This window comes from Stylophora pistillata, chromosome 2 (genome assembly GCF_964205215.1).
Source record: "Stylophora pistillata chromosome 2, jaStyPist1.2, whole genome shotgun sequence".
In the NCBI taxonomy this organism is placed as follows: Eukaryota; Metazoa; Cnidaria; class Anthozoa; order Scleractinia; family Pocilloporidae; genus Stylophora; species Stylophora pistillata.
In genome coordinates this window covers 44,206,394-44,268,745 of record NC_142520.1, presented here as the reverse complement: position 1 = coordinate 44,268,745, position 62,352 = coordinate 44,206,394, and the positions used below count along the sequence as shown (strand labels likewise).

At 38.4% G+C, this 62,352-nt stretch overlaps 3 protein-coding genes and 1 pseudogene across 3 annotated transcripts; 2 read left to right on the top strand and 2 right to left on the bottom strand.

The window, feature by feature from the left end:
- Positions 1-23,138: 23,138 nt before the first annotated feature.
- On the top strand, positions 23,139-25,275 carry LOC148739733 (uncharacterized). Its single transcript, XM_088750045.1, has 2 exons — positions 23,139-23,341; positions 23,537-25,275. The coding sequence occupies exons 1-2, from the start codon at positions 23,229-23,231 to the stop codon at positions 24,798-24,800; spliced, it is 1,377 nt and encodes a 458-aa protein (XP_088606171.1). The 5' UTR covers positions 23,139-23,228; the 3' UTR covers positions 24,801-25,275.
- Positions 24,792-26,795, bottom strand: LOC148739732 (uncharacterized). The gene is made up of 2 exons (XM_088750050.1): positions 26,545-26,795; positions 24,792-26,402 (listed from the first exon to the last, which is right to left on the bottom strand). The coding sequence occupies exons 1-2, from the start codon at positions 26,716-26,718 to the stop codon at positions 25,350-25,352; spliced, it is 1,227 nt and encodes a 408-aa protein (XP_088606176.1). The 5' UTR covers positions 26,719-26,795; the 3' UTR covers positions 24,792-25,349.
- Positions 26,796-30,815: 4,020 nt separating this feature from the next.
- Positions 30,816-32,231, top strand: LOC111346604 (uncharacterized; annotated as a pseudogene).
- Positions 32,232-57,144: 24,913 nt separating this feature from the next.
- Positions 57,145-60,000, bottom strand: LOC148739731 (uncharacterized). Its single transcript, XM_088750107.1, has 3 exons — positions 59,930-60,000; positions 58,685-59,699; positions 57,145-58,166 (listed from the first exon to the last, which is right to left on the bottom strand). Exons 2-3 carry the CDS (start codon positions 58,920-58,922, stop codon positions 58,048-58,050), a joined length of 357 nt encoding a protein of 118 aa, XP_088606233.1. The 5' UTR covers positions 58,923-59,699; positions 59,930-60,000; the 3' UTR covers positions 57,145-58,047.
- Between the last annotated feature and the right edge of the window lie 2,352 nt (positions 60,001-62,352).

Here is a 62,352-nt window from a genome sequence, read left to right as displayed (position 1 = left end):
GGATATTTCGGGAGTACAAATATCGCTTGATATTTGTACTCGTCTCGCGTGATGAGTGTACGTACACATGTTTACTATTTTAGCGCTAAGCCCTCTGAAAAGGTTTTAAAAATACTTGAAACTCAGAGATTGGTGATGAGATCGTTCTTAGTCAGTGAATAATATGTTATGATTAATTAGGAGCCAATTGGAAAATCTATAATTAACAAAAATAGCACAGGTTTTCCCTTTTTCCAAGAGGAATTTCAATGGGAAAACATGAAGATAATTTTAGTTCTGTTGACCGTAATTGGTTAATCTGTTTCAACGTGTCATTAGTTGAAGCATATTCACTATTTCAAATGAACTTTCGACTCAGGAAATTAGCCGACGGAAACGTCTCCCGTCTCAGCCAACAAAAGCGGCACAGAGAATTGTTGTTTGTTGTTAGTATGGCATGGTCCCTTGCACTGTCTCGTGTTCTATTGTCATGGAATCTTGTGAAGATCGCTAGATATACGGAGATCCCACGGGCGTTCAATCGGTTGCAGAAGAAGGACTCATCTGTGATCTACACGTAAGTTTACTTTGCTGGCTCTTGTCGACGTTTGATTAAAAAATTTGGACGACCACTTAACCGCTTACTCTTTGTCTCTCGTCTTTTAAATTCAAAAGGCAAGTTGAATACGAGATGTTGAATTCTCCACTTTTACTATGTGAGTTTACCGAATTTGTTTTCACACTCAATATTTTCCTAATTAAAACGACCGGAAGTCTATACTACTTCCGACCGCCAAAACAGCAAAAATGAAAATCAGCGCTAAACAGTTTATAAAGAGGAGACTAAATACTTTCGCAATTGACTTCATGCGTTTTGTGCTGACTTTACTAAAGACTCGTCTTGTCGCTAGTGTGTTTGAGATAAGATATGCTTAAAGAGGGGCGTTGCCACTTTAACTGACACAGTTTACTTCCGAATTGGTTCCCGACTTAGGTTTCCATGGCACGAGCCTCCAAGGCGGACCGGCAGCACAAGGATGTCCTAATTTAAGGGATTACACTTATGTTTCGTTATCACAGGAATAAGTACCTGAGATAATGCATTCTCCAGTGGCTCTAGTAGATCCTGGATGTCGGGTAGTGTTCCTTGGAAGTAAATCACCGCAGTCTGAAAGCGGCATAGCTTCGGTAAAGTGAGGAAAAGGACTTAGAACTGGGCTTGGGATATAACGGTTTTGTGTTTCTTTTCCATTTCATGTGCAGCGGTTGGAATTCAATTTTCCACCGTTACTTGCAGTTTTTTCTCCATGGTGGAACTGATGATTTCTTTAGTTTTCTCCCGTTTCCCCTGCTTGCCTTCACAGGACTCTTTCCGCGGCGGCTTTAAGTTTCTTGGTAAAGCAGCTTTTTCGCGTAGTGATAAAACTTCTTCAGTTTGTTTGTGTTTTTAATAGGCGTTGACCTCGTCTTCAAGAAAGTTCACATCAGATAGAATGAAATATATGAAGTTCATATATTTTGAAGTGCGGTATTAGATACGTATGATGCACGATCCTCGCGGTAGATGGCGCTATTTAAGCAATAGCGAAAATCAGACCTGAAAAAAATCAGGCCTGTACGGGATTCGAACCCCTTCCTTTTTGTTTTACAGCGGTTTCTGTCTTTTACCTATCGAGGGTCTCGGACAGTCTGGGTTTCATCAAACCTTGGTTCATCATCTACTGACATCTCGCAAGCGTAGAGCGGTGAATTCTTGTACATAGTTGTTTTCGTTTTTGTTTTTTTCATGTTGGTGCACAGCTCAATGGATAGAGCGCTGGACTGTTGTGCGGGAGGTCGAGGGTTCGAGCCCCGGCCGGACCAACACTCAAGGTCTTAAAATAATTGAGAAGAATTTGCTGCCTTTCTATAACATCAAGAAATGGTTAGATATTCTAGTCTTCTCGGATAGGGACGAATAAATAGAGGTCCCGTCTCCTGCAGTGTTGGGGTAGGAGACGTTAATTTCCCACACACGAGATTACTGTGTGATGGATTTCCTCCACTTGGGTGGGATGGGTGGGATGGGTGGGAAGGTGAGATCGATAGACTGAAGCGGCTGCCAGAGGCGCCTGATATGCTGTCGTCTGTTCTCAACCTTACACTGCACCCGTAATTCAGCCTCTGGGCTGCAAGTGGTCAGATATAAACTAAATTCATCCACATATAATGTTCTCTAACTTTTTTTCCTTCGCTGAGATTGCATTTGATCTTTTCTTGCCTTATTAAAATCCTACCAAATCGAACGTTGATCGCATTTCAGTAACAAGAAAGCCGGTGGAGATTACGTCATTAAGTTTTAAGGATACCAAACAAAGGGCACAAACACTCCAAAAATTTTCGTAATCTCACACGTGGGCTCTTATGGCTTTCCTCAGGGATGGAAATTCAAATAAAACATCCGATTTATCCGATTTATCCATTTAGTTCTAGGCTTTCTTTTCCGTGTTCCATATGAATGCCGGAAAAAAAAAAATTAATGAGCTACCCAATAATATATGTAAGGGGTAATTGTGGTGTAACCTTGATAAGAGGCCAGATGAAATTATATTTCATATAGGTACAATCACTAAAAACCGTTGCATAACTAGTAGTTGTCTTGTTTGAAATAAATTGGAGGAATGCAAGACAGCTCTATTGAGAGCAAGAAAACGACATCGTTTCCTAGCACTATCTGAAAAATGAGCACGAGGGTTTCATCAGGTTCCCAAACGCGAGAAAACATTTGAAACCACGAAGCCTGTTGCCTCTTAGTTTTATTGTTTTCAGGCGTGTGGAAACCTGATGAAGCCCGAAGTACGAGTTTTTGAAATGACTTCTCCAAAGAAACAATACAAAATTATGCAATGTTGTATTTTTCCCATTTTTCTTTAAAATGCCTCGTAAGTGTGATTTGTTGTATTTAGCCGGTATTCATAGTATTTGTGAGCTTTTTTTTTAATTATCCAATAGTTTCGCGTTGCACCAAATTTGTATTCCAAAAGCGTTGTGAACTTGATGTGATTTACATATTGTTTCTGCCATGGCCGAAGGAAGGTTTCGCTTCCCGAAAACAATCGAGGAAGAAGAACTTTGCGCAGAGAGAGCAGCACTGAAGTCTACCAGATATAGAAATAAGTGGGCAATAGGCTTTTTTGAGGATTGGCAACGAGCTCGAAGTGTCAAGTTTCAAAAAGTTGAGTATGAAGCTGTTTCAGTTATCTTTGAAAATGAAGATTAAGAGCAAATGTGGCCAAAAATCGAACATTTTTAAAATATGGTGGCAATAGCCGAAGAGTCGATTCGGCTCATATTCTCAAGTTAGGTAGGCGTTATTGTGAAACAAAGCACTGTATACTTCGTTTGGCTGAATATCGATTTATTTTCGAGAAAATCGATAAAAGCTGAATTTCGCCCAAATGCCGCTTTTGAACCTCAAAAGCGGCATTTGGGCATTTGGACGAGTCTCGGAGCGTCGCGCCACGAATTGAAAACACTTGGACCGATAAAAACCACAAAATCTTGAAAAAAAACATCAATGCATAATTTGGCAGCAATTTGAGTAATTCTTGATCATTTATTTACACAACGTAATTGAATTTTTCTGACCTTCTTCTCACAAGGATAAAAATAGGTCAAAAGTAACCTGTTATTTAACTACGTGCTATTCAAAATAATCGACTGAGAATCTGGATTTTGTAAGGCAAAGTGTGGTCCTTTTCGATCTCCAAAGGACTTTTTTTTGGGCAAATGACTCAGTGCAATTTAATCAAATTTTAAAGGTGGATAAACTGAGCTGATTTGACGATGCCGTCAGTTATTCGAAAACGTACACGTACACATTCACACGCAAACTCGATTGTTTCGCATTTTACATCCAATCTACAGCTTATTTAATATAACATCATCTTACCGTCCATACTGCTGTACCACAAAAGGGGATTGCGGTCCTGAAATTGTTGCATCGTTCCCATAATAGGGATATAACTTTGCAGGGTAGTCAACACATCCTGATAATGATTGTTTATTGTATAAGTTTTCAACTTCCCTGCACTCTTACTAAATTTTCTTCTTTTGACTGTATGTAATATTCAAAATGAGTTACAGTCAAACCTACCAATTGAAAATCAGAGGGGTATATTTATCGTTAATCGCTGAAACCACACTTGGTGCTTAAGTTGTGTAAGGAACCGCTCGAAATGACAACTGCCTCGAGTAGAGGTAAGGATTTGAAATAATTATAATTTATAAGTATTTTTTAAGACGCTGAAAAATTGAGTCGTATTTGTTTCCTCTTCCTTACTATTTTAATCTCTATTGATTGTTTGATTAATTACAAAAATTACCTTGAAACTGGCATTTTCGTTAACTAATAAAACGAATTGCAGAGAAAAGATGTGAACTGTGCAACAACATTGCGTGTCGTTCTCCTCATAAGGATATCTGCTACTCGTTCAAAACTATGGTAAGAGTGCACTGTGACTTCGACAGACGATCCAGAAAACAGCAAACAGTAATTAGACCTCTTCTTGCCTGTTCAAGGCTGATTGAGAGCAATTACGCTAGTCTCGGTTTTTCCAGGCTAAAAGACGAAGCTGACCAAGTTCTTAGCCGAGCAGCCATATTCTCTCCTCCTGCTGATATACATTCCATTACAATTTATCCCTGGCTAAGTGCAAAACCTGGTGAACGAGAGGCTCTAGTTCGAGGCGCAGAGTTCCTTCTGATATATCAAACCATGCTTGATAATATATCGCCACATGATGCATTGATTGGCTTTGGACTTCTATAAGAAGTAGTCATTCACTTCTCAAATTTATTATCTTGGAAGGAAAGATTAAGGAGAAAATGCACAACATAGGTTTCTTTACTTTTTTTTTTTCTGGTTAAATCTAGATGTCAATCTTTTCCCGATGGGCGTGAACGTTCTGGCCTGACCAGACAACAGGCCTATGTTAAATGTTTCATTACGCATCAGCCACGCTCTATAATATTTCGCCATATAATGCATTGATGGCATTGGATCCGACCATATCTGAGGGGGATATATCACTACTTGGCTACCTTCTTGGGCAAGAATACTGAATAACTAACTAGTTGAGTTGATTTTTCAAAGCCTCTGTTTCCAAAATGTAAGCATTTGATGTAGGTATAACGACTCGCACCCGAGCCTGCTGTGTTAGCTGGTGCTATGATTACTTGAAGCGTTTTTTGAGTCCCGAGATACGCAGAAATGGTTTTATTTTCAGATGTGAGCTTTTATCGGACCGCTGCCGGGAAAAGGTGGTTGTGGAAAATATGAACGTGCCACCTGGGTCGTAGTCTTACTTCCGGCACGTGTAACTTAACAAGGCACAGTAGCCTCTGGAGAAGAAGTAGTATAAATATAAAGCTGTTGAACGTTGGCTTTTACAAACATGTCAGCGAAAGTTCTGGCTTTCCAGGTTTGCCCCCTATGAAAATTCCTTTAAATAAAATATATATTCAAACACTACACTTTTCTTTGTCGCACGTCTGCAATGATGTATGATGGGCTATGCCCTTTGCAGATCTTTCGCTCTTTTTTTGTCCTGAAATGAGCTTTATCCCCCGAAGTACCATGAAACATTCAATTATGATACATTAAATTATGATCGGAATTGTTTGCTCTTGTTTGGTATATGTAACACACGACCTTAGTTCCTGTAGCCACGCGCTTCAAAGTTCAATGTTTTATTTTTGCGTTTTATTTCAGCAGACCTCATTTTGAATTAATTAGCGTTATTATGCACGTGAGAAACAGGTTTTTGAAGTAGCAACATTCCCCTTACATTTAGTTCACGGCTCGATTGTAGACTTATATTTAAAAAAAGATCTCTTACGCGAAGTATTTCAACGAGATGGAAAGAGAGAAACCTTGAGATACGCTTTGTAAACAATCATTATCAGGATGTGTTGACTACCTTGCCAGTTATATCGCTATTATGGGAGCGATGCAACAATTTCAGGACTGCAATCCCCTTTTGTGGTACAGCAATATGGACGGTAGGATGATGTTATATTAAATAAGCTGTAGATTGGATGTAAAATGCGAGACAATCGAGTTTTCGTGTGAATGTGTACATTTTCGAATAACTGACGGCATCGTCAAATCCGCTCATTTTATCCAACTTTAAAATTTGAATCAATTGCACTGAATCATTTCTTCAAAAAATCCTTTGGAGATCGAACAGAACCAAACTTTGCCTTACAAAAGCCAGATTCTCAGTCGATTATTTTGTATAGCACATAGTTAAATAACAGGTTACTTTTGACCTATTTTTAATCTTGTTAGAAGAAGGTCAGATAAATGTAGTTACGTTGTGTAAATAAATGATCAAGAATTGCTCAAATTGCTGTCAGGATATGTATTGATGTTATTTTTCAAAATTTAGTAGTTTTTATCGGCCCAAGTGTTTTCAATTCGTGGCGTGACGCTCCGAGATTTGTCTGAAATTTTGAGCTTCAAAAGCGGTATTTGGTCGAAATTCAGTTATTATCGATTTTCTCGAAAATAAATCGATATTCAGCCAAACGAAGTATGCAATACTTTGTTTCACCATAACGTCTACCTAACTTGAGAATATGAGCCGAATCGATATTTTGGCTGTTGCCACCAAATGTTTGACCATTGGTAACATTCGCTCTTAAGGACAATTTTGTCACTAGCGATGAAAACGTGACAAAACAGTAGCTATTTTCAAACGGTGTTTCCTTTAGTTTTAAAGTCATCCACCTGACCCGAATGGAGTGCTCTGGTTGGCTTATAACGTCATGAATTATTAATGAATTTGAGAAGTTTACTTCTTGTCCCTTCAATTCACTTCCAATATTCAGTAAAAATAAGAACCGATTACTGCATTACAATATCCTCTACTAAAGCTCTTTTTTTTTCGCGAGTTGAGGATTGAGTGCTAAGAGATAGTACTTTGACTTTTATATATACCACAAATTTGCAAGAAGGGATAAACTAATGAGTATTGCATTGTACGCATTTCCGATTTATTGCACTGCGTTTGGAGATCAATGCTTTTCTATGGTTCATTTTTTTTAATAAGCTGACAATACACTTTTTGAGCAAGGAAACTTATAACGTAAAAAATTATTCAAGAAAACTAGGATGGGTCTACGGGGTCCGAAATTCTACTCCAGCAAGTTTTCTCTGATAAATTCCTTAAAACCTTTTCTTTGAAAGCGCATATAGCGAGCTAGGAGTCCAAGAGTGCATGTGAACTATCAATCCCCTTCACCTGCCTTTCATTACATTTGTATTGGAAAATTTCAATCTCGCGGCATAGCTATAACGATCGGATGTGCGGTCCCTTCTGCTGACAGGATCTCTTTGCCGTCCGTAATAAGTTAATAGTAGTTACAATGTTTTACTTCCTTTTTTGGTTGGCTTTAAAATTGGTCCTTCAAGCATCATTACGCACATGTAAAATCTGAGCTCGCCTTAGTTTTTCCATTGATTTCGAGTGGCCTTTTTAACCCCGCACTAGATATGAACGAATCACTAAATAGTACTGAACTAACTAAAAATTGCATAACATTTTGATGCCTTTGTTTTGCAAGTTAAAAACCCAAAGTGTTACGAGCAAGTTCTTTTGACTTGCACACCAAAAAGATATAACAATAGTTAAATTAAGGATTACCCACTGTTTATTGACCTGACCCTGTTTCGATTTGTTTTGTGAAGTTTTGAGCTCGACGATATGAAATGTCGCTTCATTGTATGGGTGACTTTATTTGGTTTTTACTCGATTTTCTTTTCAACGAGCTATGACAGTTTTTGACGAAGGAAGTTTAACATGGGAAAAGTTGTAAAAAGCTAGGTTTGGGTGTATAGTATTTGACAAGGAGAGTACAAAAGAAAAAAAAAACACTCCGAAAGGAAAGTCTGGGTCATTAAAATTTCATCGACAAATTTCCTTCACAAGTATTCTTCGATAATGTCCATAGCGAGCAAATTGAAAGATGTATTTGTATATATGAGAATGACATGGAATATTTAGCAGAAGTGAGGAGAAGGATGAAGGTTAGGGGTAGGAGGGTTGGGTCCTCAGGTGGCATTTGTGAATTTACCTTCCCTCCCCCCCTCCCCTTGCTTCCACCATTGTACTTGTAGGAGAAAAATAAAATCCCTGTCCACTTAAACAGAACATTCCTACTTCGTAGCTGATTTTATTTGGAGTTAAGACATCGCTGTTCGTATTTACTGGTATTTTTACCAATTCGCGACGGATTTGACGCGTTCCTTACACAGATGAGACAAACTCTAAACTTACAGCCCTCTCAGCTTGGTATTGTTACTGAAAATGCCTGATGGTAATTTCTTCAACTGGTTATTGTACAACAACCTACCAAAAGTAATATAAAGGAGTGTTAATTAAATTCTGCTTGTCAACATAGTGCAGGAACTGTGGTTGCTCGAAAATTTTGATTGTCTGATGTCTTCTTTTTTAAAGAGCTAAGATAGGATGCTCGTTTTTTGTGTGTCTGTGTGTGTGTGTATCAATGTAAAAGACTGAAAACAACTGAATGCTTTACACATGCCTATTCTCCCTTCTCCCATTACCCATTGTTGTAATACTTAGGGCTTGACATTACTCACTAGTCCTCATTATAAGCCAGGCGACATTGATTGCAGAGATGGGCAAGGTAAGGTACCAGGACACAAAATGTCTCTATAGTTTTGTTTAAGTTTTCTAATACAGTGTCTTCATTTGCACAAGCACAAATGATCACAACATGTTTAAGCTTTGCTGAGCAATGTCAGCTCGTTAAATATTTATTATTCCTACAGAAATTCTTTGAAGGCTTAAAAATTGAAGAAACCCGACATGTTAGTCTTGTGTTCAGTCTAAAAGAAGGAGAGTGAACATCATTATCGCGAACAGAGAGCTTTGCATCGAATAGGATCTTACTTGAAGGTTTAATAATTGGGGACATATGAAACACCTCTATAAAATTTTATAGAGCATTTCTGGAATCAAAATCGATTGGTTCCATTTTCCTCTAGAGCATTTTCTCGTCCATCATTACTGACATCTCTGAGAGGGGTGATTTCTTAATTATAGTCGTTTGTTTCATGTGCGCATAGAACGTTCTCTCTTCGTCCTTCTCTATATGAGATTGCATTTTATCCTTTCTTGCCTTTTTAAATTCTTACTACTATCAACCGATAACTCGAACGTTCAAGGGACATTGAAAATAAGCATTCCTTGCATCACCGGGGACTTTCTTTGCTACCCTTGAACCCTATAATCAGATAAGGGCGGTTCTTCAAAGAGCAAACGATGTTTTTCCCCCAATCCAGGAGATTGTCTGCATTTTGCTCTCCCTTCTTTAAAGCTATCAGCTCTGCGAGGTTTTGAATTTCGCCGGTTGTTGTAAATATTAGGAGTTCGAATGTTTAGTGCTCATTGTCGAAAACTCTCCTTGAGTACTGGCGTGTTCTTTTCATTCTCTACATCTGTTGTGGCTCTGTTCTTATAAGATTCGGCATTTGGGTGGCAGACCCTCACATCAGGGAATGCGGATCGTTGCTGTTCGCAGAATCCACATGCGTGAAGGTTCAATCTTGCGCCTTTTACTTTATCAGCTCCTCTTTTCAGCTGTTCACCACTGATGTCTTGAACTACGGGATCAACTTGAACATATCGCCTTATACCGTACTCAAGAGTTCAGCTGTCGGGTCTCTCGGATCATTATGTCTTTGTATGAAAAATCCTTCTCGTTTCCAAATCATAGCGTAGTCTAGCGTAAAACCCTCCCCACATACACCACGTGGAGGGAACACTTTGATAGTTTGTCAGCATCAAGAAATTCCTGTTTATTTAGGTTGAATCCCAATTCTGGGGAGGAAGTATTGTCAGCCACACGACTGACCCTTCCTCAGCTGTCACGTCCAGCGCTCGAATCGTGCAGAATGCCGGGACACATCCGGGAACTTATTAAGTCCATCGGCGGTTAATTTTAACAGTCCTCCGAGCAATGAGTGCGGAACAATAAGGAAAGTGGCTAGTAGCTACGGCAAACTATTTGCTGTAGCTATTTGCCAGCATATGGATTTTGTAGAAGTGGGTTTAATAAACAAATTTGTATTAAAACTTGTCTTCGCGAATCTGCTTTCAAAAAATGGCACTTGTAGATGCTCTTCAGTGTGGAAGCTGATCTTTAGGTTAATTAATCCGATGAACTCTTCGATTCGCAAAACCTCACAGTCAGCATTTGGAGAGGTTACTCCTATGTTTCATGAAAATTGATATTCCGTCCGTTGATAAACTGGGCACTGTAAATACATGTCGCGGAAGAGTACCATTTTGGGCGGACTCAGATCGCAAGGATGTCCCTATCTAGCTGATTACACCTGTGTTCCGTAATCATAGGAATAAGTACCTGAGATATTGCATCCTCCAGTGGCTCTAGTAGATCCCGACTGTCTGGCAGTATTACTAGGAAGTCAATCACCCATGTGGAAGCAGCATAGCGTGCTTCTGGCTGTATCTGAGGAAACTCTGCTAATCGAGCTACTTGGTTGACCCAATCAGAGACCTTTTCACTGACGTATTCCTCTAGACACTCTCGTGAGCCTATCGCCGCGCCCAAATGTCTTTTTTCCCTTCCTTTTTTATGTAAATGTTCGTTTCCTTAAATACTCTCACATTTTCCTTCTTGTGTGGCTCTGCTATGGTCCAGCAATTCTTTTCGTTTGGAAAGTAGCCAAGATCTAAACCCAGGGTACTCAGCATACCCCGCTATCTCTTGATTTCCGTAGTGGAGCCTGCCCCACCCGCATAAGCGAACCAGCATTGCTTTGCTGTGGACACCACCTGTAGACTCGTGATCAGAGGCTGGATGCTAAGAGCATAAAGAGCTATAACGATCGGATCTGCGGTCCCTTCTGATGACAGGATCTCTTTGCCGTCCGTGATAAGTTAATAGTAGTTACAGTGTTTACTTACTTTTTTGATTGGCTTTGACTTCGTCTCTTCTTAAAGTAGTTGTGCTGTTGATTTCGAGTGGCCTTGTCAACCCCGTACTAAATATGAACGAATGGCTAAATAGTACTGAACTAACTAAAGATTGCATGACATTTTGATATCCTTGTTTTGCAAGTTAAACAGTCTAAGTGTTACGAGCGAGCCTTTTTGACTTCCGCACCACAAAGATATAACAATAGTTAAATTAAGGAGTACTCCACTGTTTATTGACTTGACCCTGTTTCGATTTGTTGTATGGAGTCTAGAGCTCGACCCTGTGAAATGTCGCTTCATTGTATGAATTACTTTCTCTGGTTTTTACTGTATTTTCTTTTCAACGAGCTATGATAGTTTTTGAATAAGGAAGTTTAACATAAGAAAACTTGTAAAAGGCAAGGCTCAGAAGCATAGTATTTGACGAGGAGAGCACAAAAAAAAACACTATGAAAGGCAATTCTGGTCCCTTAAAAGTTCATTGACAAAGTTCCTTCACAAGTATTCTTTGATAATGTCCATAGCTAGCAAAATTGAAAGATATATTTGTATATATGAGAATAACATGTAATGTTCAGCAGAAGTGAGGAAAGGGATGAAGGTTAGGGGTAGGAGGGTGGGGTCCAAAGGGGGCATGTGTCACTTTACCTGCCTTCCCCCCCTCCCCCTTCCCCTTGCTTCCACCATTGTAATTGCAGGAGAAAAATAAAATCCCTGTCTACTTAAACAGAACCTTCCTACTTCGTAGCTGATTTTATTTGGGGCTAAGACATCGCTGCTCGTATTTACTGGTATTTTTACCAATGTGCGATGGATTTGACGCGTTTCTTACACAAAAAGGACAGAATCTTTACTTACAGCCATCTCAGCTGGGTGTTATTACTGAAAATGCCTGGTGGTAATTTCTTCAACTGGTTATTGTTCAACCACCTACCAAAAGTAATACAAAGGAGTGTTAATTAAATTGTGCTTGTCAACATAGTGCAGGAACTGTGGTTGCTCGAAAATGTTGAATGTCTGATGTTTTCTTTTTTAAAGAGCTAAGATAGGATGCTCGTTTTGTTGTGTGTCTGTGTGTGTATTTGTAAAAGACTGAAAACAACTGACTGCTTTACACATGCCTATTCTCCCTTCTCTCATTACCCATTGTTGAAATACATAGGGCTTGACATTACTCACTAGTCCTCATTATAAGCCAGACGACATTGATTGCATCTAGGGGGAGGGTAAGGTACCAGGACACAAAATGTCTCAATAGTTTTGTTTATGTTTACTAATACAGTGTCTTCATTTGTACAAGCACAAATGATCACACCATGTTTAAACTTCGCTGAGCAATATCAGCTCGTTAAATATTTATTATTCCTAAAGGAATTCTTTGAAGGCTTAAAAATTAAAGAAACCGACATGTTAGTCTTGTGGTCAGTCTAAAAGAAGGAGAGTAGACACTATTATCGCGAACAGAGAGCTTTGCATCGAATAGGATCTTACTTGAAGGTTTAATAATGTTTGGGGACATACGAAACAGCTCTATAAAATTTTAAAGAGCATTTCTGGACTCAAAATCGATTGGTTCCATTTTCCTCTATAGCATTTTCTCGTCCATCCGGTTACTGACATCTCTGAGAGGGGTGATTTCTTAATTATAGTTGTTTATTTCATGTGCGCATAGAACGTTCTCTCTTCGTCCTTCTCTATACGAGGTTGCATTTTATCCTTTCTTGCCTTTTTAAAATCTTACTACTGTCAACCGATAACTCGAACCTTTAAAGGGCATTGAAAAAAGTTCGAGATATCTGTTAAAACAAATGGACTGGAATTAAAGGAAACGTTATTTCCTGTTTTTGTGATCATGCAGTATACTTAAAGCACCAAAAGTTCGTTTTGCCAAGGACGCCAAGGCAAAAATTTGCAACGTAGTATGTGTAAAACCACCGAAGAGAATGTTTTAGTTTTCCTCTCTTACCTCAATTTACCATATTCTAAGGGCATCGGAACGCACATAATTTTCAGCGGTATTACACTGAGGGGTCTATGAAAAATACTGATGAAATTCGCTCGAAAATCGCTGCTCTGATCTGCTGATATTCCCGCCTACTCGGGATGTATTTGATGCGTTCTTTATTTAAAAGGGTAGGACCAAACCTATAAATAAGGCAGCCAGTTGTTGTTACTAAAAATGCCTGATGGTAATTTTTTCAACTGATTGTTTCTGCAACCACCCACCAAAGATGATTAAGAGTGATGTTCATTACACTGGATTAGTATGTAAACTATGGAAATTGTTATTCTAAAAATTATTGTACTTTTCATATTCAACACAAAGTCCTAAAACATAAACCGTAACAATTAATTTCGTACATGATCCGATGTTTTGTTTTTGGCGTTCCGTATTAACGCTTGAAAACAGTTAATAAGCAACTCAACAATAAATGTAAAGGGTAAAATTACATTTTGTCATGCAGTGTAGTTTCCATTATATATATATAAGCCAGACGACATTGATTGTTTGGGAGGCTGGGGGTTGCTTACCGACAAAAGCTAAGAGTAGGAAAGTTTGAAATAATAGGGAAACAGAATATTTCAATAGTTTTATTTAAAACTATATATTGAGCACGCGCAAATTAAAACTCTATATTCAGGTTTATATCGCCAGGTAGAGTCATGATATAAAATCGATATTCTGTTTAACATAATTTCTTTCAATACTTCAGAGGAGATGATCTAAAGGCAACCGGTATATTAGTACTCTGATCAGACTTTATAAAGAAAACTTTGCGTGCTTTATAGTTAATGATACATATTCTGTGGTTTTAAACTCTCAGGCGGTAGATCAATAAGGAGAAGAGAAAATAATGGGATATTATTTTTTCTTGGCGAGGAATAACGTCAAAGGGAGTAATCCACCATGGAATGAAAGGGGATAAGTTTCTAAAAGAGCTGATGTGCTGCGTCGGTGGGGGTAATAAGGTAATCCGGTTGTATCAAGTGAGTTTAAATTGTAAATTGGCCACCGTAAAGAGTTAAAAAGCTAACGTTTCTAGCGTTAGCCCCTCGTCACAGCGAATGCAGGAATTGTGGGTTGTGTGTGGGTTTAATGCAGAAAGTGGAGCTGCGCTATTTATGGGAACATAGTGACGAGAAAAACACGAATGAATTAGTAGAATGAAAAGCGTTCGTTGACACTTATGGGGTTAAGAGCGCCGATTTAAAGGATAAACTTTTGTTCAAGAGTCTTGAGTTGAATAAGACTGATTCTATGTTCCATTTCAAATTATTTGAAATTTAATTCCTTACATATAACTTTCTTTATACCTATACCTGAGGGTGTACAACCGCAAAAAATCTGCACAAAATTCTCTCTGTAATATTCTTTCAATAACACATCATCTCCAATTTTGACAATTCTTTTTGGCCGGGTCCACTTAGTTCTCGCTTGCAACTGCTGGAGAAATTCCTTACTCCACCTTGAATCAAAATCTTATGCTAAATGCTGTGTATGTCTCCATTTCTTCCTACAAACTCTCCGAGTGGAGTCAGCACAAGCTTTGCCTGGCGATGCAGACGGTCCCGAAAGAGGGTCATTGAGTGTCTCCAAGGTCAAGGGTCTGTTGTCGATTGTGAACTCAGCTTCATACAGGAACTCTCTCAGCGATTCTTCGTCTAAACGCTTTCCAGGTTCCTTCATGGGATCGTTTGCCTTTCCCAGACACCTCCGAAGTGGCTGGCAGATGCTGGCTTTTTAATTCAATCGATTTTAGCCTCAAGGAGGATGCCTTGTTCATGTTATCATCCATTTCTTCTTTATTTTTGTTAAGCTCGGTTTCCGCGCGAATGAAATTTCCTCTGTCGCGGCGCATTTTTTGACAGGTCCTCGTCGATAGATGAATCGTCTCAGTACCTGTATGAAAGAATCGATTTCGAGGGAATCTGCTACCTCTATATGTACTGCTCTGCTACCATGAAAGTGAACAATGCTCCATATGTCTTCACGACAGATCTTCCTGTCAAATATGCCAAGGACCCCAGAAATCTGTACCACAGTATGTTAAGAGGGGTGCGGATCCACGTGCGACTTTGGAAAGTCAAGAGTTCCTCTGCTGTCCCATGGTATCTCAGAGATAACGACATGTGGCACCAGTGTGTTTCCGCTGATAATCCAATAGCCACTGACACAAATTTCGTTCAAGGTGATCCCTTTTCCACTATTCTTCATCTGTGCGAAGTGACATGACTTGACTTTGAAAGGGGTTCTTAAGAGGTTCTGACTGGTCTGCCTTCCGTATTTGTCCACCAACTCTTTAACAAGGTCTCTGTTTAGATGTGGATCCAGTTTGTAAAGAGACCTTAAGACACTTCTTTTCTTTGTCCAGTACACGACTACTGTACTTGGCGTTTGTTTGGATGTTTGGGAGACTTCTAATTTTTAAAAGAAACACTTCTCTTTACAATTGCTTTATTATCTCTACTTCGGCTTCCTCTAAGTCGGCGACGCTGGGTCCTGTGTTATCCTTCCCTTTGGATAAGACTTTAATTCTAAGTTTTCTCTTGTATCTCAAACAAAGCACTACAGCTATCTTTCTGCAACCTTGAGAATCTCCTTAATCTCTTGAGGATGTCGAAACTCTCTTTCACCGTACTTGTATTAACTGGAATTCTCTTGACCTCTGGAGAATCGGGATCTACGTGTTTTTCGTAGTTCTATTCCTTAAATCGGCTGTCTGTAGGTTCCCTGAATGAGTCAGGAAGCCTTAATCCACTCTGATTTTTCTACAAAGTATTTTGATGACATGCCCGTTAAACCTTCGTCTACGATATTTGACGTAGAGTCTACGTACGGCCCCTGTGCCGGGGTTGTGGGATCATGAATGGGTTCAACTCTATTGGCTTCATGGATATGAAAACGACGGGATTCGTTGCTTATAAATCTTCGAGAGACTTTACTGTCAATCAGATAGTAGTCCTTCAAAATGTCACCAATCTTAATAGGTAAAGTGGCAAGCGCAAATTCCAGCCTCGAGATGCTGATTGTCTTCTTTGGTTTCACGCGAGCCTTTCGCATAACAAACGAAACGGTGTCCTCGAGGACTTGAGTTACTGATGTTTCCGTATCTTGCACAGAATGGTTGAAGTTGAATCCTCCGTTTTCAAAAACTGGCTTGTCATCCTTTTCTAGTTTAATAGCTTCGTCTTAGGTGCTCACCGATTTAAGAACATCGTACATTAGGACAGCCGACACCCTTCTAAGGGTGTCGGCTGTCCTAATGCCATACTCGACTCCATTGTCTTCAGCCGTACGTGTGAGAGCATAGTTAGCATATGCAGGGGACGACACTGCGTCGAATAAGTATCATGCAATACTCTCCCACTTTCTTTTCCATCTCTCCGTCTGGCCACGACAGAAGCTTGAGAAAGTTTTGATCTACCTTTCTCGCCTTTACCTGAAAGAATAATCTGTTCTACCTCTGCCATAAAGGCGTACTTCTCTTATAGTAATCTGGTTAGAGCGTCAACTAAGTTGCTGGTAACATCTGGTCTTTGAAGGAATTCTTATTCAAGGAGTGTCCTTCGAATGTCGCCAAGCAATCGAAAACCACGCGAACTTTCATTGGCTTATGCGGGCGATAGATTCCAAGGAATCGTTCTACCGAAAGTCGATTTGCGGTTAAGTCGTCTCGTGATACCTAAAGTCTGAATAAACCATCTCTCATGACATACCGGAAGTGCATTTGCAAGACTCTTAGAAAATATTCCGCAAGTTGGTACAGTGGGGAAGGGTAGGGGGGTGGGGGGATGAAGATGTTGTTAACACGATTCGTCTCAGAAAATGTCGACCCGTGTGGCTATTGGACTTTACAACTAGATCATTTTAGCAAATCGGCACCGCTGATGTTAACTTATCAATACCGTAGCCATCGATTTTGTACAATTTGAACTAGACTGATGGAGATCATGGAATTAAAGCTCAGCAATAATAATGTAAAGATGAAACAATTTAATGTAATAAAAAAAAATCTAAGTCCCAAAAGGGATTTGAACCCACCACCCTCGGTGATCTGGTCAGATGCTCTAACCACAAGTTACTGGAGTCTCTGTGGTGAGCAAGGGTCAATTTGTAGGAGTACACTGGAACCGCATTGCGCGGCTACACAGCCATGTATTGACCAACGGATACTAAACGCACTAACAGCATCGCGGTGTCACATTAAAGCATATGAAGATGCGGCCAACCAACCTCGAAAGTGAGAATGTCAAGGTGAAACAGTTTTATGTAATAAGAAAAAAAAATGTGATAAGAAAAAAAAAATGTGATAAGAAAAAAAAATGTAATAAGAAAAAAATCCAAGTTCCAGCGCGATGCTGTTAGTGAGTTTCATATACGTTGGTCAATACGTGGCTGAGTAGCCGCGCGATGCGGTTCCAGTCGGGACCCACAAAATGACGCTTGTCTACTATAGTTTCCAGTGGCTCAGTGGTTAGAGCATCCGACTAGATTACGGAGGGTTGTGGGTTCAAGCCACTTGGATTTTTTCTTATTACAATAATCATAATAATAATAATAATAATAATAATATACGTTAATTGAAGCTCTTCCTTAGTGGGTTTCCAGCCACAATGTAGACTAACTAAGAACGGCTGCCTGTAAGAATCGAGAATCGTCCGTCAGCGACCATTTTGGTGAATTGCTCATATTTTGCTCAACGATACCCTTTGGTAAACTGTTTAAAAAATCAAGTTTAAAAGTTCCGACGAGAGTTAAGTTTTCAGAAATTTTCGAAATTTTGAAAACGCAGTTTAAGTGCGTTTTTCCGCCTGGCAAATTGTCCAAAATTCACTGCAAAACCCAAGCTCCGTTGAAGGCTTAAAATGAATTCAGTTAACACCAAACTTTACACGTTTTAAGAAAAAGTCTTCCCATTCATTTGTGTTATGTTAATTTTTTCCGTACACAGCTAAATTGTGATTTTTTTTGTCCCTTAAGCAACACCCTCAAGAGGTGCATCATATGAGGCTATAAAAATAGATAAAATTTAACGCGATAAAAGTATACCTGGTACATAATTTTTTTAAATTTTTAACTAGATATTCGTAATAAAATGTCATTATTCAATACCTGAGTAAAATTTGAGGCTTTGAATCGGAACGCTTCCTTTTGAAAATACCACAAATGTTTGTGTCCTGAGCGAGCAAAGATATATGTTGTGTAAACAAACGCTAATCTAATTATTCCCTGTCAGGTAGAAAAGGTTTTGAAATTAACTTTAATGGAAATTTTTAGCTGTTATGCCACAAGATATTAGGTAAAAGGGAAATCATACATTCAGAGTTGCATGAGAGCAGAGAGAAAATAAAATCAGTGTCGAAAATGGACATATGGCTGTTACATTGATCACCATTATGCAAGTTACTACCTCAGCTGTAGGAAAACTATGATATCTCTTGCTCATTTTGTTGAATGACTCTTTTAACCATTTTGATGAATTGCTCATATTTCGCCCAAAGAAACCTTTCTTTAAACCCTTTTCAAAAATGATGTTTTTAAGCTCCAGCGATTCTTAACCTTTCATAAAGTTACGAAAATCTGAAAACGCGTTTTCAGGTTACCTGAGTTCAGGCTCCGCATGTCGCACAGTCAAAAATTAATAGCGAAAACTAAGCTCCGCTCAAGGCTTAAAATGAAGTCAATCAACACCAAACCTCACACGTTGTAAGGAAAGCTATTCTTATTTAATTCTGGCGAGTACATTTTCTCGGGCACATCGATTTTGGGATTACTTGAGCCCTTGAAAGAACATCCTTAAAGACCACGCAAAAGGGCGTTGAAAAACGGGTGATATTTCGCGCGAAGAAAGTGTTGCTGTTACCTGACACTTTGGATTTTTAACAATATATTCGTCAAACATTGCTATTTCCATTCACTGTGCAATTGTTGATGCTCTGAATCGCATTGCTTCCTTTCGAAAATGTCAGAAGTGTTCGTGACCTGAGCTTGGAAAATGATGCAAAGTGTGTAAACAAATAGCTGGGTAATTTAACCATATTGAGTTGTTAAATATCCAAATTAAATTCGGTTCTCGTTGTAGTGACTTATAGCTTGTAAAATGTAAAGAGACAGGTGAAAAATTTTGCAAGATGTTTGATAAGGTTCTCCAAAACATTTTTGGGCTGAAAAATCTGCAAGTGAAGTACACATTACATTACCACTTTCTCACATTCAAGTAATGCAAAAGATACATTCGAAAGAAGCTAGTTAAGACTTGATTCCACACTGATAATCTAAAAACTTTTTGTCTTTTACAATGAGAACTCCTTTTCTGTAAGTATAAATACAAAGAAAGGCGCCTTATGACCTTCAAAGTAATTTAATACAAGAAAACAGGTCTTGTTCTCCTGGTAATTATTAATGTCACACAATGTAACGTAATTAAAAACGTTTTGGGGGTGCTTCAACATACGCACGTTAAAACCGCAACTGAAAGGTCGACGTCGTTAAATTAGAGAAAGAGATCCCGCATTAAAACATGAGCGGATTGAAATTTAGGTTGAATACTCCCACATCCGTCAGTTTGCATATTTCGGCCACCAGATGAGTAAACTTCATTACTGACGTGAAGACCAGAAAAGAAATGTGAGGGTCAATACTGGCATGATTAAAAGAAAAACAAAACAAAACGCAACAACTTCTGACCCGGCCTACGTGCATCTTTAAAAGTAAGATAACCACTAACTAACGATTAGGAACGATTCGCCATTCATTCGTTTCTTCCTCACTTTCCCACTCTGCTAAACAAACGAGAAAGTCAGAACCATGATGACTTTTGGCAAGTACATTTGCTGACAATCTCTTTCAATAGAGCCAATTACGGGGCCTTTTTACGAATGGGCTTTGATGGTGTATTGAGGCCAAGATCTTCACACATGTGCTGCAACATGGGTAGCCTCAAGATTTTCAAAGAGTCCTTTAGCGCCATTTCACGAAGATCGTACTGATCGTAGATCAGGGGATGGTCAAGTTGTATTGACGTGAAAGTCTCCTTTGCCTCGCTAAAATTACTCTCCTCCTGAGCTGCTCAAATATCAGCGTCATCAGCATCTCATTGGGGTACTAACGCACTCTGTCTTGAGAAGAAAGAGGTGATCTGGGTAGTTGTGAGGAGTTCCGATGACTGGAAAAGTTGTGCACCATCGGTGCCCCGGGCACGCCGCATATCTCGAGCAACTACCTCAGCGTCAAGCTTGTGGCCTGTCGTCTGCCCTATTCTAGATTTAGACAGAAGGTACGACTTTTGTTTTTCGTTGAATCTGTAAGCCTTCTTTATTACTCTGAGAGCCCAGCCTTCTTTCAGAGAAACACGAGAATCTTCCTTTCCCACAGTATACTGGGTATAGTGACGCACTATCCTTTGCCCTTTGTAGTAAATCTGAGATTGAAGTGTAAAAGTGTTATCGTGTGGTTATCAGACCTTTGGTGAAGTTTTTGTTTTTTTCAGTCTTTGGTATATTTATGACAGCCCAGTTAGGGTCGCATGTGGTGCGTGTTTGCTGGGATCGGACGTCGGTTATGATAAATAGAAATAATTCGCATTGGCACACTGAAATGCTTGTACATAATGCTGTTCTCCCCCTGCATTCTTAGGAATTATTGATCAATATATACATATTATCTCTATATATATATGAAAAACAACCATTGAATTGTTTAAGAGTCATTCAAGAAACTGAGCAAGAGATATCAGTTTTCCTACAGCTGAGGTCGTAATTTGCACAATGGTGATCGATGTAACAACCGTAGGTACATTTTCGACACTGATTTCATTTTCTCTTTGCTCTCACGCAACTCTGAATGTATGATTTCACTTTTGTTTAAGATCTTGTGGCATACCAGCCAAAATTTCCAAAATTAAAGTTGATTTCAAAGCTTTTTTCTACCTGGCAGGGAATAATTAGCATTTGTTTACATAACACATATCTTCTGCTCGCTCAGGACACAAATATTCCTGGTATTTCCAAAAGGAGGCGTTCCGATTCAAAGCACCAAATTTTACGCTGGTATTGAATAAGGACATTTTATTACGAATATCTAGTTAAAAATTGAGAACATTATGTACCAGGTATACTTTTATCGCGTTAAATTTTACCTATTTTTCGCCCCATGTACAGCACTTTTTGAGGGTGTTGCTTAAGGGACAAAAAAAAGTCCCAACATAGCTGTGTGTGGAAAAAATTAACAGAACACAAATGAATGGGAAGACTTTTTCTTAACACATGTAAAGTATGGTGTTAACTGAATTCATTTTAAGCCTTCAACCGAGCTTGGGTTTTGCAGTGAATTTTGGACAATTTGCCAGGCGGAAAACCGCACTTAGACCGCGTTTTCAAATTTTCGAAAATTTCTGAAAAATTAACACTCGTTGGAACGTTTAGACTTGATTTTTGAAAACAGTTTACCAAAGGGTATCGTTGGGCAAAATATGAGCAATTCACCAAAACGGTCGCTGACGGACGATTCTCGATCCTAACAAGTAGCCATTCCTAAGAGCTTAAAAGTCCACACTGGCAGGAGGCAGACTAGTGAGCTATTTACAGAGCACAGCCGAGGAGTTGAAATAGGGGCAATCGAGAATAAATCCACTGAGTGGTAGGGTGGAGGACTTGAACCCGGGACACCGGATTACAAGTCCAGCACCCTAACCACTCGGCCTCGCCATTCAATTTCATCCGCTTCCCACCGACAACTTCTTCTTTTTATCCACACACATACTTAACAACCGATGTAAAACCAAATAATTTCAAAAAGCTCTTTCCTACGAATTGAAGAACAGTAAAAAGACGAAACAAACAAAGACGATTGTCTTTGAAGCCAGCCATGATGCCTTCAGGTCGCACGTCTCCAAAGCTGTCGTGATCACATGACGAGCAGCTTGGGCATATACTACGTCCCATCTATTTAAAAACGAGGTATTTATTTGTACTTGAGAGTATTTGGTGACTCTATTCTTTTTGAAAAGAAAAAGGAATCGTTGAAAATATGTAAGGAGGCAACGTAAACAAAGCCCCAAGAATCAGAACGAAAATAAAATATACAATAGCGCCAAAGCCTAGCACAGGCAAGACGTTACTCAGCTCCAGCAGCTAAAGGACAAGAATCGTTAAAACTGAAAGCGGCTTCGGTGCTCTATAAACATACCACTTACAAAGCAAGTGGATGATACATAAAAAAGAAATATAGCGTGGGCCTGGGTTTACAGCTTACCTATCTTCTTAGGTCAAACGAGAAAAGTTCATGTGCATTTATCTGGGATTCGAATGAGACGGGTTAACTTTCCTGATGATGACTCCATTGGAGCTGCGCAAATCATGTACATTCAACAAAATTGATTAACCTCCATCCACTAATCTCTGATGCTTAGGTGTTCGTATTAATTATGAGAATCGACATGGACACAAATAGAGAACGCGTGAAGTTCATCCTTTTAAGTCATCAAAGCTTAAGCGTGCATTATGTTCTTCTGAGGATAGATTTCCGACGAGAAATGTAATGAACTGAAGGATTTTTTTTTGTGAATCGACATCGACTCGACTAAAATCGCGTGCCAATCGTCAACGCTTAAGTGTGTATTGCGTTCCTCTGCAAATCGACTTCCAGTGAGAGAAGGATCACCTTTACAAATGACGAGTCGAGTCGATCCGTGCGAATCGTGTCGATTCGTCAACCTTGGATACCCAAATTGAAATGCTTAAGTATGTATTGTCTTATTTTGTGAATCGACTTCTGATGAGACGAGTTGACTTTACTAATGACGAGTCGTCAACACTGAATACCCCAATTTGACACCTAAGTGTGTATTCTCTTCTCCTGCATTTTGACTTCCAGTGGAACGAATCGATTCAACTCAAGACCAATCGAATAGACCCATGCGAGTCGTGTCGATTCGTGAACCTTTTCTACCCTTGTATTTTTTATAATATTCTGACAATAGCCCGGCTGTTGCACGCTTTAAGAACGTGGAAGGTTCATGTTGCGATGTTCTCGTACCTTGCCACTCATTTTCACTCATCACTCACGTGCACGCCCCTTGACTTCCGGTATGTCAACAAACGATTCGACTTCCGGTGTGACAATTCATCAACAGCCGTAGACGAATAGAGTGCCGAAGTGTGACGTCATGTTACCATGGTAGCATTTTTGCTGGATCTAAACACTATTTGGCGTCTTTCGTTACATCTCATCATAAAATGGGCCAATGCTTCGTTCCCGACTGCAATCATCAGTCAGAAAGTCACAATTGCAGCTTTTACCGTTTCCCCAAAGATCCTGCTCAAAGAAGAAAATGGATTTCTCTAATAAGGTAGGTTGATTTTTGGTACAATGACCACCATGATGCACGGCCACGTGTCGGTTATAGTTACGCGGAAGATGGTTTTATTTAACCACTCAAAAGTGCACTGACCTGTGGATTATACCTTTGAAAGACCTCTAGAGAGAAAAAAAGCTTTTTTTTACGTTATGATTAAAGTTTAAAACCTTCGTTTTCTCTCTCCAGACGAGCTGATCGTGAACCTGGCAAAGGCGCTCGAGTTTGTAGTTGTCATTTCCGAGGAAGTAAAGAAGAAGGCCCCGAGGTCTTTTCCTGGAATAAAGACAAACTATTTGAATCTCGAAATGCTCCAAAAAGGAAAAAGCAAAGAACTGAAGTCCCAGAGACAACGACTATCGAGCAGATCCTTTCAGAATCTTCGACGAAGAGCAACCAGAACGAGCCTTGCGAGCTCAGTTGCGAGGAGATGCAAATGAAATGCACTACTTTGCAGACTGAAAATATCCTGCTACAAGCAGAGCTAGGGACATTAAAGACCCAAGTATCCGAGTTGAAAGAAAAAGAAAGCTACTTAAAAAGAAACTACAGCTCTTTTAACATGGATTCAAAGGTAATCAACATGGAAACTGGCCTCCCAAACAAAGAAATGTTCCACATTGTTGTCGAATATGCCGAAAGATACCGCAACGATATTGTTTACGTGTGTGGCTGGAAAGTAGACAAGATATCTTTTGAAGATCAAATATTGATAACATTGATGAAGATTAGACATAATTATCATAACTTACATTTAGCTGAACTTTTTAGTTGCAGTACTGCTACAATAGCGAATATTGTGACAACATTTATCCATGTTTTGCACCAAATTCTATATGAAGATCAAATGGAGATAGCTGTTCCATCCAGACAAAAAAACAAAACTTCACTTCCAGGCTCATTTAGCTTATTTGGAGACTGTCGTATGGTAATAGATTGCACCGATATCGAGGTTGCTACACCTAAGCTTATGAGTGACCAAAAATTGACATATTCAACGTACAGGGGTATGAATTCTTTTAAGACAATTGTTGGTGTGGCACCCAACGCGGTTATAACTTATGTAAGTAAACTTTTCCCTGGCTCAGTATCAGATAAAGTAACGGTTCAAAAGTCAGGAATATTAAAGCATTTTGTTGCTGGGGATATTATACTTGCGGATAAAGGGTTTTTGATAAATGATATTGTTCCTAATGGTGTATATGTGAACATTCCCCCATTCTTGAACAATGGAAAATTTACAGAAAGTGAAGTTAAGTTAACAAAGAGCATTGCAAAATGTCGTATACACGTAGAACGTGCTAATGCTAGATTGAAGAACTATAAAATTTTAAATTTTGTGCCACCATACTTGCGATCCCTCTCTGGTAAGATTATACAGCTATGTGGTGCTTTAGTTAATTTACAAAACCCATTAATTAAGGAAACCAATGACACTGTTGACTTTGATTAGTCATTTTAATTGAAATATTGATCATCTTACATCAGTTTACTAAGGCCTGGTATACATTGGCATTGTCTGATCATAGTTAATCAATTAACTGTATTCTGATACAAAGAGTGGACAGGTGTTGTGTGATCTGTGAAAAGCTTGTAACCCTATTTTACTTGCTCATGATACAAGGAATCATGATACACAACTTAATGACAAACTATTTATTTCTGATCAGTATTCCTGCCACCACACCCTTATGCTAGTCTTATTATGAATTCAGATAACCAACTGTATTCAAATACGATTACAATGAATCTATCATTTTCTTGTCTCAAGTAGCTAATGTAAAAACCCCAGCAAATGTTGCTGTTTAAAGAAAAACAATTTTAAGATTAACATGAACATTTTTATTTTATATACACCCTTCAGTTACTGCATATTTGTTGTAAAAGTTGCAATGATTTTACCAAATAAAACAATATTTTAAAAAATATTTCTAAAAGTATGTATTATCAAATCCATTACTTTATAAAAAACTACATTAATTTTACAACAAAGTCTTAAAATTTAAAGACCACCATCAACAAGTGCAGGAATCATGTGAATTGTATAAAATTCTTGAAGTGAAAGAAGATTTGGTTCCCATGTGCAGTCTTTCTGGATTGCCAACACAACAGTTTGCATTGTTGTCCAAACCACAAAGTAACAGATTTGCTTCCCAGTTATAAACAGCTGACCCTGGACTTGATGCCAGTAGTGGTGGGATTGTTTTAAACAATAGCCAGCATCTCTCTTTACTAAACAGAACTTAGGGTCTTTAACAGCCTCCTCAATTGTTGAATTGCGATGTGTGTAAGGGCATTTGACTTCAATGATCGCATTGTCATCAACAAGTCCATCTGGTGATGCACCCAAAACACCAGACTTGTGTAGCCAAAGGCCACAATCCTTTACTACTTTCATTGTTAATTTGGTGAAGGCCTTTATTCCTTCTTTCTCGTTAACGACACCCCATCGAACAGCCTGCACTCGAGAGATGTCGTATTCTCCAAGAACACGCTTGATAAGGGAAGGAGTGACTCTTTTTGCTTCAAGAACTGGACCAAAATTGCTAGCAGTCAAACGTCCTTTTCTCACCACATGCCACTCTCCACATTCACGTTGCTCTTTCGTGATCTCACAGACTGATTTCACTTGCTGCTCACTTACTTTCAATTTTTCCAACAAGAAATTTGTATCAAGTCCGCTTTCAACAAACTCTCTCGATAAAATGATTTCTTCGACTGTGGAGATCGGCAGACGATTCTCTTTGTCAGGTTCGGGGCTCAAAAGCCATAACATTCCTGTGAACTCGCCGTATCTCTTCAGCTTGTTCCGTAGCCATTCTCTGTCCTCATCTGTAGTTTTTCGTTTTAGGACTTTAGTTTCTTTGGGTGGATACAGATCTTCTACCGTTTTAACCACCTCGGATGCCTTTTGTTTCTTCCACTGACATTCGATGTCAGTTCTACTTAAGTTGTGGTAGCCATGAAGGAACAGAGCTACAGCGTGACTACACTTTGAACCGCCACGAGGGCACTCGCATTCTGTGGAACGTATTTCGTTTTCTTGAAGATATATCTGCGAAGGAAAGAGAAAAAGAAATATAAGCTTACTTTTCAAGATTTCCTTTAAACGAAGATTCGAAATCACTTAATTTAAATAAGTTTTGGTTTGGCGATGTTAACGGATAGACATCGAGTAATAGAAATTTTACACTTACTGTGACTTTATACGTCGTACTTTTCATGCTCGCTTGCACTGACCCTCTGATAATTCCATCACAATAGCAAAAAGATAGAACGTGTCCAGATTGGTAATGGTTTTCGCCACGGTTTAAAGATTTAGGCTCATCTGAGAAGTATTTTGCGAACGATGTTATCGACAACGCCGCCATGTTAAACACATGTGAGTTTGTTTAGATCCAGCAGAAATGCAACCATGGAAACGTGACGTCAGGGCTTCGGTACTCTATTGCAACGGTTTGGGTGTATTGGACATGTATGCATACAATGACTTAGGGGTCTATGGAAAATACTGAATCGCTTAAAAGCGCTGCTAAGATCTGTTGATATTCCTGCCTACAGTTGGGACGGATTTCATGCGTTCTTTACTTAAAAGGGGTAGATTTCAAACTTACAAGCCATACAGCCGGGTGGTGCTACTGAAAAGGCCTGATGGTAATTTCTTTAACTGATTGTTGCTCAACCGCCGGCCAAAGATAATTAAGAGTGATGTTAATTACACTGGATTGGTAAATAAAGTATAGCAAATTGCTATTCTCAAAAATGTTGTATAGTTTTCATTAAAAATTATATATTGAGCAGGCGCAAATTTAAACGCTATGTTCAGGTTTAAATTGCCTAATAAATTCATATTTTTATATTGTTATTTTTTTTATTTCTATCTTTTTGAAAAGAAATCATTTCAGAAAATACCTAAAAAAAAGTCGGCATTTTAGTCATGTGATCAGGTCCAATCTGCATGCTCTAGATTCAGTGGTGCATATTCTGTGGTTTTGAACTCTCAGGTAGATGAGTGAGGACAAGAGAAAATAATGGGATACTATTTTCACCTAGTGGCGAATAACATCAAATGAACTCGTCCACAACGGAATGAAAAGCTGTTTTGAATGAAGCTGATTCTATATTCTATTTCAAAGTATTTAAAAAATATTATACTTATACCTATACCTGCAGGTATACAACCACAAAATATCTTCAAAAACTTTGTACACTTTTCTAATTTTGTAAAATTCTTGAAAGTCTTTAAGTGTGTATACTGACGTGATGTTTGTACGTACAGATGTTTACTATTTTAGTGTTAAGCCCTCAAAAAAAGTTTCAGGAACACTTGAAACCCAGAGATTGGCGATGAGATCTTTCTTAGTCAATGAAAAAAATATCTTATGACTAGTTATGAGCCAATTGGAGAATCTATAAGTGACAAAAATAGCTTAGGTTTTCTCTCTTTCCAAGAGGAATTTCAATAGGAAAACATGAACATAGTTTCAGTTTTGTTGATCATAATTGGTCATTAGTTGAAGCATATTCGTTATTTCAGTTGAGCTCTCGACTCAGGAAACCAGCGGACGAAAATGTCTCCCGCCTCAGCCAACAAAAGAGGCACAGAGAATCGCTGTTTGCTGTTAGTATGGCAAGGTCTCTTCCACTGCCTCGTGTTGTATTGTCATCAATTCAACAATTCAAGTCAATTCAATTCAATCAAGTTTACTGTCTTTACGTGAGGCACGGCTACCCAGATTGCCCGAGCCAGAGGCTCATGTATTAAACGTAAGACAGCAACCACCCATCCCACCCCAGGGGAGGACATCCACCACACAGTAATCTCGTGCGTGGGAAATTAACGTCTCCTACCCCTAACCCCACAGGAGACGGGGCCTACGGTTTCTTCGTCCTTATCCGAGAAGACTAGATCGCCGGGTCAGCTGTCTCCAATTTTGCGACATTTAAACAAAGCCAGCGATGGGTTCTCGACCGTGAGCTTTCCGAGGAGGTCTGGGAGCTATTCTGTACGGGTATAAATCAACGGCATTTGCATTGTGGGATAGAGTGTTGTTTATGAAAAAAAATATTTCATCTGAAAGTGGAGGGAAAAAGTTTTCTATTGATACCAAATATGTCATAGGTTCTTCAAGGAGACGTGGTGATCATTTGTACGTAAACTTCCGTCTACTGGGAAGCCGTAGCTTCTCCTGAAAAAAGCTTGTTTTAGCTTCGATACAATTCTTTGCAATTGTAGCTACAGATCTGAAACAATGAGTTATGGCTTGTCTATTCTTCTGGTAAGAATCGTATGTTTTTTATTCTTGATTTCTAATTGCATTTCGGAAATTTCGATTATTCATGCGCACAACCTTTCGTCTCCTTGTCAATTTGTATTCATGGAATTGTTTTGTAGCTTTTAATAATCGTCTTGAGCCTGTCAACTGTGGGGGTGAGGAAATCTGCATTTGGAGTATCAAAATTGTGTGGTGTTGCTCAAACTGACGTTAATACTACACTGAAGAAAACTTTTAGTGGAAATCGAAAGAATTTCAGAGTAGAAGAGCTAGTGCATGATCACAAGTAAGAAAGTAGTACCAGTACCATTTTCCGAAGGAAAATACCTAAAAAATGCAAGCGCTATGCTGTCAGCGAGTTTATGAAAGCCAAACGCGACATTTCAGTTCAAGTGGCCAAAGAAAAAACAAGAGCTCTGTCAGAAATAAAACTTCAGCAGCAAAAGGGCTGCCGATTGAATGGGAAGGTATGTTTAAGTATTTTTTATGATTGCATATTTTTAAAGCCGTCCTAAAATTGTCATCATTTTATTACATAAAATGATATAAATTGATATAATTTTTTTTAATTTCTGTCTAATATGTAAGCTTATTGGTAATCAAATGATTCTGATTGGAATTTGGAATAAATAAGCTCGAGCAAATTTTTCAAAGTCTACAAAACATTGTACAAGCCTATAGGGCGAGTGCAGTTTGTTATCTAAAAGAATTTTGAGTGCGTATTCATTCCAAGTTGTGCAAGAAAATTCATTTGATTACTTCTCAACAAGATACATGCAATTTAATTTCAACTTTCTGCACTCTATTTCAACTATGTGCACTCAATTTAAACTATCTGCACTGTTTGGGTTTAATTGACATGCCCTCAACCAATCAGCATGCTGAAATTTTTGCATGTACTTGCATGTACTCTAATATGGTATTACATGAAATTGCTGGCTAGCATTTCAAAACTTGAGATTTATACTTGAGGAGGGTAATGTGCAATGTTTGGTTAGTGGTAAATCATTTCTTCTTATTTCCTAGGTAAACAAACTCAAAAAAACATCTGAAAGTTTGTCCGATGAGCTAAGAGCAAAGTTAAACTCAAAGGTAACAAAGTTTGTGTCCTTATATTCTACTAGTATGGCTGCGTTCATTATTCTTGTATTTGACTCTAGTAAGTAATTTGTTGTAAGAGAACTGTGTTCATAAATCCCAACTTAAAACACTGATTCAGTTTCTCCACAGAATAAATATGAATATAAGTATTACACATGTTGTGGCTAGAATTTAATTTTGCTTTGTGGTATTTCAGACCAGGCTCAGATTTAAATTTTTCTGTTTGAGCTCATGATAATGATTTTAAAACAAGGGGAAATACAAGTCAAGCTGGTTTGAAGAGAAAATTAAACCAAAAACGAGTTTAAACCATCACATACACACTAAAGGTAGTTCCTACACGTTAAAATCATGGTAACTATCATTCTCAGCACATTTTAAAGTGTCATTAATAGTGGAATCATTTTATTTCTAGGGGGAGAAGAGAGTGCGCTCCCCAACATCCCTTGAAAATCCAAGTTACACATCACAAACATCTCTTAGAAGAACCCGTGAAACATTTTCAAAGGCATGTCAGATACACGGGGCTACCAAGACAAACAAAAGGCCTGCCCTTTATGGTCTCTTTGACACTCTACAAAAAAGATGCAAGACAAGTGAACTTGGAGACTATATATTATGTAATATTAAAGTAACAAACTACATAACTGATAAGAAGCAAAAAGAGGAAAGGGAAGACTTTCAAAATTCGAGGGATAATATGTTAAGAAGTGTAGCTACATGCCACACTGCAGGTGTGATGGGTAAACGCAAATATCAGGCTGTTAGACTGGCATCCACTATGAAGCCTAGTGCAAAGAAACGAGGGGGTAAAACAGCCATTACTTTCATGTCAAAGTGTCCCATACCAAAGTTGCTTACATATAATTCCCTCAATAAGGAAGTAAATAAAATTGATACTGGGACAATCTATTCTATCAAGGATCGATTTACTCCGTACTTAGAGGGTGAAAATAGCAGTGGATGCTTCAGAGATTTAAGGGAATTGCTACCTAGATTGGAAAGCTTTTATTTGAAAGTACAGAATTCTCGCAAAAATACCTTGAAATGGTTTACCGAGACTGAAGGCACTTTCCTAATCGCATTTGGAGGAGATGGGTGTCCCTACGGTAAGAACGGGACTGCTTGCTCATTTCTACTCAGCTTTTTAAACACTGGAGAAAGGGTAGGCTCCAGTTCTGACAACTTTTTGTTATTCGGAGCTAATTGTGAGGAATCTTCCCTAGTGGTCAAAAAGTATGTCCTAACAGTGTGTAAACAAATGGCAGAATTGGAGGGGAAGGTGTTTAACATAAATGATCTGCATGTAACATTGAAGTTTCAAGAGCTTCCTAATGAAATGAAGATGTTGGCCATGCTAGGAGGGGAGCTATCTAATGCAGCTACGTACTTTTCTTCTTTTGAGAATGTAAGTAGGAATGACTACTCCGACTTGCAAGCTACTTTTGGAACTAATCCTTCATGTAAGTAGAGGCCATGGTCTTTCCAACAGAGGGTTAAGGTAGCTGAAAGTGTTGAGAAATTTAAGAACTCTCTCCACGGAAAACCAGTGTCTGTCAAAACGAAAAGATCAAAAGTGACCGACTTCATTGCTCGTCAAAAGAGCAGGCAAGAAATTATTCCCCTGGTTAGGAAACTCATTGATACGGCTTATGTGGAACCTTTGCATCTGAAAAATAATGCTTGGCAGCACTTTTTCAAATCCCTTTTGAAGGAAGCCGTTGAGAAATCAGACATACTGCCAACACACAAAACCTTTTCAGATGTACCAAAAGACAGTTGCTTTGCAAATGTTGTAACTGCCCTTCAGTATGAGATCAAGACAACTCGTTTAGCCACAAAAGTAAAGAAATGGTTCAATGAAACCCTAAGAAAGCAAGGGGACTTGATGTACCGTTTTAATGGGAAGGAGTCACGGTTGTTCTGCCATAATTTTATGCGGCTTATAAAGGTTTTGAGTAGGGAGGGAGACAGTAAGAAACAAAGGCACACAGTGTTGGCATTAGTTTACATTGGGATCAGGCTGAGAGACTGTTTTTCAATTTTTAACAGATTTGAAGTCCAGGAAACATCTTAGTAAACTTAAATCTCTAGCAGAAGAATACTTCAGAGCCAATGTAATGTTCCTATCATCTGCAGTTAATCCAACTGTTTGGACCATTGGTCATGTATTACCGGCGCATGCCGAGGAAGTTTATAACATCTACAAGCAGCGACTTTTGACAGTCACAATGGAGGGGAGGGAGGCCAAAAACGTTGCATTGCAAAGGTTAAGTGTAAATACCACGTACCAACAGAGGTGGCAAGAAATATTTAAGCATGAATTCGTCATGCTAATATGGTTACCAGAACAAGGCTATGAGCCTTGTTCCTATGCTCCAAGCAAAAGTGTTTACATACCCCCCCCCCGGTTTTCGATGACTCTAGTTACTGCTATTGTGAATTGCAGAAAGCCGATCCCACAGACACTAGCTATTACTTTTGTAGTGATAACATATTTTCACTAATCCATGCAAGTGTCAAACAGGGAAAGATTTTACCTCGTATAGATATGTAACTGGTGTCAAAACTGATCATTTACACTGTAACTACTGCAACTTGTCAGTGGCAGTTCTTAGTAGTATTTTACAATGAAAATTGGCCCTTGGCTTCCTTTTACAACCCAAAATTTATGTGATCCACTATTTTATATATTGTATTACCTTATTGAAATGTTTATTACTTACTCATTACATTCAGAAATAGATACATGAATTGATGTGTAGCTAATTTTCACATTTGTTTGGCAATTTTTCATAAAGAAAACACTTTTTATAAGAGTGACACGTTATTATATCATTAAGGCATCTATTTACCTTCTGAAGAAAACACTTAATTTGTTTTGAAACACATACTGAAGCTTATATGTGTGTTGAACAATCCTGAAGATGTTTGAAGAAGTCGGTCACCCTTGAAATCATGCATCTGATACAGGGACTTACTTTTTCAGAAATACAATTTCATTGGCTGTTTATTAATTTGGTATTTATCTATTTATTTTATTGGCTATTTAAAATTGTGTAACAGAATTTAGAATATCAAGTTGTCCATGTTGGAAAAGAGCAATTAAAATGAACTTATAATGCAACTGGTATGTCATTATGCACCTAACCTATATCTCTCCAGTCCCACTATCAAAAATTACAACCGGTAGTTTATTCAGAAAGGGAAACATGTCTCATTATGAGGTGATTCCGCCTAATTTAAGCCAGTTGTTGGTCCCAACCTGGGAGGAGATTTTGATGGAAGAAAAATCCTGACCCCTATAGCCCCTACTTCACACACCCTCCCTGAACTTAACATATTAGGAAAATTAGTGAAACAACACTCTGATATACGCACCTGCTCATTTTATTTGTGTATAACAGGAAAACAGAATCAATTTATTTCAGAAGTACATAGCCACATGATATTTATGGAGTGTACGTCACTCCTTGTAAGTGTACCAGTCAAAACCTACAATCTCTTAACTGTAAAAGCCATATCCAAAATTATTCCAACATCCATAATGACAAGTTACAACCACCTGCACACGTTTATGATCATAACGAATTGTAAAAGGCTTATGATCATCCACTAGCACTCCTGCTCTGAAATTCTTTCGATTTCCACGAAAGGTTTTCTTCAGTTTAGTCTTAATGTCACTTTGAGTAACACCACAAGATTTTGAGAAATCGCGGAACAAACGCTTTTTTTGGGTGAACTTTACCATGGAGTCCTCCACTAATACTCCAAATGCAGAAACTCCTTTTTTGACTGCGTCCCTAATGTGCTGGAATAACTATTTCCTGAGGCAGGTCGCGTTTTAATTCAATGCACCACGGGTTTCTTGCCTTGGGGATAGCTAGCATTCGCCGATTTATACATTTCACCCACATCAAAACCTCTGTGGTGATCATCGGCCAAACAGTTGTTGTTGGGAACATCACTTTATCCATATTGCTCCTTCGGGCCTCATTCCTTTTGAAGAGGTTTTCTAAACAGAAGCTCGCTTCCACACTAAAAGTAGAATAATTATCCAAAAGCCGTCTGAAAGGATAAAACTTGCCCACTGACCGTTTTATTACATCTTCCAGGCTATAATCTGGCTCTGAGTTTCCAACATCACTACTGTTTGAACAAACCTCCTCCAACACTTGCTCCCGAGAGAAACTTTCACTCGACGCCATATTGCTCTAACGGGAATTACCGCTGACAAGTCGCGGTAGCTAAATGATCAGTTTTTGACAACAGCTGACCCGGCGTGAATTGATATCATAAAAAGGTAACAAATTCTCCTATGTTATTTTAAGACCATGAGTATTGATCCGGCCGGGTCTCGAACCCTCGACTTCTCGCACCACACAATCCGGCGCTCTAACCAATTGAGCCAACCGGGGTGGAGGGCGGAACGACCGGAAGTCTATATTCCTTCTGACTGCCAAAACGCCATAAATGAAAATCCAGCGCTAAGTAATTTACACAGAGGAATCCAAATACTTCGCAACTGACTGGATGCGTTTTGTGCTGAATTCACTAAAGACTCGTCTTGTAGCTAGTGTTTTTGAGATGCGATATGCTTAACGAGGGGCGTTGTCACTTTGACTGACAAAGTGTACTTCAGACTTGGTTCCCGGTTTAGTTTTACGTGACAGAGGCCTCCAAGGCGGACCGGGAGCACAAGGATTTCCTAGTCTAAGGGATTACACTTGTATCATAGGAATAAGTACCTGAGATATTGCATTCTCCAATGGCTCTAGTAGATCCCGGATGTCGGGTAGTGTTCCTAGGAAGTAAGTCACCCATGTAAAAGCGGCATACTTTCGGTAAAGTGAGGAAAAGGCCTTAGAATTGGGCTTGGGTTCTGACGGTTTTTTGTTGCTTTTCCACTTGATGTGTAGCCGTTAGAATTCAATTTTCCACCGTTACTTGCAGTTTTTCCTCCATGGTGGAATTGGTGATTTCTTCAGTATTCTCTCGTTTCCCCTGCTTGCCTTCACAGGTCTCTTTCCACGGCGGCTTAAAGTTTCTTGGTAAAGCAGCTCTTTCGCGTAGTGATATAACTTCTTCAGTTTGTTGATGTTTTCAGTGAGTGTTGACCCCGTCTTCAAGAAATTTTACACCTACGTCGATTTCTTGAATGAATTTGTTATTGGCTTCTTTCTTTTGTAGAGTACTGACGTAAAGTGCGAGCTTATTTACTTCAGTATTAAGGCTCTTAAGCGATTCTCGAGCTTCGTTGATTGAGTCAAGCTTTTTTAGGCGTGTTAATATTTTACTAAGTGGTGGCGGCTAACGATTTCGTCCTCACTCTTGCTCGCTATGTCGAAGCTTGAAGTGTCGTTGCCTTCGTTCACTTCCAACAGGTTTTTTTTGCTTCTTTTCATCTGACGATGAGCTATCTTTACTCAAACGTTTTCTTCTCCTCGCTTTTCTGTTGATTGGCTTGCTCATATATTAAAATTCTATGATTTTCAATAATTTTTGGAGGAGCGTCAATATGTACGTCTGCATCCCTTAGTTGCTAGCTTCAATCTTCCAGTCTCGCATGAATGCACTGAAGATTTTTTGATTTGTCACATAGTGGCTAGAGACTTTGTGATGTTTCTCCAATCATGGCCTGTTTTTTATCTTCCAGCGTAACTAACGAACTCGTCTTTAAAATGGAGGACGATTAAACGAGACAACGAGACGCCCTTCCCCTCTGGTAGCAAAAATAGTTCTCTAGTTCACTAGTGGCCATTCCCTTCCCCACCCTCCCCCCCTCCTTTCCCCCTTTCACACCTTCATGCTCCGAAGGCTATATCTCGATTATTAATCATTAAACTTATTTTATGAAGATAAATGGTCACCAAGATGATAAACTATATTCCTTCTGCGTGTAAGACAAAACAGAGGCTCAGCTGACGGGTCTATTAGGACTGATGTATCAAACAATACAAATTTGCGACTTTGGCGACAAAGTCTAACTATTGTAAAGCTTTTATTGTTACAACTATCCATGAAATTGTCTATTTATCTTTTCTTGTGTTTCTTTCCCAAAGTCATTGGGATTAAAACTAGGAAGAATACTCTGTACTTTTTGACTTACAGTTCTTCTAATTCCATATTGTTATTGAATATGTCTTTTGGCAAGTCCTCCAACTGGTTATTGTGCAAGTACCTGTCAACACAGGACGAGAGTTAGTAAGTGTAACAAGTATTCAGCTGCTCTATCATTCTTAACGCATTATCACTATCGTCAATACTATTATGTACCTGGAAATTTTTTTGGTTTTTGGTAAGAACCAATCAAAATATTTCTAAATCTCGCTCTTTGTTCGTGGAAGTCTGCTAAAAAGTTTAATCCATAATTTTTTCATTTACATCCCTCTTATGAGGGATCCCAAAAATTTATTTGATCCCTTTCTACCACTTACGACTAATTAGTTCTAGGACTGTTCAGGAAAAGGGTACTTTTCCATGGTCACAGCACAATAAAAGAACCACAAATAGTGTTATATTTCGCTACTTTAGAACCCCAGACATCTTTGAAGAGAGTACTCGAACTCTAAAGCTGAACATTTTTCACTAGAACATCATTTTGTCACTAAAACTGGTGAACAACAACCGTAGCTGCAGTTTAAATTGACTCCAGCATGAGAACAGTGCGCAAACACAGAACTTTGTTTTGCAGAGGATCTTACTGAAGGCTTTGGGGATGTATGAAACAGCTCAAGAAGAACTTAAGGAACATTTGTGGACTTAAAACCGATTGCTTCATTTTTGTTCTACAGCGACTTCTGTCTTTTGCCTATCGAGGGTCTCGGACAGTCTAGGTTCCATCACACCTTGGTTCATCATCCACTGAAATCTCACAAGTGTAGAGCGGTGAATTCTTGTATATAGTTGTTTTTGTTTTTGCTTTGTTTTTTTCATGTCGGTGCACATAGAATGTTCTCTAACTCTTTTTCCTTCGCTGAGGTTGCATTTGATCTTTTCTTGCCTTATTAAAATCCTACCAAATCGAACGTTGATCGCATTTCAATAACAAGAAAGCCGGCGAAGATTACGTCATTAAGTTTTAAGGATACCAAACAAAGGCGAAACACACATTAAAAATTTTCGAAATCTCACTCGTGCGCTGTTATGGCTTTTCGTCAAGGATGGAAATTCGCATAAAACATCCGATTTATGGTTAAAACTGTTTCAGTGCTGTCCAGTCATATCTTTTTATGAGAGAATATGCAATGATTTAAATCAATTTTTACTTATTAAGATGGTGATAGGATAGGATAGGCCCTAAAACATACCTTCTAACAAACTAATTTTGTTAGTTCTATGCTTTCTTTTCCGTGTTCCATATGAGTGCCGGAAAAAAAGTTAATAAGCTACCCAGCGATACATGTAAGAGGTAATAGTGATGTAACCTTCATAAGAGGACAGATGACATTATATTCCATATAGGTACAGTCACGAAAAACCGTTGGATAACTAGGATTTGTCTTGTTTGAAATAAATTGTGATCTTATCGCACAATTTAAAATTGCAACCTTCCTTCAAAAGTGATGATCACAACCTCTGCCAAAAGGAGATCACTGTTTTTCTGGGAGGAATGCAAGACAACTCTATTGAGAGCAAGAAAACGACATCGTTTCCTAGTACTATCTAAAAAACTAGCGCGAGGGTTTCATCAGGTTCCCAAACGCGAGAAAACATTTGAAACCACGAAGCCTGTTGCCTCTTGGTTTTATTGTTTTCAGGCGTTTAATTTGAAAACCTGATGAAACCCGAAGTACGAGTTTTTGAAATGAATTCTCCAAAGAAACAATACAAAATTATGCAATGTTGTACTTTTCCCATTTTTCTTTAAAATGCCTCGTAAGTGTGATTTGTTGTATTTAGCCGGCATTCATGGTATTAGTAAGCTTTTTTTTTATTATCCAATAGTTTCGCGTTGCACCAAATTTGTATTCCAAAAGCGTTGTGAACTTGAAGTGATTTACATATTGTTTCTGCCATGGCCGAAGGAAGGTTTCGCTTCCCGAAAACAATCGAGGAAGAAAAACTTTGCGCAGAGAGAGCAGTACCGAAGTCTACCAGATATAGAAAGGAGTGGGCAGTAAGCTTTCTTGAGGATTGGCAACGAGCGCGAAGTATGAAGGTGTTTCAGTTAGCTTTGAATATGAAGATTAAGAGGAAATGTGGCCAAAAATCGAACATTTTCAAAATATGGTGGCAATAGCCGAAAAATCGATTCGGCTCATATTCTCAAGTTAGGTAGGCGTTATACACCGAATCAAAATATGGCGTCCAATTTGAATTGCCATTGTTCTGGACTTACTAGCCTCTCACACATGTAATAATCCTTCTGTGTTGTCCACATGAAGACGAGGCTAGTAAGTCCAAAACAATGTTAATTCAAATTGGACGCCATATTTCGACTCGGTGAATGGTGAGACAGAGCACTGTATACTTCGTTTGGCTGAATATCGATTGATTTTCGAGAAAATCGATAAAAGCTGAATTTCGCCCAAATGCCGCTTTTGAAGCTCAAAAGTTCAGACGAATCTCGAAGTGTCGCGCCACGAATTGAAGACACTTTGACCGATAAAAGCTACCAAATCTTGAAAAAAAATCAATACATAATTTGACAGCAATTTGAGCAATTCTTGATCATTTATTTACACAACGTAATTGAATTTATCCGACCTTGTTCTAACAAGATTAAAAATAGGTCAAAAGTAACTATTTAATTATGTGCTATACAAAATAATCGACTGAAAATCTGACTTTTGTAAGGCAAAGTGTGGTTCTTTTCGGTATCCAAAGGATTTTTTTGGGGAAATGACTCAGTGCAATTTAATCAAATTTTAAAGTTGGATAGAATGAGCTGATTTGACGATGCCGTCAGTTATTCGAAAATGTACACATTCACACGCAAACTCGATTGTTTCGCATTTTACATCCAATCTACAGCTTATTTAATATAACATCATCTTACCATCCATATTGCTGTACCACAAAGGGGGACTGCAGTCCTGAATGTGTTGCATCGTTCCCATAATAGCGATATAACTTTGCAGGGTAGTCAACACATCCTGATAATGATTGTTTACAAAGCGTATCTCAAGGTTTCTCTCTTTCCATTTCGTTGAAAAGGAGGCTGTAATTACTTCACGTAAGAGATTTTTTGTTTAAATATGTCTTCAACTAAACCGCGAACCAAATGTTGGCGAGATGTTGCTAGTTCAGAAACATGTTTCTCGTGTGCGGAATAGCGCTAATTAATTCAAAATTAGGGTCCACATGCAGTAACCGACAGCTCCGCAAAAATACAACTTTGGACTGTGAAGCACGTGGCTACAGGAACTAAGGTCGAGTGTTACATAAAGGAAACAGGAGCAAACACTTATTTAACTCCGATCCTTATTGAGTTCATATTTTTTATTTTGTAAATTATTCTTTAGGTTGATAAAGCTCATTTTAGGACAAAAAGAATGAAAGATAAACATAGTTCGGTGATTAAAACCTCTTCTTGCTACAATACTACTGTATAAGTTTTCAACTTCTCTGCACTCTTACTAAATTTACTTCTAATGACTGTATGTAATATTCAAAATGAGTTACAGTCAAACATACCAAATGTAAATTAGAGGGGTGTTTTTATCGTTAATCGCTGAAACAACACTTGGTGCTTGCTTTGTGTAAGAAACCGGTCGAGATGACAATTGCCTCGAGTAGAGGTAAGGATTTTAAATGATTTATAAGTATTTTTTAAGACGCTGAAAAATTGAATCGTATTTGTTTCCTCTTCCTTACTATTTTAATCTCTATTGATTGTTTGCTTAATTACAGAAATTACCTTGAAACTGGCATTTTCGTTTACTAAGAAAACGAATTGCAGAGAAAAGATGTGAACTCTGCCACAACATTGTGTGTCGTTCTCCTCGTAAGGATATCTGCTGTTAGTTCAAAACTATATTAAGAGCACACTGTGACCTCGACAGACGATCCAGAAAACAGGAAACAGTAATTAGACCTCTTCTTGCCTGTTGAGGGCTGATTGAGAGCAATTCCGCTAGTCTCGGTTTTTCCGGGCTAAAAGACGAAGTTGACCTAGTTCTTAGCCGAACAGCCATATTCTCTCCTCCTGCTGATATACATTCCATTACAATTTATCCCCCGCTAAGTGCAAAACTTGGTCAACGAGAGGCTCTATTTCGAGACGCAGAGTTCCTTCTGATATATCAAACCATGGTCAATAATATATCGCCATATGATGCAGTGATTGGCTTTGGAATTCTCTAAGAAGTAGTCATTCACCTCTTAAATTTATTATCTTGGAAGGAAAGATTAAGGAGAAAGGCACAACATGGGTTTCTTTACTTTCTTTTTTCTGGTTAAATCTAGATGTCAATCTTTTCCCGATGGGCGTGAACGTTCTGGTCTGACCAGACAACAGACTTATGTTAAATGTTTCATTACGCATCAGCCACGCTCTATAATATTTCGCCACATAAGGCTTGATGGCTTTGGACCCGACCATATTTGAGGGGGATAGATCACTACTTGGCTGCCTTCTTGGGCAAGAATACTAAATAACTAACTAGTTGAGTTGATTTTTCAAAGCCTCTGTTTCCACAATGCCTGATGCAATAATTACTCGAAGCGTTTCTTGAGTCCCGAGATACGCAGAAATGGTTTTATTTCCAGATGTGAGGACCACTGCCGGGAAAAGGTGGTTGTGGAAAATGTGAACGTGCTACCTGGGTCGTAGTCTTACTACCGGCACGTGTAACTTAACAAGGCACAGTAGCCTCTGCAGGAGAAGTAGTATAAATATAAAGTTGTTGAACGTTGGATTTTAAAAACATGTCAGCGAAAGTTGTGGTTTTCCAGGTCTGACCCCTATAAAACTTCCTTTAAAAAAAAACAAATATTCAAACACTACACTTTTCTTTGTCGCACGTCTACAATGATATCTGATGGGCTATGCCCTTTGCAGATCTTTCGCTCTTTTTTTTTTTGTCCTAAAATGAGCTTTATCCCCCGAAGTACCATGAAACATTAAATTATGATACATTAAATTATGATCGGAGTTAGATAATTGTTTGCTTCTGTTTCGTATATGTAACACACGACCTTAGTTCCTGTAGTCATGAGTTTCATAGTCCAATGTTTTATTGTTGCGTTTTCATTCAGTAGACCTCAATTTGAACTAATTAGCGTTATTCTGCACGTGAGAAACATGTTTCTAAACTAGAAACATTCCTCTTACATTTGGTTCACGGTTCGGTTGTAAACTTATATTTAAACAAAGATCTCTTACGCGAAGTATTTCAATGAAATGGAAAGAGAGAAACCTTGAGATACGCTTTGCAAACAATCATTATCAGGATGTATTGACTAAGTTGCCAAGTTACATCGCTATTATGGAAGCGATGCAACAACTTCAGGACTGCAATCCCCTTTTGTAGTACAGCAATATGGATGGTAAGATGATGTTATATTAAATAAGCTGTAGATTGGATGTAAAATACGAAACAATCGAGTTTTCGTGTGAATGTGTACATTTTCGAATAACTGACGGCATCGTCAAATCAGCTCATTTTATCCAACTTTAAAATTTGATTAAATTGCACTGAATCATTTCCCCTAAAATTCCTTTGGAGATCGAAAAGAACCACACTTTGCCTTACAATAGCCAGATTTTCAGTCGATTACTTTGTATAGCACGTAGTTAAATAACAGGTTACTTTTGACCTATTTTTAATCTTGTTAAAAGAAGGTCGGATAAATTCAATTATGTTGTGTAAATAAATGATCAAGAATTGTTCAGATTGCTGTCGGCATATGTATTGTTATTGTTTTTCAAGATTTGGTAGTTTTTATATCGGTTCAAGTGTTTTCAATTCGTGGCGTGACGCTCCGAGATTTCTCTGAAATTTTGAGCTTCAAAAGCGGCATTTGGTCGAAATTCAGTTATTATCGATTTTCTCGAAAATAAATCGAAATTCAGCCAAACGAAGTAGGCATTGCTTTGTTTCACCATAACGCCTACTTAACTTGAGAATATGAGCCGAATCGATTTTTTGGCTGTTGCCACCAAATGTTTGACCATTGGTAACATTCGCTCTAATGACAATTTTATCACTAGTGATGAAAACGTGACAAAACGCTAGTTATTTTCAAACGGTGTTTCCGTGAGTCTCAAAGTCATCCACCTGACCCGAATGGAGCGCTCTGGTTAGCTTATAACGTCATGAATTATTAATGATTTGAGACGTTTACTTCTTGTCCCTTCAATTCACTTCGAATATTCAGTAAAAAATAGAACCGATTACTGCATGACAATATCCTCAACTAAAGCTTTTTTTTCGCGAGTTGAGGATTGAGTGCTAAGAGCTAGCGCTTTGACTTTTATACCACAAATTTGTAAGAAGGGATAAATATATTAGTGCTGCATTGTACTCATTTTCGATTTATTGCACTGCGCTTGGAGATCAATGCATTTCTAAGGTTCTCTTGATTTTTTTTAATAAGCAGACAATACAAATTTTGAGCAAGGAAACTTATCAAGGAAAAAACTTATTCTAGAAAACTAGGATGGCTCTACGGAATCCAAAATTCTCTCCAGCAGGTTTTCTTTGATAAATTTTCTTTAAAACCTTTTTTTATGTTAAATACAGCGAGCTAGTGTTACGAGCGAGCCTTTTTGACTTCCGCACCACAAAGATCTAACAATACTTAAATTAAGGAGTACTCCACTGTTTATTGACTTGACCCTGTTTCGATTTGTTGTATGGAGTTTAGAGCTCGACCCTGTGAAATGTCGCTTCATTGTATGAATTACTTTCTCTGGTTTTTACTGGACTTTCTTTTCAACGAGCTATGACAGTTCTCGACCAAGTAAGTTTAACATGGGAAAATTTGTAAAAGGAAAGGTTTAGAAGCATAGTATATAACAAGGAGAGTACAAAAAAAAAAACTATGAAAGGTAATTCTGTAAAGATGAAACAATTTTTAGTGTAATAGAAAAATCCGAGACCCAGATGGGACTTGAACCCACGACCCTCCGTGATCTAGTCGGATGCTCTAACCACTGAGCTACTGGAGAGTCTGTGGTGAGCAAGGGTCAATTTGTGAGCCTCGACTGGAACCGCATCGCGCGGCTACACAGCCAAGTATTGGTAAGCACCTGTGAAAACTCACTAACAGCATCACGCTGTCACATTAAGGCATATCAAGATGCGGCCAACCAACCTCCAAAGTGAGCATGTAAAGATGACACAATTTTTAGTGTAATAGAAAAATCCGAGAAATTATCTCGCTCTGTCGAACGTTGAGTAATGGTAAAGTTGGCAAAGGAAAAAACCGCGGCAAAAAAGGTAATTCTGGTCCATTAAAAGTTCATTGAAAAACTTTCTTCACAAGTATTCTTTGATAATGTCCATAGCGAACAAAATTGAAAGATATATTTGTATATATGGGAATGACATGTAATGTTTAGCAGAAGTGAGGAGAGGGATGAAGGTTAGGGGTAGGAGGGTGGGGTCCACAGGGGGCATGTGTCACTTTACCTTTCTACCACCCCCCTTCCCCTTGCTTCCACCATTGTACTTGCAGGAGAAAAATAAAATCCCTGTCCACTTAAACAGAACATTCCTACTTCGTAGCTGATTTTATTTGGGGCTATGACATCGCTACTCGTATTCATTGGTATTTTTACCAATGCGCGATGGATTTGACGCGTTCCTTACATAAGTAAGACAGACTCTAAACTTACAGCCCTCCAAGCTGGGTATTGTTACTGAAAATGCCTGGTGGTAATTTCTTCAACTGGTTATTGTTCAACGACCTACCAAAAATAATATAAAGGAGTGTTAATTAAATTGTGCTTGTCAACATAGTGCAGGAACTGTGGTTCCTCGAAAATGTTGAGTGTCTGATGTCTTCTTTTTTAAAGAGCTAAGATAGGATGCTCGTTTTTTGTGTGTCTGTGTGTGTGTATTTGTAAAAGACAGAAAACAACTAAATGCTTTACACATGCCTATTCTCCCTTCTCCCATTACCCATTGTTGTAATACATAGGGCTTGGCATTACTCACTAGTCCTCATTATAAGCCAGACGACATTGATTGCAGAGAGGGGGAGGGTAAGGTACCAGGACACAAAATGTCTCAATAGTTTTGTTTAAGTTTACTAATACAGTCTTCATTTTGTACAAGTACAAATGATCACACCATGTTTAAACTTCGCTGAGCAATGTTAGCTCGTTAAATATTTATTAGTCCTAAAGAAACTCTTTGAAGGCTTAAAAATTAAAGAAACCCGACATGTTAGTCTTGTGGTCAGTCTAAAAGAAGGAGAGTGAACACCATTATCGCGAACGGAGAGCTTTGTATCGAAGAGGATCTTACTTAAAGGTTTAACAATCTTTGGGGACATTTGAAACAGCTCTATAAGATTTTACAGAGCATATCTGGACTCAAAATCGATTGCTTCCATTTTCCTCTATAACATTTTCTCGTCCATCATTACTGACATCTCTGAGAGGGGTGATTTCTTAATCACAGTTGTTTATTTCATGTGCGCATAGAACGTTATACCTTCGTCCTTCTCTATATGAAGTTGCATTTCATCCTTTCTTGCCTTTTGAAAATCTTACTACTGTCAACCGATAACTCGAACCTTCAAGGGACATTGAAAAAGGTTTGAGTTATCTGTTAAAACAAATGGACTGGAATTAAAGGAAACTTTGTTTGCTGTTTTTAGTGTTCATGCCGTATAATTAAAGCACCAAAAATTCGTTTTTCCAAGGACGCCAAGGCAAAAATCTGCAACGTACTATATGTAAAACCACCGAAGAGGATGTTTTAGTTTTCCTCCCTTACCTCAATTTACCATATTCTAAGGGCATCAGAACGCACACAATTTTCAGCGGTATTACCCTGAGGGGTCTATGGAAAATACTAATCAAATTCGCTTGAAAATTGCTGCTCTGATCTGCTGATATTCCCGCCTACTCGGGGATATCAGCAGACCCGCCTACATCTGCTATCTACAAGTAAGTTTACTTTTGCTGGCTCTTGTTAACGTTTGATTAAAATTTACGCAACCGCTTGACCGTTTCCTCTTTGTCTCTCGTCTTTTTAATTCAAAAGGCAAGTCGGATAAGAGATATTGAATTCTCTAATTTTACTATGTGAGTTTATCAAAATTGTTTTTACACTCAAGATTTTCCTAATTCATTTCAATTCAGTTTAATCAGGTTTATTCTCTTTAAGTGAGGCACGGCTACCCAAATCGCCCGAGCCAGAGGCACATGTCTTCAACGTGAGACAGCAACCACCCATCCCACCACAAGGGAGGATATCCACCACACAGTAATCTCGTGCGTGGGAAACTAACGTCTCCTACCCCTAACCCCGCAGGAGGCGGGGCCTACGGTTTCTTCGTCCTTATACGAGAAGACTAGGATATCTCTACAATTCTTGATATAATAGAAAGTTAGCAAATTCTCCTCTGTTATTTTAAGACCCTTAGTGTTGGTCCGGCTAGGGCTCGAAACCTCGACCTCCGCATCACACAATCCGGCGCTCTAACTAATTGAGCCAACAGGGGGACGGAACGACCGGAAGTCTATATTCCTTCTGACCTCCAAAACGGCATTAATGAAAATCCAGTGCTAAGTAATTTACACAGAGGAATCCAAATACTTTCGCAACTGACTGCATGCGTTTCGTGCTGAATTCACTAAAGACTCGTCTTGTAGCTGGTGTTGTTGAGATGTGATATGCTTAACGAAGGGTGTTGTCACTTTCACTGACACGGTGTACTTCAGACTTGGTTCCCGGCTTAGTTTTCCATGGCAGAGGCCTCCAAGGCGGACCAGAAGCACAGGCGCTCTCGAGACTCGTTTGGATTTGCTTAAATGAATGGCCGTCGGGATATCATTTTCTACAGTATTCCAAGATTGTTTTCTCCAAGCTCTGTGGGGTTTGGTCACAAGACGTCTCTGTGGTTTTCCTTGAGTTAGTGGTCTGGAACAGGAAGAAAGTGGGTAGGAAGCTCTTGGCGGGGTGACAGCTAGCAGCATATGATATTATTTCATATTTCCCGGGCTTGTACCGTATGTTGGGGTCGCTTGGTGAAGTCGCGACAAGAGGCGCTGTAGTTTCTTGGGTTCTGATGCTGAGGTCTTCTGTGAAAAGGAGACCAGGGGTTTTTGTTCAGTCCACATATTGGTGATTATTCTCCATGCCAAAGACTGGGGCCAGGATTCCTTTTCGATCTGCGAGTGCTTCCTTTCTGCCAACGCAAGTACCCTTCTTGCAAATGTCATTTGTCGACCATGCTGCATAAGTAAAAAGTCAAACCCATCCTTGGACACATCTCCTTGGGTCATCCCTCTTTTGGGTCACTGTAGCTGAAATGCTGGTGCTTTGGAAACAGTGTCTTTGATCTTTTCGAAGGTATCTTTCTGCTAATGGATCCAGATCCACTTGCCACTGTGAGTGGATGTGTACTGCTGGCACATCTGCTGGTCGCTCCATCTTGACTACTACGTCAGATTTCCTTTAGATATGCCTTAGATTCTTCGTCATCACATTTCCAATGAATGCTGCTTCGCTTCAGTTGAATTCGAACTTCTCCTTAATTAACTTGACGTGTTTTGCTTAACAACCGGTCTTGCTCTATTGTGAAACTTGTTCAGCCCTCTTAAATTGGGTTCGTCTCGCCATCCAAACAGTAATTATTTCAAAACTCCAAGAATTTATCGGTCCTACTTTTCTCTTTATTGGAGGCAAAAGTAAAACCGGAGTGGATATCGAGGGCTTCTCGCTCGATAGACGTGATAAAAGTCAATGTTCGCTTAGGCTTCAGTGTAAATCGAGTGAAAATTCTTTTTGAAGATTTTTTTTCCCATTCATTCCTTGCTGGATCTGTAGCCTCGGAAGAACGCGCGCAGCAAACGTACCGGTAATAAACTGGGTCAAGTACGTCGCCCAGATTAGTTGTGTTTCAGAAGTGACTCACCAGTTGATGCAAACGAGATGTCAACGTTATATTTGTTCTTGAATATCTTAAGGAGGCTCGTACCGGTTTTCATCTTTTTGATGGTTTGTAACTTTGAAAGAATACAACAGAAAGACTGACCAAGGCCAGTTGAACACCTTTACGGGGTTGAATTACATAATCATTGGTTATCCAAAAATAAGTGTCATTTCGTCACTAGCAGTTTCCATGGCAACGCTTTCATAGGCTTATTAAGACGCATTTTTTAGCTTGTGGCTTAAATAATTCGAAAACTAACCCGTGACCCCCTGATTTTTTTCAGTGATTGCCTTTGGCACTTGAAAAGGAAAATGCATAAAGATTTTTAAAAAATTCTACGGTGCAGAATTTCAGAAAATCTACAAAAAGGGCAATTTCCACACATCGCAAATTTCCTTCCCTAGAATTTTCTAGTTTTTTTTTCTGCTGATTCGTTTCGACGTTATTATCCTATTGGAACAATAAAAAGAAGGGGTCACCGGATTTGTTTTCATGCAATAGCTTTCGTGAGTTTAGCCATTTCCACGCGCGTTCTCGCGCATTTAAAAATCTGGATTCTATAAGATCGACATTTGCTCATGATCTGTTTCAGCTACCGCTGACAATTGCGTGTGCTCGCAGGAGCACCTGCGATCTAATATTTACAGACGTTTACTGCTAAGAAAATCATTAAACAGCCGTCAAAGACAGCCTCCCGAGCTCATCTTAGAAATCCTACACATGACTTCTGGCTATATCATAATATTTTCCTTGAAGTTTCAAAGTCTTCTTCCACTTCAGGTAGATTATCCTTCACTTGAGTTCTTCTTTTTTCGCCGTCACAAGATTTCATATCGGTTGAATATTTCTTTTAAATGTGAAGTGAACCAACCTTTACTTCTCCGAAAATAGTCTTCGTTCTCTTAGTTTCTATCTCCTGCATTCACAGTGGCCGCTCAACGCATCAAATACAAGCTCTTAGGTAAACTTCTCACAAAAGTAGAAAAAATTTTTCGCGCAGCCATCTTTGTTTTGAATTTTCATCTTTTGATCTCGCGCTTCTTTCGCATGTTTCTCTCGCGCGCGTCACGCAAGAGTGACCTGTTCCCCGCGCGAGGAAACTGGTACGAGCCACCTTAAGGTTACTTCCCACCTTCGCGGGTGTCCTTCGGGAAAAAAAATCGTACGCGCGCTAAATTCATGAAAACCCAACAAACTATATATCAAAAGAAAGCTTAATAAACGCAGTTTACGATGATATATAATATAGGCGATTTTTGTTTTAAGTGAGTGTCAGGAGCTGGTAAGGTGGGACCGACTAAGGATCCTTCTATTGAATTTATCGGATATCGTTTCCGGCAGCACGAGGAAAATGGCTGCACAGGCTTGTTCACAAGGCATCAATAAACAAAAGTATGACGGGCTTTTCCGATATTCTGATTGGTTGTCTAGATATCCGCATCTAAAGTTAGAGTGGCGTAAAATATGTGAGACGTGTTGCGTAAATGGACGCCACGTGAAAAATATTTCAAATATCAAAATTCTCTGACACACTTTTGTTCGACATTATCCGTGGAATGTTTGGGTACAATTTCACGTAAATAGGTCAAATCACATACCCTATAAATTCGCTCAAAATGGATGTATTCCTCTCAAAATCAAATGCGAGATCTTAGCTCCTAAAGGTTTGTAAACAACTAGCGCCACACCAGGAGATTATCTCGCCTCCTCAAACCACTAAGTAAAGGGACCAATGGGACCTCCTGGCGTCAATGATAATGGATCAAGATTATCCCGGGAAAAGTATCGCATGGCAGTCACGTTTTTTGTCTCGCTCTGTCGAACGTTGAGTAATGGTAAAGTTGGCAAAGGAAAAAACCGCGGCAAAAAAGGTAAACCAGGAGAAACTGCTAAAAAGCAAAACAGCGTGGATATTATTTCTCTTTACACTGTCATTCCTAATGGCGAAGGTCTTCTGGCCCTTACATATTTTTTGATTAACCTACTGTTAACGAACCTCAATCTGAAACACTACTACGCTTAGCCGAACTAGTGTTCACACTCAATTGTTTTTCATTAGGGGACAACTCTTTCATAAAAACCAATGGTGTAGCCATGGGTACCAAAATGGGACCTAGCTATGCCAATCTTTTTGTAGGTTTTGTTGAACACCAATTTTTCAGGCAATACAACGGCTCCAAACCTGAACTCTAAGGTCGCTACATCGACGACTGTATCGGCGCCACCTCCTCTGCCAGAGAGGAGCTGACTCAATTCTTAACCGCAGTCAATTCTTTTCACCCGGCTCTGAAATATACCTGGGAAATTTCTGACAATTCTTTATTCTTTTAGACATCAAAGTTTCAATTGGAGGCAACGGTTTATGCACTAGTGTGTATTACAAACTTTCAGACTCGCATAATTACTTGTTGTATTCGCCTTCGCATCCATCTCACGTTAAGAATTCCATTCCTTTTTCTCAATTTCTAAGACTTTGTCGTTTATGTAGTGATGACTCTGATTTCCACCACAAATCAGAGTCAATGTGTCAGTTTTTCGATAAACATGGTTACCCTGATTCTGTCGTTCAAGCGGGTTACCACCGCACCCAACTAATTGATCGACATTCAGCACTACAAACGTCACAAAAGGAAAATTCCGACCACATTCCATTCACTCTCACGTTTCACCCTCACAACCACTCTGTTAAATCCATCATTCTCAAAAACTCTAAATTACTTCAAAACGATCCAGAGAGGAGCACTATCTTTTCGCAGCCTCCGCTCATTTCATTCAAACGCGACAAAAACGTAGGCAATTTTTTGGTCAGAAGTTCTTTTCAGACTAATGACCAGCCAGGCACTTTTAAATGCACTTGTGCACGATGCAAAACGTGTCCTTTTATTAACAACACTGAGAAAATATCGGGACCCAAACTATCCATTAACATCACCGATCACTTCACGTGCACCTCCGCCAATGTAATCTATTGCATAACTTTCACTTATTGTAAAAAAGATATACATCGGCGAAACAGGCAGAAGACTAGGTGACCGACTCCGAGAACACCTTCGCGACTTGGAGAGGAATGAAAAGGACACAATTGAACCAGTCGCTAGACATTTTAATTTACCTAACCATTCTGAGCAACACATGGCAATCTGCGGTCTTTCCTTACACTTAGGTAACACGGAAAGCCAGAAAACTCTTGAACAAGAGCTCATCTTTCAAACCAGCAGTCTAAATCCCACAGGTATCAACGAACACTTTTCATTCCACTAATTTATTCGTATTTTTCTCGTTGCCATGTTCCCACCAATCACGTAGCTCCTTTTTCTGCCTTAAAAAGCACACACAACCCTCAATTCCCCCATTCGCTCCGACGAGGGGCTAACGCTCGCAACGTCAGCTTTTATAATCGTAACGGTGGCCAATTTACCATTTCAACTTTGTTGTTATATTCAGATTATTAAAAGGAGACCTCGTTTTTAAGCTTATGTACGACAAATTTATATTTGATTGCGACTTCTTTGTTCGCAATTTGGGTGTAAGCGCACAGAGGACTGCCAGGACTTTCTTTTAACAAAATGGTGTCATTTCTTTCTTCTTTGGGCCTGATTTTTTTCTTTTACTTTGCCCAAGGACTCCTATCTAATTTTGATTCATGTTTTTCGTCCATGAGAAAAGACTCTCCACTAGCAAAGAACATCCACGTGTGAATTTAAATTAAAAAGTTTTTGAACTTCAACTTAGTCCAATAAGAGAGTAGACGATTTTTTCGGCCTCTGAAGGCGGGAAGTTTTGATGCAACAAGGTGCGACTCAATGCTAGAGCAAACTATTAACCTGCGTACTTAAAATATGACCTGACTTTGTTTTGATTTGTCACACAGTGCCAAGAGACTTTATGATGTTGCTTCATTGATGGTCTATTGGTTTCATCCGGCGTAACTAACAAACTTATTCTTGACGAATTAAGAATAAAGAATCAAGCGCTTCAAAGGAGCTAAAGCTGAAAAGCGTTTGAAAGGATTACTATATCTTAATTCTTAAAGATTAATTTGATTTAACTGAGGTAAATAGTAAACTGCACTCCTCCTGGGTGTGAGATGGATTACAGGCTTAGCTGCTTCTAATGGGGGCTGAAGCGGCTCTTAAGACAGTCACTGATGTAAAAAGCAATATCATAAGTTTGTGACTTTGGCGACAAAGTCTAATAGTTGTTAACTGATACAACTAGCACTGAAATTATCTTTTTATCTCTTCTTATCTTTCTTTCACAAAGTCAGTGGGATTAAAAGTAGGAAGAATAGTCTTTCCTTTTTAGACTTACATTCGTACTAGTTTCATATTGTTTTTGAACGTGTCTTTTGGCAAGTCCTCCAACAGGTTGTTATGCAAGAACCTGTTAACAAATGACGGCAGTTAGTGTGAGTAATAACTATTCAGCTGCTATATTGATCTAAAGACATCATCTTCATGAATACTTTTTAGTGGTTAGAAGTGTTTTGATTAAGAAACAATCAAATAATTTTCTCAATATCGCTCTTCGTTGGTCATCCAATCGTTAATTCTCCAAATACATCCCTCTTGTGAGGGATCCCCGTGAATTTCCTTAACTCGCTTTTTACTAATTCCGAATAATTTTTTTTTAGGACTGCTTAGGAAAAGGATAATTTCCTATGGTCACGGCAGAATAAAATAGCCTCAAATACTCAAATAGTATTCCATTTTTGACTGCTCTAGAACTCCAGCAATCTTTGAGCTCTAAAGCTGATAACGTTTCACATGAATAACATTAATATTGTTGAAGAGCAACCGTAGCTGCAGCTAAAATTTTCTCCAGCATAAGTACCATTATCGTGAACACAGAACTTTGTCCTACAGAGGATCTTATTTCAAGGGTTATTAATCTTTGGAGCCATATCAAACAGCTCTGTAAAAATGTAAACGGAACATTTCTGGACTCAAAACCGAGTGATTCCATTTTGTTCTATAAAATTTTCTCGCTTTTGCCCATGAAAGGTCTCGAGCTATAATGATATCATTAAAACTCGGTTTATCATCCACCGACGTCTCGCAGAGCGTTAATTTCTTATTTTTGTTAATTTCATGTGCATGTTCTCTAAATCTTTGTCTTATCCTATATGGGGTTGCATTTTATTTCTCTCGCCAAAGTCTACTTTATCAAAATATAATCGTTAATGGGTCAACTTCAGTATATATGACCCTCAAACTCTCCACCAAATATTAAAAAAAATATCCTGGAAAGTTTTGAGGTGTGGACACTGATGACGGGATGAGTGTACGCATACATATTAACTATTAAGTCTGTCAGTTTGCATTTCATCATTTAAGATTTTGGTTAATTGCAAACGGATTCAAACCTGATAAAACTATCTAATTGTATTTTGTTGTGTATACTGAAAACGTATTCACAGCTCCTGGGATACTTCATTTCGGCATAACTTTAAAAGCGTTGCATACTATTTATCTTATTTGAAATAAGTTGTGATCACATCGCATAATTTAAAATTGCAGCCTGGCTTACTTCAAATGTGATGATCACAATCTCTCCCCAAATGGGACTACGGTTTTTCTGGAGAGGAATGCAAGACAGCTCTATTGAGAGCTTCGAGAAAGGGACCTCGTCTCTTAGTTTGCCCATTGTCCCTTAAACTCACTTTGAACATTCAGTGACAAGATCCTCCCCAAAAGCTCTTTTTTATTTCCCCACGAGTTGAGGATTATAAGTGCTAGGAGCTGGTATCGTGGCATTTATACTAAAAATTTGTAAAAATGGATAAATTAATGAGTACTGCACTGTACTTATGTTCGATTTATCGCACTGTGGAGATCAATGCTTTTCTATGGTTCGCTTGTTTTTTTTTTTTTTTTCGATATTATACGCAGACGATACAGTTTTTGAGCAAGGAAACTCATCACGGAAACACTTATTCAAGAACACTCGAGTGGGTCTACGGAATCCAGCAGTTTTATCAACAAGTTATCTCGTGAACAGGCACACCAAACGTAGTAAAGACATGTAATAGAGATCTACTATCAACTGCTGTCAATAAAGGCTTCATTCAAGATAAATTATAAATGAACCTATCATGTTGGACGGCCTCAAATATTGCATATTTTCAGCGCCCTCAATCAATCGCCTATATAATAATCTTTGTCGAACCTTAGCGCAGCAAACAATTCACAATTTCTTCGATTTCCACTTCCTTTGTAAACATGACTAAACAAGCGTTATTCTGTTGCAACAACGGCCTCTTTAATTTCCCAAACAGCTCTAATTGTTTTACACGAAAGCATTTTCAATGATACCCACTATTTTATTATTATTATATTTTTATAACTCAGTCATTTGAAACTTTTACAGGCACATGTATGTTTACCTGTAGTATATTCCACTATCTTGCACGTGCATTGCATTAATTTATGCAAGTAATCAACTAATCCTCTTTCATTAATTTTTTTTAAGATTAGCTTTGCTTTGCTTTACATACACATGACATGCTCTGCCACTATAAGGATAATTATGATCCCCATCAGTAATATAACATTACATCCCGACAGAACATTGTTATGAAACATTCCTATCTGCCTTGTAGCCATTTTCTTTCAAGGTGGCAAAATATATGTATAATACCGAAATTAGTTAAGAATTTCTTATTGACTACAACTAGTGTAGCCATACCAGTGCTCCCCTCCCCAGTAATAAGTTGGGAAAAGGACATTTGTATGGTGCTATCATTGTTTACGTTTGGGAATATCCCATCCCTGATTTTTATTTGACTGGATGGGTACAGCAGTACACAGGCTAATTACAAGCTTTGGTTACTCCTCATGACTTAGTGTTAACTGGGAATTGACAGCTGACTTAATCTAATCAATTTTCTCCTGAACATTTTTAACAAACAACTTTGACTTCAGAAATACTTGTGATAATTTCCCTTTGACATTTCTAGTTTGGAAGATTAATCATCATAATCATTATGTTCTTTCCACCTCCATACACGCCCAACATAAGTTCTTCGTTTATAATTCAGACAGCTTATGAATATAAGAAATCAAGTTTAGAAGATAGATAATTCATTCAAGGTTGTTGCAATATGAGAAAAGACAATACAGTGCTTTATTCACATAAATCGATTAAATTATATCATTATAATTATTTTACTTTACAGTACTTTTGTTTTTTAAACATTTGTTTTTTTAAAAATTTGTTTTCTAGTAGTACCAAGATGCTAATGTTACTTTTTAAATCAGGGAGCTGTATGAACCAGAAGTATTCTGTTAGCTTAATACATTTTATGTTGCAGATGGCAGTAAGTTAGTAAAGAAAGAAAAGAAAAAGCAAAAACAAAGAAATAAAATAAAATGATTAGTGAGGGAAGAGCAGCATAAAAAAAGACATACTACAAATTATTCATAATTGTGATGGGAAACAAATACTTGTTGGGAAAGTAAAATTGTTGCTCAGAAAAAAAGATTACAGCTTATAAAAAAAAAAATTACAAACTAAGGTGGAAAGTGAAAGCTTCATTTATTACCATTACAATGGACATTTTGTACTTAAACATACCTCAGTTAATTCTTCCTCTAGTTGAGGCAATTTTTGTATTTTTGGGGGCTTCAGTCCTATACATGTTACTGTCATAGGTTTTTGGCCAACTATGATACATACAATAGCGAGTGGGGATAGGGTGTCCGTGCTACACGGGCAGGTTTTGTCTTCTCGGCGAGTCTGACAGGAATGCCGTTGACAGGCCGATTTATACGGTTGAAGCCACTGCTTCACAAACCTGATGGTGCAGCGTCCTCGGATCACCGCTTCAGCCATTCAAAACCCGTCTCATTTTTAGCCTTAGTGCTTATGCTCTTCTGTAAACAAAACATTTGCCACTGAGCCGCCAGCGAAAAAAAAAAGATTTCATATCGTGTGCAACTTCAGTTCGGCTTTGGCAAATTATATAATTGAGCTTGAGAACTATCCTAAAGGTGAACGGAGTTTCAAAGCTAAGTTTATAGTATTCTTTCTAAGTTTTTCCTTTTGACGCTGTCGATTTGACTCACGGTGAAAACGTATTTCCGCGGTGTCGGTGTAAACTACATTGCGTTCGTCAACTAAGCTCAGGAAAAGTATGATGTATGCTAGAAACCACTGTATTTTTCTCATGTTCTAAATTGAGGGTCTAAAGGCTAATGCTGTCCAAGAAGTCTGTCTTCTTGCCGGTTTTTTATATTGAGGCCTAACATAAGATGACGAGCTATATTCTGGATTAAACTAAGATGGGAAACATTCGGGTTTTTAGTTTTACCCACTGGAAAAAATTAATCATGCATCCTTTCCATATGCCTTTCCTCCTTCATTCTGTCACCCATGACGGTTGTCCTACAGAATGCTTGATACCACATACATACATACATACATACATACACACACACACACGTACATACATACATACACACATACACACATACATACATACATACATACATACATACATACATACATACATACACACATACATAAAACATACTCATTATATACATACATACATACATAAACTTTATTTACCTCGACTTTAAGAGTAGCTGTAAGCTAATATCTTCGAGTGATTAAAATGAAATAAAAGGAATAAGATAAACGAAAGAGTTTCTAGGTCGATCTAAAACAAATGTCCGACGATCGTCAGGACTTTGGTTTAAAATAAGAAACTTACAGCCAGACCAGCTTGGTGTTGGCAATGAAAACATCTTGTGGCAAGTCTTTCAACTGGTTTCCTTCCAAGAAACTGTCGAAAAATAGCGATAAATCCTCAATAGTTTGCTGCATCTGCACTAAAATGTCATAGTCTGCAACTTTTAAAAGTGGCAAGGAGAGAACTGTACCCAGTTCTTCAAGAAGAAAATAACGCTATCCAAGGGATCAAACGCTATCCAACAAATAGCGTTCCGGGGCTTGATGACTAGAGGTAACAAATATTATGTACCTTTTGTCTTTCTTATTATCTTTATTCAGTTTTCCTTTTTCTATTGACATCCATCGGGAGCCGAATATACAAATTCGGGATCAACAAGGTTTACTCAGAAAGACTTTAAATAATGAAAAACAAAACGCCTATCACTCCTGAAGAGTATCACCTGAGCACATTTATCCGAGCGCAATTATATGCACAAACATTATGTATGCGGTCTTAACTTTATCCCAATTTTCATCCATTAATGAAATTTGCTGCTCTTAGATCTCAGCTGTTAAGGACGCGCTTTTTCTCAGCCGCTACAATTACTCGTCTCCTGTAAAGGTCACGGTTTAGACAATGTTGCGATTCAGTGTAGGAAACAAGGACCCATTAAAATCGTCCTTTTTCAATTTCCTCATACTGTAACTAAAAATACGATCTTCGTAAAACGATGGTAACTCACAGCACCTCCAGCTGAGTATTGTTGCGGAAAATGTCTTGTGGTAACGTCTTCAGCAGGTTTTTTCTTAATAGCCTAATGAGGAATCGTTAAAATACATACGCCAAGACAAAAACCAAAAAATGATTAAAAATTAACTCATCCTGAAATATTTTGAAGGAACTGCAACCTAATAACAGCAATATCCCTCAAATTCCACGATGATATCAGCCAGTGAGCTTGATGTTGTAAGAAGAGTCTTTTTTCATTTCAAGAGAGATCGTGGAGCATTTATATTGAGGAATAACTGTTTGCCGTGAACACTGTAATATCCTCATTATCAGGATGGTGGGTTACGAGGAAAATAAGGGTGATACCGCGCTATTGTTCCTTCCTTTGTTCTGGGTGATCGTCCTTGTGTGGATATTTTGCAAGAAATATTTCAGCAAACATTTAATATTCTGATGTTTTTATTAAAAGTCCTTCTTTTACTTTTGAGGGTTTCTTCACCCACAGTAATAGAAAAAAAACATTTCTCAATGAAGCCCGTGTACTGTAGCTCTGCTCCTGAGAACAGTACCCGGTCGGATCGTAACAGTTATATTCTTTTTTGTGGGTATAAGGAGAGAAACACTATGACGTGAGGGTTTGGATGTAAAAATTTTACATTATAAAGAACAGCTGTCATACGCATGGATCTTTTAGCAAGATTGCCATTCGTTCTTCTTATAAGGTGTAATTATAGTAAGAAAAAAGCATCATTTTGTGACCCAAACAAGTTGAAACTTACAGGCCCTTCAGCTTTGTGTTTGCACTGAATATGTCTTGTGGCAAGTCCTGTAGCTGGTTGTTTTCCAATTCCCTGTAAAATTGTCACAAGCTGGTTATATACGTATAAAGGAGATACTTTTATTTATCATTATATTAAGGAGGAGAGTCTTAGCTTACAGTGCCTCCAGTTGGGTGTTATTTCTGAAAATGTCTTGTGGCAAGTCAGTCAGCTCGTTGTCACTCAAGTTCCTGATAAGAATTTATGCGAAATACGGGGACATGGATTAATACAAACTAATTCAAAATTCCTTATCAATATATTACTCCAACCTGTGCTATAGAGTAGAGAAACGGTTAGCGAGCTGGGTTATTGTATTGTTAAGTACTTCTTTCCACCCAGAAGTATTAATGGGTACAGGTGACCCATCAAGGAAATTTTGATAACATGCTGAGGGGTAACTCTTGCATTGATGGATTAGCATTCCATCCAGAAGGGGGTTTTAATATATGTCCTCCTTGTTGTTTCGTGCCGCACGAAACTTGGCTAAGACCTACCTAGATGAGCCATAAGCAGCTTTTACTTAACTGTACTAATTAAGTGTATCATGAGCTTCTTTGACCCACTTCACTAAATTACTGCCACTTGCAATGTAATGTAAAAGCTCCGACTGTACGATGTCCGATGTATCCCAATAAGCAAACCTTTCATGATCAATGTCCATCTTATTTTTTCAGCTACACGCAGGTTCTTTAATATACAAGATTTGTGGCATGCGCATTGCACATAACAGCTCATGGGAGAGGACCAACTCAGGGTTAATAGCCTTTTTCTGGAGCCAAATGTTTCCAGGTTATTTTCTTTCAAAGACCCCAAGAGGTTTAACCCAATTCTGTGTTGCAGATTGTAATCCAAACGAAATCCCATGACTCGACCATTCGTTGTGTTGCATGCAAAGTAATCCTTCGGAAACCTGTTGGCCTGAGTCCGATGACAACTTGAGAGGCATTTCTTTGGGAGTGAGACATAATGGGAAAGAGAGGCGATTGAAGCATTCTGTTGGCTCTACTCTCCTTCGGTTTTAAACTTGTGTAATTATACTCACAATTTTACCGCAGCAAGTGGAACTTTCCATTGAAATGAGGAAAGTTTTTTTCCATTACAATTTACAGTGAAGATGGTTCCATTGAAGGTGTTACATTCGCAAGGATCTGGGCACTCTAAATATGTGGGACGAAAAACTGTTAAAATGGAGGTTTTCATCGAAAGCTTCAAATTTTAAATAGAATGAAACGTTATCTTGATTGTTAATTTGCTAAGGTAAACAACCACTGAAGAGGTAGACTCTAGCAATTACCTTAAAAGTAACGAGCATGGTTGAGGATGGGGAGATCAAAATGAATCGAAAAGCCCAAATTAAACCTCAGGGGTTTAACTTAAATTTTTCGAATTCGGCAATCCCTGGAATAACTTCTTCTAGTAGTGAATCTTTCTTAAAAGCCATGAAATAGCCATTTAAGAAAAAATATATATATATATTCCGCGTATGAATTTGACATTTCTCTCTCCTTCCATTTGTGTGTTCTTTTTTTTTTTTTAGAACAACCTCATCAACATTTGACAGGGAAAACAAATTGCTTGCAAGGAAAAGAACAAAAATTAAAATAATACAGGCTAAGACAATCCAATTATGAAAAAACTGACACAGTTCTCCTGAAAAATTATGAAAGCAACTCACCTTCAATCCTGAGGCTGATCTCTCTCTTTAATATCTTTTCAGCTCTTCGTACTTCGCAGCTGTAATTCACATTGTTTTCTGTTGTGACAAGAAGCTCGTACTTTACACTGGTACTGTTTTGGACAACAACTCCGTTTTTTCTCCATACAATGTATGGAGCTGGCGCACCTTCCACTGGGCACCACAAGCTGGAGTTTTTCTTCCAAGATACAGACTGCGTCTTTGGTACTTCGAGCATGATTGGAGCGACTAAACAGGACGATGGATCAGAAAAAGTCTCTTTGAAGTAATCAATTGTAAGAGCAATCTTAGTAAAGTATACTGGAATAGAAAACCATGTAAAATTATGGGCATGAAGTAATTAAGACACTCTGCATGCATATTTAAAAAAGATACTTTAATTCTGGCAAAAGTTATTGTTCAGGCTGAATAAATATAGGAACTCTATCTTCCTCTTTTACCATTTTTTATTTTTCGCTCTGCCTGTTCGACTGTTCGTGTTTACCTGGGAATTGAAGTCGTTTAACTCGGAAATTATGATAAGCTCTACTACTGAGGAAAACGTACGAGTGATATAAGAGTTATTAGAGCCACTTAATACTATTTGATCTATATTAAAAAGGCTAGTTGTCCTTATAAATAATTACAAAAGTATAAGAAGATAAATTCATGCCTTTTTCATTCAGGGATCTACCAGTGTAGAATGCAGTGAAATTATAGTGATTATACGGAAAAAATTTCAACCACATGTATCGTCCACTGGCCGAACGCTCTACGCCAGTTCTGTACTCCCCACAGAGTACACCAAGAGCATTGGCTGTCTGATTATTACCATCACGAACCTCAAGATAGATACCCCCCAGACATGGAAGTCGAAGGTCTGGTGTGTTGCTCATGGTAAAGTGCAGTTGCACGTAGTTCCCTTTTGGAACCGAGAGAACATATGTTTCCCTAAACCAAGGGACTCTTTCCCATCCTTGTACACGTAGAGAATACTTCAACCGAACTGCGACAACTGCAAGAAATAAATTATTTAGTTTACACCAAAACAAATGATAGTTGAAATAAAGCATTGCTAAATGATAAGGACCAAGAAAAGTCTGCTAGGGTCACACTCATCATCTCCCTTCCTACGCACTAGCACTACCCGTAGGGCTCCTTTCTGCTCCCATCAGGCAACAACTGTAGTGTACATCGTGATAGCCAACACTTTAGACAACTATTATGTACGACTGAAGTGCTTACAGAAAACAAGGATGAAACTCCACTTGACCATTGAGAATACCATCACAATGTCTTCCACTTCGTTTGCTGAAGAAGTAAAGTTTTAAGTATTAAATTTTGTCCTTTTCCCCAACTTTTTAATTCATACACAAGTTCTCTTGAGTAGAACTCCTATCGAGTTGGTGATTTTACTTCCATAGATCCATGAGCAGTGTTTCCCGTTCCGTTAAAGCCGAAAAACGTATTAACAAAGAAGTGATATTCGTTAGTTTCGTAAGGGTCAGCTAAAGGTATTTCTGAAGTGAGAAAATTTATCGAACCATTTGTTTTAACTTTCCTTAAATTTTCTCTACTAATGTCTGTTTAAAAAATAAATAAATAAATAAAAGATAGGTCACCGCGCTTGTTAAAGAGATGTGATGGGCCAAACATACATTTATATTTGTACTGACACTAATCACGCGGGTCGTTTCATCGGTTCCCGTACATTTTCCAGTAGTTAAAAGCTAGCTGAGTTTTTAAAAACCACTTGAAAAGAACTTGTTGGAAGAAATTCTCGAGAGTACGTAGCAATTTAATATGTAATTTGTGGTAAAATCACGCAATTTTAAACGCCATCGACTCAAAACGTTGCTAGACTCGTTGCTTTCAAGGTCATAATTTGCATCCTCAAGAAACGGGCCTCGTGCACTCTTTTAGCTACATCATTTTCCCCTTCGATTATTATTATTATTTTTTTAATTTCTCAAATTTAAAGGGGATAATTTTTACACCAAGATTTTGCAAGATTTTGGTCCATTTATTGAAAAACAATACCGTGTTCTAGGAATGCGCGCACGTTTATTTGCCTGATTACATGATATTTATGCACAGTACGGGATGCTCAGAGCAATGCTGTGTTAAATATTGGTTTTCCTTTGTTTATCAAAGCATGAACTTACTCCGTAATAGTCTTGAGAATAAAAGAAAGGTGTTTGAATTAAAAGTGGTGCTGAAAGTGGAACAGAAGGGCTCAAACAGACAAACATATAAATAGTGCAACCATAAAATATTGGGCACTTCAAATTCAGTTGATATCATTTGCATTCACCAGTTTAAAAGGCCAGTCTGTGTCTTCAACATTTCTTTTTCCATGATTATAATAGTAGAGGGACTAAGTTTCGCATGGTGTATTTCACTGGTAGATTCAATGATTTTGATAAGTAAATTAAGTCATCACTTGGTAACGTATACCGTAAAATATATAACTTGCTCAAAGGAGAGCGGCTCAGTCACCGAAGGACTAACTGCCTTCCGTGCAATTCAGTAAAACACATCTAAAGCTATCTCTTCTAAAAAAAAGAAACGCTCCATGTCAAATTTTGTACAAGAATAAAATAGGGGGCGGGGGGGGGGTATTAACATGAATTTCTCTTGTTCACATTTAGTACTACACTTTAGTTTTAAAAAGCTATTTCGAAATTTTAATTCACGTCAAATCTATTGACAGAATGTTCAACTTACGACCACCATCTTCGAGAAGTTGTCACTCAGATCCAGAGAGACATTTGATACACCTTTGCATGACTCAACCATTAGGAAAAAGGAGCAGAAAAATAAAAAGCAGAAAAAGCTATACAAAGGTCAGAATCATTTTATTCCTTTTTTTCTTCTATCACAAAATTGTTGCGCTTGACGATGAATGCGTTAAATCCAACTCGAACCAACCTCAAATTACTTAAAATATGGATATTTTTTTTTAGGGAGCGAGGACTTTTCTGAAGCAATGTGCAGCTAGAGGCGACTGGTCGATCCTAAAAGTGGTTCACGAAATGAAACGCTATGAAATAAACAGTGTTGTTTTCCCTTTTAATTTAAATGAAACAACAGCATTCTTCTCTTGATTTATAGCTAACTGACTTTCAAACCGTTTGCAAAAAAATATTCTTACATTTAGCACCATTATAATCTTATTCAAGTACTACTGTTCGGTAAGTTTTTGCTCTTGTAATATTACTGAGCCAGAGAAAAAAGATCAAACTTGCTTGCTCCAGATTGTTGGTGAATTCTAATAAACTTATTGATTATTTTAGAACGTTCACGTAGACTGACTACCCGCTTCGACGCCTTCCTTTGTTGTGACTAGGCGTCTGCTCGAAAATGTTCTATTACTGATAGGAAAAATGATATGTTGATTACTTAATATTACTAAAAGCTGAAGTACTTATTTTGGAATTCAAAATCCTTCAATGTGGATATAAGGCAAACATTTGAAATACATAATTCAGAAATACTCAAGGAAACTGTCTTTATTCAAATAGGAACAGATGTTCGTGTATGTTTAATTCTTCCACGAAAGAAAAGATGAGTAATTGTGAAGTGCTCATTGAATTTAGTTAGAATAAGGTTCTTGTTAAAAAAACTACTTCTCATAGTCCATAAGGTGTTTTACAACTTCCTTAGCA

Bases quoted from the DNA above. Each gene is read 5' to 3' on its own strand.
- LOC148739733 (XM_088750045.1), top strand. From the start codon at position 23,229: ATGGGCCAATGCTTCGTTCCCGACTGCAATCATCAGTCAGAAAGTCAC. The intron at 23,342-23,536 runs GTAGGTTGATTT...TTCTCTCTCCAG, and splicing joins AAATGGATTTCTCTAATAAG to ACGAGCTGATCGTGAACCTG.
- LOC148739732 (XM_088750050.1), bottom strand. From the start codon at position 26,718: ATGGCGGCGTTGTCGATAACATCGTTCGCAAAATACTTCTCAGATGAG. The intron at 26,403-26,544 runs GTAAGTGTAAAA...TTTCCTTCGCAG, and splicing joins GTACGACGTATAAAGTCACA to ATATATCTTCAAGAAAACGA.
- LOC148739731 (XM_088750107.1), bottom strand. From the start codon at position 58,922: ATGCTCGAAGTACCAAAGACGCAGTCTGTATCTTGGAAGAAAAACTCC. The intron at 58,167-58,684 runs GTGAGTTGCTTT...CCACATATTTAG, and splicing joins GATCAGCCTCAGGATTGAAG to AGTGCCCAGATCCTTGCGAA.